We start from the raw sequence: 53045 nt of genomic DNA on the forward strand, positions 1-53045 counted from the left end.
CTTACCCTCTAAAATTGGAGGAAGAGGCAATTTGACTATCAAATTCCAAAGAAGATATATACACATTCACACAAGTAGATAGATTAGCTTGTGTGTCAAGCCCAAAGGGAATGTCACGTAGATAACTTAATTTTTGACCCACCAATCACTTTGCTACAGCCTACAAGTATTTGTTCTTGTTCTTGACATCGAAATTTCTATGTTGTCTTGCCTGCCCTTTTAATAGGCAAGATTGGCTAGATTCTACTTTTTTATTTTTAATTTTTTTTAATTGGGAAATTAAGTCAGCCCAAAGGCTACTCAGTAACCTTATAGGAACTACCGGCACATTGGCTGGTAATGCATGCAAATCATGCTAAGGAAATACCCCAACATAATGATGGGGGTAAGGATCGAACCCTTGACCTCAGAGATCAAAGGGGAGTGCTCTACCACATGAGCTAGCTCCTCATCCTTAAGATTGGCTAGATTCTATAACATGTAAAAAGTGCACGTACTTTTTCTCATATTCGATGGGCAGTGATAAACTTCAAGTCTGAATCTGCTTTTGTTTTCTGGTCTAAAACGGTAACTAAGGCACGCAAGAATATAAGAATATTTTTTTGGTAAGAAGAAGTGACTTGGGATCCCACTCCGGTCTTAATGGACCAGAGACTTGAAAGTAAAGGGGGAAGGGTAAGGAGAATCTCTATCCTCAAAGTGCCTCTAGTGGGGATTGAACCCCGAAGGATGCTCTCCTTACTATTAGACCAAGTACTACTTGGTAAGAATATAAGAATATGAGAATACTCTCTGGATGATAATATTCTATTATCCTGCAAGACACTGAAACAAGCTAATGTTGAATGTTGAATACGTTACAAACGTCAAACCGGCCAATTTAAAACTACAGACAAGCTAAAAAGAAAAAAAAAGGAGTATTTTTTTTTGTAAACATATAATAGGGTGATCACAATATAAATAAGTAGGCAATCATAATTTATTTAAAGAAATATATTAAAAAGCGTTCTTATTAAAGGACGATGGCAATATGCAGTTATTAAGATTCAAAGACATAGCCTTTGAAATAAATTATGAGAGTAGTTTAACCACTAATCCACTACAATTTCGATGTTTAATATTTTAAAGTAAAACATAATAAAGTCTTATCATCTATACAAATATGTTAAAAGGCGTGCATAAACAAGAAATTGTGCCACATGATGCTCTCCCAAGACCTCAAGTACATATACTAATATAAAGTCTTAATCACTAAGCTAAGTTGTATTTAGTGTTATTATCATAAAGTATTATATTAGTAAATGAAATTTTTTCTTACCCGGAGCATATTTCGGGCTTAATAACTAGTTATATATAATTATAAAGACATAGACAAGCCTTTTGATCTCTAAAACTTTTATTAAGTAATAACATTCTTTCACCTTATTCCATTAAATACTATATAAGTTCTCTTTAAATAATTTATCATGCTATAACGTCCATTTTTCGATTTCACACTAGACAAAATATTACAAAAAGCTAATAAGATCAAATATGAGATTTATGAATAATAATATAGTTGATAAATGTAACTGACGCGGGGTGAAATCGAAAAGTTAATAAAATCGAATATGAGATTTATGAATAATAAAAGAAAGAGATTGAAGTTCGGGGTGAATTTTCTTACTTAATTCTATGAAATATTGTACTTAAGAATATAAATGTACTTAATCAATTTGATTGTGCACATAAAAAGACAAATATGTGTATATGTCAACTATCGGTTTTTTAACACATAAGATCTACTTTTAGTTACCAGTTATTTAAATCACAGATTATTCAATTGTCCAGTTCATCTTATTAGACATGATTTAAGTAATTTTTGTATATTCTCCTTATTCCCTTTTACATGACTATTAATTTGACCTAATGCCTTTGTATTTTTTAATTGCAATTGCATGATCACAAACTTATTTTGCTAATTAAATTGACCTGTTGTCGCCTAATTCTTGATATACGGATCAACGGATGTTAGAGCATCTCCTCATTTGGGTATTGAGTCGAAGACAATTGGATTTGCTCCTTTTCGTGGACTCGGGCTCTAAGGCCTCGTGATAAGGAGGAATTCTCCCTCCTCCAATCCATCCTAAAAAATGTGTGCTTATCTCTTGATGAGGATGACTCATACTATTGGTGCCTCTCCAAATCCGGAGAATTCACTGTGAAATCCATTACTTTGGAACTCTCGAAATCCCTCCCATCTGGTTCATCTTGGCCCCCATCACTGAAGAATTTATGGAGAGGGCTCATCCCCCCTCGAATTGAAATTATTACATGGCTCGCCATCCGCGGGAGAATCATTTCAAAGGCGAGGTTAGCATCAATGAACATTATCCCGGTAAGTGACACAACCTGCATCCTTTGTCACTCTCATATTGAATGTTCGGATCACCTATTGTTGCATTGTGTTTTCTCTTCCTCAATCTGGAATTGGTGGATGGATATATGGGGAATTAGATGGGTTTTCCTAGGCAGATTATATGATGCGTTCCTTCAACGGACAATCCCCGAAAAATCCGCTTTCCTCAAAAAAGTTTGGTGTGCAATGTTCTCAATAATTATATGGTCGATTTGGAAGGAACGTGATGAGACATATTAATATAGGCATTTCATGATGCATTTAGGTTGCATTTTAGGATCATTTAGTTGCATTTTTAGTCCATAATTGCATATAGTTACTTAAGTTGAGAAGATATTACTCTTGTGTGTGTTTCGGTGTTTTTGATAGTTTTCAGGTATTGAGAACACAATTGGAGTACTATTGGACAAGCTTAAGCATGAGAAGCATCTAGGAAGGAGCTAAGTCAAATGAGAAGTCCAAAGGGCATCTTCAAGTCGAATTGCAACTCAAACATAGCGGAAACGTATTAAAAGAAGTATGGAAATTGAGTCATGTGCACTCTTTTGATCATAACTTATTATCCAGAGATCGGAATTCAGCGATTCTAGGGGTTGGAAACTAGACTTGAAGAGCTTTCCAACGGTATATTACACGCCCCGATACGACTTCTAGTTTGGGAGATATGGTCTTTGCAAGTTGACGCTGTTTTGCAGCCCGAAAATCCGCGGCCGCGGATTATTCCGGGTTTCCTAGTCGAATAAGGCTTTATCTTTTGACGAATTAGACTCTATTTTTCTAGTTGTTTTAGGAAATAGAAAGGTATAAAGACTCAAGGGAATATTATTATTTCCTATCTTATTTTTCTATTTTGTTTTTCCATCGTTAATTCATTAAAGATTAGAACTCTTTTTCTCTCAATTATTGAAGAACCCTAGTTTTGCTTTTTCCCCAATTACATTGAATTTTCAATAGAAGCTTTGATTTTTGCAAGATTGGTTCTACAATTGGTATTATTTCTCTCTCTTCTTATTCCTATTCAATCCTTTAGTATTAATTCATGTTTGCTTATTTAATTATGAATATGTTTTCCCAATTATGATTGAGTAGTCTATTTCTAGGGTTTAGGGGATCCATGATCAATTAGGAAGGGATGTTTAATTAAAGTATTGATTTTTATGATGCATGTTGATTCCTATTGAATGTTTTTATGTCTATTCAATCCAATTTGGCCAGATTTGATTGTTATAGTGTTGCAATATTAGGTTATGCGCCGAGAGGTATAAACTTGATATTAAGGCTAGTTTCAATAGGTAGAATTGGTGTTAATAAATTGCGAGAGCCTGTTAATATCGTTCTATGTTTGATTTAGACTTGAGAGAGCGAATCAATCTGTTTAACTGCATTATTAATGTTGTTTTTTGTGTTTCATCCCGAAATATTGATCATTGGTGAACCTATGCCCTAGACTTTTTATTATAGATAATTCTTGATATAGTTATAGTTTAGTTTAGTATAATTACTCACAAACACTCGTTCATATACTCTAGATTTGACTGACAATTAGGAAAAGAACACTATTTCTCTGTGGATTCGACCCTACTTCCCTGATTACTATTTGTTAGAGGACTTAGGATTACTTTTGATAAGGTGACACGACTTTAGCCTATCAGAACGCAACTCAAGGATCTTCTGTACGTAGCAAATCATGTTCAATTGCTCAACTTCAAGATCTCATTTTAACTCGTCTTAGTTGGTGGATTAAAGGATGGGGGACCCTTTTCATTATTCGGTAGATGACATCATCAGAAATCCTTTGTGCCTTGATTGGAGGATCAAAAATAATCAAAAAATGGATCCGGGCCAGCCGAAACTCCCAGCTTTTTGGTCCCCTCCGCGAGACTCTCATCTAAAGTGGAATGTGGATGCGTCGGTTAATACGGATCAATCGAGATCGGCCATAGGGGGTGTACTTCGGAACTCCCAAGGTATCTTCATGTATGTGTGTGTTCTCATGCCCAACTCCTCCTATTGAAATAAACTCAGCCGAAATCTTAGCTATTTTCAGAGCAATACAACTCTCCATGAACTCCGAATCTCTAAAATCTTCCAGGCTTATAATAGAGTCAGACTCCGCAAATGCAGTAAGGTGGTGCAATGAGAATAGCGGGGGGCCATGGAATCTGAACTTTCAGTTGAATTTCATCCGTAACGCGAGAAGGTGTTGGCTTGATGTATCCATTGTTCACAAAGGCAGGGAGTCAAATTTTGTTGCAGATGCTTTAGCCAAAAAAGGGATATTAAGAGAAGATGAATTTGTAGCCTGGTTCTAAGTCTTATTCGTTGCCCATGATGTCAGTTTGTTCTAGCAGCCTATATGTAAAATGAAAACTATTTTGATGTTTGTATGAGGTCTTTCCTCCTTGATTTTATGAATGACATACAAATTATAAAAAAAAACGGATGTTAGAGGAACCGAATCAATCATTGAGTCTTGAAGAAGAAGTTCGAATTGAAGATTCAATAATTTGGCAGAATCTTGTTGAATATTTTTTGAATAAATATGAGTAAGAAAGAGAGTTTTGATGTTTTGGAGAGTATAAAGAGTTTTGGAAATATGTGCTAAAGTTGCTGGAAAAAAATAGAGAAAACAAGTAATTTTAGGCTCTAGGGTTGTCGTACTTGTCGAGCATGCAACAAGAAAACGAAGCGTTGCATCACGCGTTTGTTGCTTCAAGAGGAAATTACTACATCTATTCACTGGGTAGATTACTTATTAGAGACAAACAATTAAAAAATGATTAATTCTGTTGAATTGGACTCCATTAATTATTGAAGGTTATGTTTAATGGGTAGATTACCCATTGAGTAAATAAAGTTTTTGCCAAAAGAAGAAGAAGTTTGAGGAAAATGGGCAAATAAAAAGAACATGTGCATGCAAGTCAAGTAAAGTGATCAACTAATGGAAAAATGTGTCGAGGTAACAGATTTCGTTAGGAGTAGTACTCCCTCCGTATTTTTTTTTATCTTTCCTACTTTGACTTTGCACATTTGCCAATGCATTTTTTCTACATTAAATATCTTTCATTACATATTAATAAAAATTATAATAATTGAATATTAATAAAGTACTCATTTGAGACGAATCAAACAAGACCCCACATGACTATATTTTTTCTTATATATTGAGAAAAATCTAAAAGATTCTCTCTAATTGTGAATTGTGTCTAGATTCTAAGTGAGAAAGATAAAAAAATGCAGAGGGAGTAACTCACAATTAAAAAAAATATTATATAAGATAGTTTCTCACAATAAATATTTTATAAAATAGTTTTTCTCAAAAAGTTTTGATAAGGTTGTTTCTCACATAAAACTTAAATTTAAATATATAAAAGGATCTAAATTTATAATATTATAGAATGAAAAATTATCCACATTAACATAAAGTTTCCACGATAAAAAATATTCAAATACTATAATTAAAGAGCCTAAAGTCTCCCAATGAGAACACATGTAATTAAAATAAGTAAATAACTATCAAGATAAAAAGTATTATTTAGGTATCCTAAATTTTCGGAGGCCTTAGATAATCGTTTATCTCACACATGCTCAACGCCGCCCCCTACACTATGACATGGGGGCACATACAAGTGTTTGTACATCCAACTAGGGAAGGGGAGTCATTTACGAGCGTTTGTAAATCCAACTAGGGGAGGGGAGTCACTTCCAAGCGTTCATGGCCAAACGACAGTCGTAAAACACGTCACAACTATTGTGAGATCTACTCACAATAAGGCAAAAGCTAACGGACGCATCAGGAGTGCTAGATAAAAAATATATCTTTTATTTAATTAGTTATAATTATATTATATAACAATATATAATTTCAATATAAAGCATTTAATGTTTAGGATACAATAATTATGTTTGTTGTTTTGTTCTTTGATTTTAACAGCCTTATATCTCTTATAAAGAAGCTTGAGCACGCAAGGATAGGCAAGAAGTTTTCAACTCTTAATACCCGTTAAGAGGTACATATTCTCTAAGTTTTTTTTTCAAGGTAAGATGAAATTCCTTGTAAGAAAGGGGGGAAAATTGAGGATCCCTCCTTGCAAGGGGTGAGGTTCGATCCCATGATTTCTGGGATCGGAGGTGATGCCAACACCACTAGGCTATCACCTGCTGCTCGGTACATATTCTTAAGTATCTAACTCCAATAATTACTATTTTTAATATCAAATCTCTCTCTTTTCTATATTCTTTGTATTGTTATTCATTATTGATTTTCTTAATGACTATTAATGGATCTGCTATGCCTTTATGATGATGCTCTTGTGATTCATCACCTTTTATTAATTTGTGATACCTTTTGCTAATAAAGATCTATTTGTTGCATTCATGTCTAAATAGATATTTGTACAATGAATTTAAATTCCTTTTTGTATGATTCTTAACAGACGGTGATCACCTTTAATAGATCTTATGTCCTCATTAATCAACATTTAGCATATCTGTTTATTTTAGGACTTAGGTAGTTTATTTAATTTATCTTGTTTTGGTTGCTTTCTAGGTTTAGTAGAGGTTGCAATTTGAAGGTACCCGTACTTTTACCTCTCTTTATTTCCAACTCTTTGGTACATGATCCCTAGTGAACTTTTAAATTTACAAATTTGATCTTATAATCCTCACAAATATAAATATGAGAAACGCGAACAACTATACATTAGTGAACATGATAAAGCAAATGCATGTTTAAGCAGTTTTAGAGCACATAGTGTATAAAATAGTAGATGATGAAATTCGGCAAACATGAAATAGAGGTGTTTAGTATCGAATATATGGGATAGCTTCAAATAAGTTAGAAACAATTTTAGTTGTAGTGTTATATCATGCTCATGATATATTTGAATGACAATGAATACATTGTCACAAATACTACGTGGGCTTAGAGCTAAGGGTCCCTTTTTTTTGGTTGGTTAAGAAAACAATTAGCTAGGAAGGAAGATTTAAAATTTTATTTGGCTTGCTCAAAGTGAGTGCATTTTTTTGATATAGATAATATTATGTTTCTTAATCTAGTAGTATTAAGCTACCTATGTTACATAAACAGTAACAAACTCGGTACAGGAAACTCCTTATACCGCTACCACTTGGTACAACGCAACTTTTGATACCAGGGCGCTTCTTCAACTAGCTAGTTATAATACATAAAACTAAGTTATTACATACATACTTCCTCCGTTTTACAATAAGTGTTTCAGCGAGCCTTTCCAAAAGAAGGTTTCTTGGAATAGTGTTCACAGACCATCACTCCACCAAATAATCTAGCTGCTTGTGCACTATCAATACCCCTCTCCATAGGAGGATAATAAGCATGGATTGGTGGCCGAGTTTGAGGATATTGAGCTCGAGGCTTCGCTTTTCGCCCTTGTTGCTCATCATATTGATCCCATAACATGATGGCTTCCCTGAGAATTTGAGGAGGAGGAGTATTAGGAGGTGCCATGAATGTTTTCCTAGCACTTGATCGAGTACAAGAGAAGATTTGTTAGCTAGCTGAAATTTTGTTGCTAGATGATATGTATTAGGCTATACCATGCATGGTCTTTATATAGGCCACTTAGATTCTTTTTGATAATGTGAGTATATATTCCATGTTGATAACAAATTCTTTTTATAAATGGATTAGCATGTAAATAGTTAATTTCAATTATTGGACTCTTCTGTCATGGTATATATTAAACCCTTTTTAACCTTTCATAGGGAATATACTTACAAACAATTTACTTTGCATTCTTTTGCTTGTTAATGACTCAACTATTTGTATGATCAAGCTAAGCTAAGCTCTCTTGTTGACCCACAAATATGAGATATGAAAAGAACTTGACAAGCAAGGGAATACTCAGATCACAAGTGGGAGGGAAGAGTTGAGGACAAGATTGATAAATATTGACAAATAACTTTTGAAATTCCCCTTTTAGAATAATATCCGACCTATAGTTGCAACATACGTGGAAAGAACAATTGTAGAGGGAATAAAAAGGAAAGTAGCATTTATCTTTTATAAGATACTCCGAGGAAGAGGTGGTAGCTCATTGGAGTGCCATCCATAATTACAGGGTATTGTTCAAGATTCAAATTCTCATCCTAATTATATATTTGGACATTTAATTATAGGTTGTTTAACCTTGTATCCAACCTCTGAACTGGTGTACCCTGCAAGCTAGTAGCCTATTGGTATACATTCGGACTAATTATCTTTCCTAATAAAAATAATCTTTCCAAGATACTTCTCCTATATATCTAGAGATGACTATGGATAGGGTTTGGGTAGGGTAAGGTTAGACCCTTACCCTTACCCTAATTTTTGGATGTAGACTCATACATACCCTACATACCCATAGGGGAAAAGTTTTTAGAATCCTTACCTATACCCGCAGGGTTCGATAGGGTATGGGTTTAGTTTAGGGTCTAGAATGGGTCCAATACAAAAAATTATGCTTACATTTTAACGTGTATAAATAATTAATAAGCACAACTCAATATATAAAGTTGCCAATTAGTACAAAATATCATATGATATAGAAATACATAGTTTTTATATCTCAAAAGTCTCACACATCCAAATATGAATAAAGAAATTTTTTGCTCTTAATCTGTCTCGAGCGGGCAACAAACTTCTTATGAATACTAACAAATCTTAACTGTTTCTAAATTAATTTATTTTTGTAGTTTTAATTTGCACCATACCATAATTGTAACATATTTTACTTCTAACATTAATGTTATACATATTTTGCATGAGGTATATATGTACCAAAGCATAATAAAGCAAAAATTAATGGTGATAATGTTAAGAAAGTCCCTTTACGGCCCGTTTGGTAGTTGGTCATAGGTAGTAATGGGAATGAATTTGTGTGTAAATTTGTGAAAAATATCATTGTCCATTACCATGGTAATGCTAATTTATCCTAAAGTGTCAACTTTCCTTCTTGAATTTTCATTCCCATCCAATACCACCTTGTAGGGTGGTAATGAGTGGTAATAAAAATTGCTTCCCTTGGAGACAAAAACACAAGTTTAGGGGTGAGATTGCTTGTCCATGGAGAAAAAATGCCTCCCCATGGAGATTTTAAGGGTGCTTCCCTAATAAAATTACACTTAAAATTCATTCCCATTACTGCAATTTATTAACGACTACCAAACGGGCCGTTAATGTGTGGCAATGGAGGGGATCATTTGCAAATAATGGGAGGGAGAATATGAAGGAAGAAATCAAATGGAAGCTGGAAGATTGGGAAGAAGTAGTTGATTTTTGAAAAGAACTGTTCAAAACTATCATTTTATTTTTAAAATTGCAGTTTGTAACAAATAAAAATAAATATTTTTTGTATTTATATAATAAAGAGGGTGGAGGTATAGTGGTAAAAGAGGGTGGACACCAAATACTCATCTCTTCCAATATATAATAAATATTTCTCTACGTATTGTTATTTCCACTATAGTGGTGATCTAATGTCGTAACATCATCGTCACCTTGTGCATCGACTTCTAGCTGCCACAACCCTTCTCGATGCTGCCACATAACAGTTGACACACTATTACTTGGGAGTTGGGACTATATACTTCATATCATGTAAATCTAATCATTTATCAATGGAGATGATTCGAATTCTATAGAGTAACACTAACACATATAATATAGCACTACATAAAAGACATATATATATTCTTTGTAATCCTCAAATCAGCTCAAATACAAGATATACTTTAATACAGATGCTGAATTTGTTCGTTTTAATGATATTAGAATCTGAAAGTCCTAGTCTCCTAGACCTAGTCCTGCTTTGCTGGTAAGTTAATTGATAGGAGTATAAATAGGGAAGTATAACTTTTTATATACTAAATTCTGTTACAGATGCACATTATATTCTCCATATCTTATTAGTTAAATGAGTTCAATATACATATCGATTACAACTAAACCTTAATTAATTCGACTGCTTTATATACACCATATTAAGTCATAATACACAAAAGTATTTCCCATATAACTATTCTAGTAGTAGTCTGGACTGTGGCAGCGAATGAATTATCCTCTAGGAACTTTTTGGAAGGCATGGAATCTAGCCATTTTTTTAACCAAAATTATGCAAAGTACCGAGACAATTTTGAATTAACTTCGCACGCCCGTGACGATTCCTTGTTTTTTCATGGAAAGAAAATTCAAATTTGAAGTTTGAACTAATTTTTTTTACATCGGAAAAATGTGCATTAATGAAAAATAAAAAAGGAGTATATATAGCCTAAGAACATTCTAGGGGATCATGGCATCTGTACTAGCAATACACGCTAGGCCTGCCGATCCTTCAACTGGACTAAGACAGTGACAATCACAAACATTAAAACAAGAACAAACAAAATTTACATATTTTTTTCCTGACATGATGTGGGAGGTCCGATGAGAGGATCATTGTTTTTCCTTTTTGATCCGACATGAAGGATGTCACCTTTGTTGATCTTTTTCCTACATTGTCTTCTAGACCTAGGATTGGACAAGAAAGCCCCTTGTTCAATTGGTCTTCGTCGCCTTACGATTGAGCTTCTTGCCTTCTTTCTAGTAACCTTTTCCTTCGCGTTGTCTTCCTCGAGTGAGTGATCCAGACAATGGAGTAATCCATACATGTAGCAATGAATTACTATTGTTCTTCCCTCAAGTAATAAATGATTGATTACAAACACTACAAAAAAAAGCTTATATAGCGACGGATTTTTGGAGACGGATATATATCCGTTTCTAATTTAGAGACGGAATATTGCTAATCCGTCTCTAAATTTATTTAGAGACGGATTTTTTAAATCCGTCTCTAAATTAGAGACGGATTTTTAAATCCGTCTCTAAATTAGAGACGGGTTTTTAAATCCGTCTCTAACTTTAGGGACGGATCTTTAAAAATCCGTCTCGAAATAAATTTAGAGACGGATTTTGAAAATCCGTCTCTAACTTAGGGACGGATATTGATAATCCGTCCCTAAAGTTAGAGACGGATTTAAAAATCCGTCTCTAAAGTTAGAGACGGATTTAAAAATCCGTCTCTAAAGTTAGAGACAGATTTAAAAAATCCGTCTCTAAATTTACATATGAATATTTTATTGCACGTATTTAATTTAGAGACGGATTTTCAAAATCCGTCTCTAATTTAGGGTTGGATTTTTAGAATCCGTCTCTAATTTAGGGACGGATTTTTAGAATCCGTCTCTAAATTTAGAGACGGATTCTAAAAATCCGTCTCTAAATTCAAATATGAATATTTTATTGCGCTTCTTTAATTTAGGGACGGATTTTAAAAATCCGTCTCTAAGTTAGAGACGGATTTTAGAAATCCGTCTCTAAGTTAGAGACGGATTTTAGAAATCCGTCTCTAATTTAGAGACGGATTTTAAAATCCGTCTCTAATTTAGGGACAGATTTGAAAATCCGTCTCTAAATTAGGGACGAATTTTTGAATCCGTCTCTAATATTTCTTCTACATATTACCAATATTATGTAGAGAAGTATACAAGTTGTATTTGGTGTAGTTGGTTGGAGCTTCTTCTCGTTTCTTTGAGGTTACAAGTTTGATTCCTACAAACAGCGATTCTTGCGACTGTGGAGTCTTCTTATCCTTTCCCTTATAGAGCTGAACCGGGTTTACTTAAGGGATATTCCTAAATGGTAATGAGATCAACTTGAACTAGGTAGGTAATAATAGGTGATTAAATATAATCATGATAATATTAGGAACTATCGTGTTGTTAATTTCATTTATATATTTTTTTATATTTTCAGCGAATTTAGAGACAGATTTTCAAAATCCGTCTCTAAACTTTAGAGACGGATTTTTAAAATCCGTCTCTAACTCGAATTAGCGACAAGGGTTTTAGAGAGGGACAATATCCGTCTCTAAATCCGTCTCTAAGCCCATATAGCGACGGATTTGACCTTTTTAGGGACGGATTTTGTCCGTCTCTAAATGGACTTTTTTTTGTAGTGAAATATCTATGCTATACCTTTTCTATTCTATAAGGGCCCAGATATACCTTGTTTACGCTCTTACCCTTGGATACCCGCGCTCAAAATTTTGTTAGTTGAGGTAACGATACTTACCTTCTAGTGTTGATTTTCATGAAGAGTTGTATTTGTCCGATTTTCATCCTTCGGACTCGATGGCAAATATGAGATATCAGCCTGATGGCCCTCATCATCAATGAGAGTCGAAGTATAGACCTATGCGACCTGCAAGTCAGAATTTTGTGGGGGGGGGGTCCTTCAAAATTTCAGTTTTTGAAGTGAAGGTATGAACCTTCAAAATAGACAGAGAATGGGATTGACAGATTGGATTACTTTTCCTTTCCTTAACTTGTCTAAATCTGATTGTGAAATCATGAGGCGCGAGGATGGGTTTTTTATTGACGAAAGGGATCTTTCTAATGTTTTGGGCACAACGAGGCCCCGCACACTGCGATCTAACCGAAGGAGCTTCCTCTACCCAGTTCGACTCCATGTTGGCCATGATATCATCTTCATTGTTGTTCTTTGAAGAGAACTTGCTCTTTACCTCTTCTTGACATCCAAATCCATTGTAGTGAGTCCAGGGTTCAACAATGGGGTACTTGTAGAATCATGTGGGCCGACATCACTAATCAGTAATCACCAAGTGTTGGCCTACAATATCATCAAACCTAGCTAGGAACCTGAAAAAGGACAACCTCTTAAGACTTGCAATCTCTTGAGCAATCGCCTTGTTTATTTTTGGCTCAACTCCTCTAGCTATCCTAAAATCATCATAACCATCTTGAAAACTACCAATCTTGGTAGAGCTACGCCTCGCCTAAAAAGAGCTTTCACATTGCTCTTGTCAACCCTTAACACCAAGGAACATGGATTGACGGCTTCCTTAAACAAATTAAGTTTGATTTCACATGCTGCAATGTTCAATTGCAGAGAGATAACTAGCTCTCTAATTTTAGGATTAATATTATGAGGAGATTACTCTTCATACATGGCAAAAATGATAAGACAAAGACACTTCATAGCATTCCTATATGTCTTATAAGCTTTGCAAAATTCAGTCACTTTAAAAAGAGAATTACCCGTCTCCTTTAATGAAGTCACATACTGTATAGCCTCATTAGGCCCAACAATATTTGCAAACAAATCCTCAAGAACTCTATCCTCTTCATCCAAGAAATTCAGATGGTGCAACAGAAATAAAGCTAAACTAGGATCCTCCTCCATACCCTCCAAATAAACCAATGAAACTAGTAATAACTATAGCTAGAATGATCACAAACCAAACCCACAATTAGAAACTTAATAAAAAGTAAACGCATCAATATTCAAATCCAGTCCTAATTCAACCAGTTTCATCACAACAGATTGTAATATTCTATCCCTCTAAACAAAACCAATCAATCTTGCTTAAGCTATCCAAAGTATGAATTGTTCAAATCAATTCAGCAACGGCAAAGAAACATTGGGAGAGAATAGAAATACCGATGCTGAAAATCGCCTTGAATGGTGAAGGATGCGAACAGTGCTGACCCGTTTCACGAGTCAAGCCTCCAACCCGAGTTTGCTGGCCACCAGTGGATAGAGAAAATTCACGGTGGAAACGAGGGAGAACCAGGCCTCGGTGCGGCAAGAGAGGAGGCGCAAAGACGGACAAACTACGAAAAAACCTTGAAGGAGAGGGAGCGGAAGCTCGCCGGAAGCTAGAGACAGCAGAGCGAAAGTCCTCGGCCACCGGCGAGCTTCCGACGAGGTGCAGCGACGAAAGGAAAAGGTGTCTAGGGTTTCGGTTTCGCTTTCACTTAAAGAGAGAATCGCTTTCGTTGGTTGAACCAAATGTCAGATAAACAATACTCCTATAAACAGCCAAATGATACTATTCTGCAGGTACATTATCTCACATACTAAAAATAGCTTATATGTCTCTCTTTAGTCTTCTCTCTCTAAATTCTTAGCGAACACTTACTTACTTGAGCGTCGGAGGGGGTTTCCTCGCATCCCCCCGATGGTAGCTCACGTTTATTTTATTATAGCTCACCAGTCTCAGACAACCCTCGATTACTAACGGACTTCTCACGAGGCCGTCACCGCCTCAACACCGAAACAATATCCATTCCCCCGGTGATCTCCGTGGTCATAACGCTAACTTTGTGTAAAAAAATCGCCAAAGCCTGGAGTATAATACCAAACTACCTTTTTTTTGGTGGATATAATACCAAACTACCTAGGACAATAATAAAAACCGATATATAATATAGATATTTTGAAGAGAATAAAACGTGCCAACGTAGGGTTAACCTAAAGTACTTGCTTTCATAAACTAATTAACCAACTAGCTGCCTACACAATACTGTAACTTAAGATTCTAACAAAATTATATATTATATTAACATGGAATAATCATCTTGTCTATATATATCCATGCGATCAAAGCTATCCATCATACCAGAGCTCCAATTATAACCATCACCTACATTAGAAAAATTGAGATCATGGCACCTCCTACCAACCTTCGAAAAATAGGCAGTGAAGCCTTCATGCTGTTGGATCAACTTGAAGAGCGATTAGGGCAGAGGCCAAAGACAGTTGTTCAACGCCGTAGTTACCTAAACTACCAGGTATTTCCTCCAAGAGACACAACCATCGACGCGTTTCAGGCTGCTCAAAAGTACGGTGGATTCATGTTATGTGAACACCGTGCTAGGAAGGCTAAGCCAATGCTAACTAGGAAGGCCCATTAAGAATGTTTGTTCATGCATCTTATGTTGTACTGTAACTTTGTAGGTTTGTGAGCAACTTAACCAATTAAGAGGTTGCTTAGTTAAGTTTATGTATTGCAATTGAGTGCGAGTGAAATGAGTTTCTCTTCTGATCAAGGTGATTGTGTTTTTTTTGCATCAAAATTAGCTGTACACTATTGGGCATTGGCCATACTTTTCCTTTTGTTGCGACCATGGCCGTATTGAAAATTTTGAGGCCACGGTTCTAAAATGAAAATTGGGCCCCAATATTAATAAATTAAAGATGAAATAGTTCGAAAGTTAAAGGTGAAAGTTCAAATATTAATGATAAATCGTTACATTTTTCTTATTAAGAGTGAAAAATAATGGTGATTTGCTTTAATATGAACTAAAATTATTATAATAATTATATTTTGAGGCCCTTATAATGTTAAGGCCCTCTGCTGTAGGGCTCTTTGCACACCCTCATCTACCCCTCTGGTTGCGACAATCATGTCATGTACTAATTTAAAGCATCCGAAATTGGTCTGGTAGTCTGATGCATGAACGAACTACGAAGCAAAGTTCTAAATTTAAATACCATGCATGTCAAAGCCCTATTCTATTTAAAGGTAAGATGAATATCTAGTATATAAGTGGGGGAAATTGGGGATCCCACTTTGCAAGGAGAAGAACAAAACCTTGTCAAAAGGGATGAAGGAGGGGCTATAACCAACAAGGTCAACTTTAATTCTAAAAGTAGTATTTGATAGGGAACAGGAAAATTTATCGGCTGAGAATCACGTCAAAGCCCTCTCATACCTTTTCATTTTTTATAGGAAAACCATATCATACGTGCGCAACCTTATTAGTCTATCTATTAGCAAAAAAAATACAAAAAGATTAAACTTCAATCAAGCAAAGACAATTAAGCACATTAAATTAGGGTTATGGGGCGTATTCATGTATTAATCATTGTTAGAGTTCAACTTAACCCTAGATTATAGAGGTACTCATGCATAATTGAATTGAGAAATAAATTAAAACATATAACAATAAAGGAAGAGAAGAAATTAAAAAAACTTAGTCTTTCCTTCAATAAATCAATCCAAAATAGCCAACTTGTAGAAATCAAGGTTCAATAATGAAGTTTTCTCTCAAAAAGCTCTCTAAAAAGTAATACCTTATTCTTTAATAATCAAAAACTACCCAAAAGTATGTTTAATAAACTCTAATTAATGTTTACAAAAATTAAAAAGGAAATAAAGAAACTCGCGGAAATTTGCTTGCCAACAACTCGCACGGGGCAAGCAGAAAATGGCACGGGCGTGCACCACTGTGCACGGACGAGCAAAATCTTGCTTGGACGTACACGCGAGACATAATAATATTTCCCTCGTTTCATTCACATATCTGCACGGGTAAGCGGCCACCATCCGCTTGGGCGTGCGCCTATTGGTGCATGGGCAAGCGGAATCTTGCGTGGTCCCACAAAGAGAATATTTTTTAATATCACCATTCCTTCAACCCTAAAGCACTCAAACTCATCTTCTCGCATCTGAGAATTGCCAATTAAACCATCTACGGAGCATCTTAGCTTTTCTTAGTCACGACCGACCACAAGAACCTGAAAATCACAAGGAAGAGCCAAAAGTATCTCGAAATAACACAATAGTTCAAAACAATGCTCAAATTATGTAATTAGACCAAAGATGCACTAAAAACTACATGAAGATGAGACTTAAGACCTACTTATACGTGACTAAAAACTGACTTATCAAGTTGTTCCAAATCAAAGCACTTAATTGAAGGTTCTTGTCATATGTGAAGTTGTTTTGAATTTGGGTCGAGTTTGTTAATGTTCAACTATGTCTTAGATTAATTATCTAGTGCTACGATTAACCAAGCACGACGATCTCACTTTTCGATGTATGTTGTTTAGTACATCCAGTCCGTTTTAGTTTCAGGTTTAGACCCATATGCGTTAGGTTAATTAGTATGGTAATATATAAACTCTATAATTAACTTATGTCTCCATATTATGAAATATATACTCTCTAGTCTCTCCTAAACCTAACAATTTGGGGATAAAAATAATCAAAACTTTTGTCATGAAGAGTTTCATGCCGGACACCAGGGTGTGTCCGACAGTAGACTTGAGATACTAGCTACCCATACACATATGGTATATATGAATTGAATATATGATACTAGTAGTGTGCTCGGATGTTTTCCAAGTAAGTTAAAATTATCACATATAGTACTATTCATAATTTCATAATTAATTTTATTAGTTTTTCATAATTTTTTTGTCTAATACAAACCTGAAAATTAAACGTTTTGATATGATAAGGTGTTTTTTAAAAAAACTTCTAATAGGTTTGGAAATAAAAATAACAAATTTAATAGAATTAGTATAAAATAATGCTATTATCTTGATAAAAAACGATAGAGATCGAAAATTTTGTCTATGTTTTTATAGTTACATATAATTTCAAGACTTTATTATTTTATGTGCGTTTTTTGTAACACAGGCCACACAGAAAGGAAACCGTGCGGCTACGTCACAAGCCATCCCATCTCCTTCGTTCCTCCTTCCTCCTTTCTCAAATCTTCGACTTCATCATCATCATCATCATCATCGCAAACTCAACCTTTAACGTCATTTGCGTCAACAATGACACCATCTATGGCACCGATGCAACCGCAACCACAGTCACAGTCGCTCTCCACGGATTCTGAAATAAATTGGCCGACGATTGGTGTCAGAAATTTGCCGGAGGATGAGTTTCCGGCGGAAGTTAATGCAAAGAGAGAAAATTATCTTTCTCCATTTTCTCTCTCCTCAACTTCTTCCGCCATTAAAGATGTGATGTCCTTGGCTCCAGCATACCCTACTTGACATAACTCCGTCGTCGTCATGTGAAGTTAGGTGGTGTCGATTGGTGAGGAGGCGGAGGAGGCGAGGAGAAAGAGAGAGGATGAGGAATGGGGAGGAGGTGGAGGAGGCGAAGGTCGGAGAAGGCTAGGTGAGTGTACAGTAAGGGGAGTAGAAGAGTTGAAAAACGATGATTGAGGATAATGGAGGTAGAATCAACTGTGGAGGTGATGAGAGAGAAAAGGAGGATGATGAAGGTGGTGGTGGTTATGGCGTAAGAAGTAACTTCTAGTTTCAGTAAAAGTAACCCCTTATAATTACAAAAGTAATCTCTTATAATTACAAAAAGTACCCCTAATTATTGTAGAAGTAATCCCTTATAATTACAAAATATAATCCATACTTTCAGTAAAAGTAACCCCTTAGCACGCATTACAAAAAGTAATCCCTAGTTTCAGTAATTAATCTTGCAACGTGATCAATTGTTTGATTAAATCTTGCTAATAAGAGTTAGAATTGAGAGATAGACTTTTAGAGGCTTACCTACGATTAGAAAATCTGATCATGTGAGTGGTACTGCATATTTTGATTTGAGAGCGTTAAAACCCGACTATAGGATTAACATGTGCTCTAGATATCTCATTAATTGAACTATTGATGATATTTTGATAGATTGTATATATGAACATGGAGAACCATTACCCTAAATATCTTTAGTTTGATTTTCTTATTTTATTAATTTAGAATTAAGTTCTATATATCTGTCTTGTTTAGTTTTCTCATACTTTAGAAGTTATATTAAGACGACCATCTCTTTGTAGATTTTACCCTACTATAGAGATGACCAACAGTGCAGACCAATCCAGCCCAGCCCACCTCGAGGGTCGTGTGGGACGAGCCCACGAAAGCCCAATCCTGCCCGACTCAAACCGTAACATTGGTGGGTAGGCCATGTACTAGATTTTTTAAGCCCAGTCCATTGAAGTCTGCTATCGCCCAATCAGGAACATGAAACTGGTCCAGCCTGGTCCATGAACGAAACCAACCCAGCCCTTGTAATTATTCAATCCTATTTTGTATATTTTAATCAAATTCTATATATTATAACTAAATAAATTAAAAAAAATAATGAAATTATTCATTAACATTAGCATATAATTAATTTTAAAGGTTTTATATAACAATAATGAATGATTCCAGTAATTAAATAATTTTGAAAAAAAAATCTCATGTCGACCCGCCAGCCTGGTCTAGGCCACTAGGTCCACAAACCAACAAAACCGCTTCTCGAACAGTAAAACCGGCAACAAGCCAGTGTGTGTCAAGATTTTTCAGCCTATGGACCAGCCCGCCCAATCCGTGATTTTCACGAGTTTCTTTAAGGCTCATTAGCAAATTGTGTGGCCTCAAAATTGTGATGCTATTCAAAGAATTCCACCCAATTTCATGTAACATTCCTGGCTAACTTAATCTATCCTAATTACAATGTTCCATGAAATGAACGCAAGAATATCCCATTTTGACAAACCACTTTAGGCCCATTACTTATTATATAATAGGAATACTTAGCTTTTACATAAATAAATGAGAATATCCCATTTTGACTTTTACATAAATGAGACGAGACAGCTCGTGAGCTACTCGAGATCGACTCGGTAAAAGCTCGACTCAAGATGTTGGAAAGTCGAGTTGAACAATTCGATACTCGACTCGAAAACTCGTGAGAAGCTCGAATGCGCAATTATATATAGCAAAATACCTAAATTCGACATACTTTAACGTTACAATCGCTTTTAACCCGAGACGTTTACAAGCTACTCGAGATATACTCGATCAAAACTCGACTCGAGTGAGCTAGGCTTGAAATATTAACGAGTCTAGTCGAGCTAGTCCGAACTCGAAATCGACTCGTATCATTACACCCCTGATGTATCTCCCCTTGAGGCCTCTTTGTTTGAGCAAGATCCTAACACCAAGATAGAACCACACACTCTCTACAAAACAGACTTAAAAACACACTAGATCTAAACTTAAAATCATTCTAAAAACATAAATATAAAAGTGTCCACAACAACCTTTCATAGTATTGGATATCCATCCATCATGAATCAATTTCCATCACCTATAATGTTTATGACTTTATCTAATTATCTCATTGCCAACTTGATTATATATTTGACATCTTCAATCTCTACTATCTATCTTCCTCTACCTTTGTCCTTTGGATGTTGAGTTCATAACATAAAGAAAAATAATTTCATTTAGATTTGGACTCTCCACTTTGTGTAAATAACTTACACCACTACTCTTTCTTTTGTTTTTTTCCCCCTTCTCTCTCTCTCTCTCTCTCTCTCTCTCTCTCTCCTCCTCTTTCTAGTATCTACTTTCGCACCTCCGCATAAAAGGCCACCAAGCTCCAACGCTCACAGTTACTTCTCGATTTCTTCGCCTTCTTTCCACCGGAAAATCGCCGGAATCCGGCGAAATACCGGCGAAGCAGCGAATTCCGAAGCAATTAATCTTTTTCCGACGAACGGCTTTATCGAAGGAATTAGATTTTCTCCTCCTTCTTTTTCAAGGTAATCAATCTCAAATCTATTAATCTAAATCAAGTTTTGAATTAGGTTATGAATTTTAGGTTTAATTTAATTTTATTACTGAAGTTTCAGTTTTTGTTTTTTGTTTTTTTGTTGATTACATCTAGTTATTTCAAAACTAATTAGTAAGATTCTCAAATTAGTTAGAGCAATTGGAGTTAATCTCATTATGCAATGTAGGTTCCAAATTTTTTCTGATGAATTAACGAAAAAGAATTGGAATATGAATGAAATTAACTTTAGGATTTTTTTGTTGTTGTTGTGCCTAGTTTATAACTTTAATGGTTTTATGATAAACTGTTTACTTTTCTACATAACTTTGCTGCAGTTTTAGAAGGCGTCGCGTTATAATTTTCAAAGTCACAACCTTTTGCGCTATTTTACACTTTTGTCAGTTAATAGTTAGTGTCTAACTATTGAGCAGCAGGCATGAGAAGATTTGCCAGCAAGCTATAGGCCTTATTTGGCGATTAGCCGATAATTGATAGCTGATCGTATTAGCTAATAGTTTCTGTTTTGATTAGGTGATATGATAGCTCTAGCTATTTGAATAGGGATTTTTGGTATAATAAATAGTAGTTGATGTCTATTTCTATAGATTGAACTAGTAAAATGCTATATAAGGGTATGACTTTTGAGTATATTCTATCGTTATTGAAATAAATAATAGTTGAGATCTATTTGTTTATTTTGAACTAGTAGAATTGCTACATAAGGGTATGAGTATTTTCTTTGATGAAGCAAAACTAACAAGTATTAACATTATTTGTGACTGCTGTGTTAATGAAAGCATTCTCTGAAATTGTCGCGATGTCAAGGAAGTGGCTTGTGAACACATTGCATCTAACTCGGGAATATTTTTTTTTTTTTTTTGAAAAAATTCACATTAATGTATTTTTAGCCTCTAATTTGCAATTTCTAGTTTATATAGTATTTTTCAAATAAGACCATACGTATCTTATGGTTGGGCTGTATATCTGGTGAATAAATAATTACTTAAAACATGAAGGCCCTATTGCATTATAAATATAAATAGACACAAGTCATCTACGTTACCTAACTTGAAAGCCCACATCATGCTTTTTTCCCTTGTTGGTGTGTGCATATTTTTGTTCTGTTGCAATGTATGCTTTTCCTTTCTCTTTTTATTGCGAAGTCTGTGAACGAATGGACGTAACGTGGAAAAGTACATTTGTAACATGGCGAGTCATCTCTATGTAACGGGCAACACATAGAGGATATGATTTTTATTGTGGCATTCATGTAATGACAAGTTCAAAATTCGTTACACAATGTAGCGACCGAGTCTTAATTCCATATCTTGTAATGGACTTTAATGACAGTATGCTTATTATTATAAAAATTATATGCACTAGTAAGGTTAAGGTTTTTAAACATAGGGGACCCACCTTGCAAGTATATTTCTATTTATGTTTTGAAACAAATTCCATTACAGAATACTTCCTCCGTTTAGATATAGTTGTACCATTTCTATTTTGTGCACTATTCACATCTTACACTTAGATTGTTTTTCTTGATTTATATTTTAGGAAAAACATAGTCATGTAGGGGTCTTGTTAGATTTTGTCTCGATGTATATTCTTTTAATATAAACTTTTTATAATTTTTACTTATTGATAATTCAAGATATTAAGAGCTGAAATCATCATCGGCATGCGTGAAAGTTAGAAGTGGTACAACTATTTCTAAACGGAGGAAGTATTACACCATATATATGTATTTGCTGTTTAAATATCAGATTCAGAACTTGGCCCAAACTTCTATAGTAGTTGATTACTAAGTTATTTGTTGACATGTATGGTTGTTGTAATATTTTTTTCTAGCATATATGTTTATGTTGATACATGTTTCATTGCAAAATAAAAAAAGTATATAATAAGAGGTAAAAGAGTTCAGGTTACCCTTCTTTGAAGTAAATAGATTTAAAGGAAATGAGGGGAACTTAATTTCTTAACAGATTAGGGAGTTTCAGGCTTTTACTTTCCCTTCTCTCTGTTTCCCCTTCTTGATTCATATACCTGATGCAACCAAATAGCTCCTAAATTCTACTAAACTGAAAAATCCTGATGGTGATGATTCAGATGGGGGATCAAGCAAACCAATCAGAGACTAATATTGAGGAAGAAGTGCGGATAGTGGTGGAGCAAGCAAAGGACTTGCAAGACGCGGCATCATCAATGATCTCGAAATCATCGAGGGATGAGAAAGAACTTCAACAACGTGCTTGTTCACTTGATAAGTCTATCGTACATCTTCGTTCTTCCATTGGTTCTCTCACATGTGATGGTCAAATAGATCCGAGGCTTGCTGAGAAGGTTTTTCATCAATCCCTTAAAGAGTTGTGTTAATTTGGTAATTTTGGACTTTTCTTTTTGGTCCAATTATATCTTTTATCAAACTGGTGCAGCTTGAGGACGAATTAAATAGAGCAAAATGCATCCTCGTCGATGGAGATGCTTCATCTTTTCGTCCGGGAGAAGTTGAGAGTGAGTGTCATTTTCTTCTCACTTTGGATCTTTTCTTTGCTTATTGTGATGAATATTAATGACTTTTTATGTCTTATAGGTCGATTTCTAAAGAAGTTTCTTGGTCCTATTAATGTGCGAGCTATGAGAAAGGATGTGCAGTTAAAAGTCAAAGAGGAGTACAATAGTTACAAAGTAAGCTTTTTGAATAAAAGTGAATTTATTGATTTTGAATTGGTTGAACGAGCACATTGTTTGTTTGTGTGAAAATGCAGTTTGAAACTCTAAAATTTTGACCTTGCTGGGAAGCAAAAGGCTTTACAAGATGAAAGGGACATTTTAACTTGTTTAATTGAATAGGACAATGAAGAAAAAGAAAAAAAAACCGGGGGGGGGGGGGGTTGAGTTTTTAGGTGATCTTTAATCTTTCACCATCAAAAAAGTACCATAAATTTTCTAATTTGAAGTGATTGCTTCACTTATAAAGTTCTATGGGGGTTTTTGGTAAAGAGAGTTTCAAGAGATAGTTTTGAGTGAACTCTGTGAAAATGAAAAAGCTCCTCTTTGGAGCTTTTTCTTTGGAGGATTAGGTGAACGAATATGTGAATGGCTTTTTTGCCCATAATTATAATACTAACATATTAGTTAATATGTCCACAAATGTCATTTGATACAAATAAAGGTTAATCAACTTTTAGCAATCATCTAAGTTTTACCAAACACATTTATATAAAAAGTTAGTCAAATCTGCTAAACAAAAAGGTAAAACTATGAACTCTAAACTCTAACAGCCGAACTCAAACTTTATTTGCCAAACGGGGCTATATCTTTTGTTTGGGGTTTTGGAGAGATTGAAAGTAAGTTGATTTTCGGAAAATGGATTAGAATTTTTTGGTAGCTAGACATATTTGCATGATGCATTTGAAACTGTTAGGCGTTTATGAGTACTCTACATTATGATTTATGTAGGTCCTAACTACTTTGACCCTCAAACCGAGGGAATTCTATGGACATGTATTACCTTGTTCTAGTTTTTGACACTCACTAGCCAACAATTTTACCTCATTTGATGATGTATCTCCTTTGTCAAGAATAAGTACAACAATTTCATAATTGAGCTTATCATTATGGGGAAGTAGAGAGCATATATTCTAGACCTTTTTTTTGGGGGTGGGGGGAAGGGGGAAGGGGGAGGGGAGGGACTTTGACCTATTGTATAAATGTTTTTCTCTGTACTAGGTTGTTGCATATATTGAGAAATAGTATATAGCGTGGTGAGAACAGTTCTATGGTGGGTGGTAGAGAAACAATAATGAGAGATGCTCAATGGCACAAATGAGAATATTTGCTTGAAGTGGATTGTTAAAGATCAGCACGGAGGAAGGGATATCGGTGATGAGTTTGCTCAATGGCACAAATGAGAAATATTTGTTATCACAAAGGGATATTGGTGATGAGTTGAGGGAAGATTTCTCTTTTTAGTAATCAACCAGACCCATCATGCTGTAATATTACCCTATGGCCTTAGATTCCGAAGTTTTTGCTGCCTTGATCGAAATAAGGAATATCACGATTCACATGTATTTGACCTTGTTCATACGATTGTAGGAGGTTTCTTCTAAGCTACCAGCTCGAAAGAATTCATTGACCAGTCATTTATTGAAACAAGAAGCCATGATAACAAACTGATTAACTTTTTGCTGTAATTTCTCCATCATAGTAAACTTTGAGCTTTGCATGTGTGGACGTCAATTTGCTTATGAATGACCAAATTTTTGTGCTAATTACCTGCGATGAACTGATATTATGGAGAAGGGTAATTTAGGTATTATCTTAATTAGTAGCTTGGGGAATAAGCTAGGTAGTTGTGTTAAGGAAATTACACTATATATAGGGATAATTAGAGAGAGAAAAACATGTTGAATATTGATAAGAAAATTGGGTGAGCTTTTAAGAGTTCAATTGGGAGATAATCAAGCCTCTCGAAAGCTTAAATATCATTTACTTTTCTTGTAATTTCAGCTTATCAATCAAATACACATTTTCTTCCTCAATTTATGCCTTTAATGGTGTCTAAGCTATGTTGATTCATAACAAATGTCCTCGTTGGTCACGGCTGGCTGGTTCTAGGCCACCACTTCGTGGGCCACCACTCCGAGGTTGGGCTCTGTTACCATTTGTTATGAATCAACATTGTTCAGACACCATCAAAGACAAATTGAGGAAGAAGATGTGTATTTGATTGATAAACTGAAATTACAAGAAAAGTAAATTATATTCAAGCTTTCGAGAGGCTTGATTTTCTCCTAATGGAACTCTTAAAAGCTCACCCAATTTTCTTATCAATAATCAACATGTTTTTCTCTCTAATTATCCCTATATATAGTGTAATTTCTTTAACACAACTACCTAGCTTATTCCCCAAGCTACTAATTAAGATAATACCTAAATTATCCTTCTCCATATTATCAGTTCATAGCAGTACCTCCATCAATTTGCTTTTTGTCTGCTTTTCATCTTCTTTCTTTAGGCACTCCCTCTAGATCTTTGGGCGTTTTGCAGTTGAATAACTATTGTGCTATTTTTTTTTGAGCAGGATATAACTGCCAAATTGTTTCTTCTTTTTCCAACATTACTACTCATTCTTAGACACTGGATGTGGGATGGCTGCATGCCTGCTTTTCCAGTTCAATTGTATCAGGTACAGGCTACATTTGGCTGCATAATGTCATTTTGTTTCACTGTTAGTTTACGTTATTTACAGCTGTTTCTGTACTTTGTCAGGCTTGGCTTTTATTCCTATATACAGGTTTGGCTTTAAGAGAGAACATCTTGAGAGTAAATGGGAGTGATATTCGTTCATGGTAATGGATTTATTTTCTGCTGTAATTTTGTTGTGTGGTATTTTATTTTATATTCTTGTGGTAGCCTTCTACTTTATACTCAATCATATGGATTGTGCATTGAGTCTACAGTATATTGAACAATGCTTTGCTTTACAGTTTTGTAATATAGGAATTTGAGTATCTAGAGCTTTTTTAGTCAGTCATTTCCTTGAAATGCTTGTTTGCCTCCCCTTTGAGGTCTTTAATGAGCATGTCATGCATAGTTAATTTTTGAGTAGTTGGAGCTTCCATGTATCAGTTTACAGTGCTCTAATAGTCAATATGACTTATGGGGATCTGCTATAAGCGATCAGTAACTACTCTAATGGCCTTGTATAGTGGGAATTGGATGAACTTCTTACAAGCTTAAAATGTATTTTAGTTGCACTGTAGCTTGGTAAACACATATGTATGACCACTTACATTTTCTGATCTAGCAATCATTGGATTCATGTACGCATACCCTTTAAGTCACCCCGTCTTCGTTTCTAACAAATTTCTGTTCCTTTTCTAATAAAAACAATAGTTTGGTATCCCCTTAATGTATGTGATCTGTTGTCTATATGTCATCCCTTTATTCCCTCTCTCTCTCAATATACAATATATACGTACACGTGCATATATGTGCGCTTTTGTGTATGCGTATTCTATTGTACCATTTAAACATACTATGTGTATGGTGGCTGGCTGTTTGTGAAAATAGATGGACCAAACAATGATATTCAATGTGTAAACTTTAATAACTCATCAACTTATCAAATGATAATGTTTAACTGTCACCAACACTGTCCACCCCCTCCCTAGTAGGCAGAGGGCCTCACTGTAGCTGCTACGTGTCACCACCTGTCTGGTGACTGTTGTTTGTGACCACTACTCAGCTGGTGTATTGAGTGGTCGAAATGCCACTTAGATTAGAATTGGGCAGCAAACTCCATCCCAATAGTGATTTTGATTGAAACTTGTCCAAAGCTCCAAGGTTTTGCCAATTTTCTTCTGAGGTCTGACAATTCCTGCGAGAAATTTTGCTCTAGTAGTACTCTCCTGTTTCATCTTGCTAGACTCATTCCTCAGCAAATTTAATCTGTTCCTTCTTGGTTTCTTTTCTTTTTTTATAATTCTGGTGGCAGGGTTGCCTTAAACATCTTTGAATTGGAAATCATTTAACAGGATGGAGAGAAACAAGAGGAAAAGACAATCAATGCAAATCCTTAGAAGTGCTATTGCTAAGCGGGAAATAATTATGAATATGTTGGAGTGTGGTAATCAAAGAGGTGGATGTGATCATATGATTGTTGCCTGACCTTATTATGTATATTTATTTGAGGATCTATAATAATAACTTTTTTCTTTTAGTCTTTTGAAGAGCCTAGGTGAAAGGGTAGTTTTAGGTAGTGTGGCATCCGCAAGCATTGGTTTGGTGAAATTTTTATTTCTTTCCAACTTGATTCTCATAGTCATCCCCTTTTTTTTGTTGTTTTGACTTTTGCATGATTGTCTCTAAGACAATTAAGTGGACAGTAGTGTAGATAGGTCCAGGTCTTGTGACGTGATTGTGATATGTTGACTGGACTCTGCCCTCCTTTTATTTGTTTTTTCCCTCTATATGATTAGTAAACCCATTGAGAGAAGATTGATTGCCTAAAGGCCATTGACATCTGAATTTTTCAGAACAAGAACTTAAGGCCTAGAGATCAATATGAACAGTGAATGCAACTGAGCTGATTATAGTTAATTATTGAACATGATTTGGGGATCTAATTTTTAATGTATATGTAAACCTCTTCTACCAATGACTGCAGGAGTTCAATTCATGAAATATAACAACTCTTAAAAAACCTAGATTCCTAGAAGCACTAAAGTCATAATGCTGTTGTGAAATCTGAAGAGCTCTTTAAATGATTTTCTAGACAAAAGTCAATATATACTATGGAAGAACATATGGAAACATGTAATTTGAACGAAGTCCCTGAAAGGAACTGTAAGTAAGCTCGATGCTGGGGAGGTCAGCTAATGCCTCGATTTTATACGTCTGAAAGGGGATCTTCAAGAGCTTCCATAGCTCATATTAGCACCATAGAGACTTACATTTATAGTTCTTTTACTGTGATTTGCTGTTGCTGCCCCACTGGAAGCCTTTTTTCTTTGTTTGTCTTACCTTGTTCATATCGTGTTTCATATTTAGTTTCCCTTCTCCTTTATTTGCTCCTTTTGTATCCTTTTAGGCTCCCAAAGTTCTATCTTAGGCAGTGGCATGAATTTGATGATCGTGCTTAAACTTCTCAGGTGGATATATCATCATTACTGTGCAATGGTGATGGCCCTGGTGAGTCTTACTTGGGAAATAAAAGGCCAACCTGATTGTGCACAGAAGCAGGTCAGTCTTATTAGAATGCATCATGGTATAGAGTTATAGACTGTAGGGTCCATAGTTGAGCTATAGCCTGAAGTGGTAGAACTCGTACCTGATTTGTTCCACGACAATTTGATCTGCTGCAGTAATGGATATATATAGCTGCATATTCCTGCTTTTCTTCACTGTTGAGGTCTATTGGAGGCATATTCTTGACATACACTATATATGATTATAAAGGAAAAAGAGAAAAGAAATGACTTGATGGGTGGATTTTTAGATTTAATTTCATCTGAAATTGTTTAGGCATATTCTTGACATACACAATGTATAATTTAAAGAAAAAAGAGAAAAGAAGATGACTTGATGGGTGGATTTCTAGATCTAATTTCATCTGAAATTCTTTAGTTCTTCTTGGTAACTTTTCTTCCTATGATTTTCCTCTTTTCTGATTATAGTAAAGAAATCTGCTTGTGTCCTGGTAAGAAAGGAGGGAGGATGACTTGATGGGTGGATGTTTAGATTTAATTTCATATGAAATTGTTTAGTCATATTCTTGACATACACTCTATATAATTATAAAGAAAAAAGAGAAAAGAAGATGACTTGATGGGTGGTTTTCTAGATCTAATATCATCTAAAATTCTTTAGATCTTCTTGGTAACTTCTCCTCCTATGATTTTCCTTTTTTCTGATTATAGTAAAGAAATTTGCTTGTGTCCTGGTAAGGAAGGGGGAGGATACTTTTCTGGGACGATTTTCTGGGCCAATATGAGACCAAACGTCAGAGAAGGAGAGGCATACTCACTGGAACTTTGAACTTGGTTAGTCTATGTAAATATGGGAAGCCAACTTTGCCATAGCTTCACTTCCAGTCTCTCTATCTTTGCTTATGTTCCAGCCTTTTCTTCTACTGGATCTGGACACAAATCTTACCTAAAATTCTGAGCTGTTGCTTACTGGGATTTTTGAGGAAGAGAAGCTATAAGAAATAGCGGCCATGATGGGGAGATTTTTTAGCAAAGAGTAAGGGATGATTTAATAATCTAAAAGGATAAATGTCACATGTGAAAGGACCACAATATGCCTAGTACTAATAGATGTCTTCTCATCATAAAGTTATAGAGAATAATGATCTTATATGTTTTGAGGGATTAGCATTATCAGCTATCCTTGGTTTATCATTTAGGTTTGGTTTGTGTTTGTACTGTAACTCATGTTCAATGTCATGCAGAGAGGGGTAGAACTTTTCCTACAATGGGCCATGATGCAAGGAGTCGCGATGTTATTGCAAAACCGATATCAACGGCAAAGGCTATACACTCGCATTGCACTTGGAAAGGTGCGCGCTTTATATTTTGATACTATACGGCTATACCCCTTGAATTTAGTCTAATACAAAGCTGCCAGCTTAACATGTTTGAGCTATCAGCTTGGATATGAGGAGTTACATGTTTACAAATTCGTAAGTGGCATGAGACTTGGACATCTAATGGACCTTTTTTGGCTGCCTTGTCGATTTTAACTTGGCTCCATGGATACCTAGGAACAGGCTGCAATAACAGGTGTGCAGCCTTTTATAATTCTTAAATTACAATTACATAAGGTGATTAATTCAAAGAAGATCTAGCTAACATGCCATCTAATAAAGATTAAACAATAGGCTATCAATTTGAATAGTAATTATGATAAATGACTAAATTTCGTGTTTGTGGTTGGTGGGTTCATTGCAATTACATCAAATGAAGTGACCAATATAAGGGTTAGTGGGTACAATCTTTGCATGCAACTTGGAGTTCATTCAATGATTCTGATGGACTGTTGAGGCGTGCGTCTGTGCTCAATATCAGACTGCTTTTGTATTCTCGACCTGCACTTTTGTTCTGAGTAAAGACTTAAAGAGTAGTGTGAAAAAAATTAATTGCAGTGGCGAGGTTGTAGAAGGAACATCTTGGGGATTATATGTTGTGCATCGTGGCTGTCACAGCTTGAGTTGACGAATTGGATAACTTCGACTTCAAAATATACCACTATTTTTATCGATTACACTTGAATATGCTTTAACACTTTATGTTGCTGTATGTGCAGAAATGAGTACTTTAATGATGCGAGTATGCGACTATAATTTAAGGCTAAAAGATCAATTTGACTAGTATCAATATGTATGACGACTTAATGAACATTGTATGATGGTTGATGTAGGGTGTATTTCTTCACACTTGAGAAACTAAGTTTGAGGTCTGATCAGGGGTCATTATGTCCAATCAGGTGTAAACATAAAGTGGAATTAGGTCCTATTAGGTCTAATAAGTTTGGTTCAAATAAGTTTAGGTGAAGAGGATGCACCCATATTAGTATACCTGGTGTAACTGATATCCTCTGATATTTCTAAAAATATGTTACGTGAGTGCACCCGTGAACTTCACTTGATTTGTGAATTTGCATCCATTGAGTTTTTGATACCTCAATTTACACCTGGAGGAATTTTATTTTATTTTCTATAAGGTGCAAGGAAAAGATTAGGAAACCCTTCTTACAAGGGGAAATTTTAAACTATCAAAATGTAGATTTTTTTGAAAATATTTATCATAGTTGAGACAGACATCTACTGCTGATCCTTGAATGGAGTGACCAATTTTTTTAGAGTCGAACAGTAGCATGGTTTGTTTCACGGAAAACATGGGTAAATCTAATATTATCAAATGATGAGATGAGAGTCTGAACAATAGACCAAGGGGTTTGGAAAATACCTTGTCACCCTCAATAATGAGATTTTGAATATTCATATCTTTTGCCATAAGAATGCCATTAATAAGGCAAATAGCCTCTGTAATAAAAGGAGAGGCAATATTCGTCTTCAAAGCTTTTGACTTTTTAATGTTTGCCTCTTGTAGAGGATAGCTCCTGCATGCATAGAGATTCTTTTGTTGGAAATTTGTAACTCTATGATTGACATCTAAGGCAATGAAATATGTTCTAGAAAGTCGATTAATGAGAGAAGTGGTGATCTCGTCTCTCTTGCTGGGAGAGAGGAATCTTCTGGACCCCACCCTTTTTAGCCAGATATCGTTGTCCTTGCTAACACTCACCTTCTCTAATAAAACCACAAGACTGAAAGTGGAACCTGCAGAAGAGCTTGTGGTAAACCCCCATCAACATTTAGTTTGATTCTGACCAGAGGAGGAAGATGCCAGCGACGTGAACAGTGTGTGGGGGATCTGTAGGGCTTAGTAGGATATAGGGAATTTCTTTGTGCCTTCATTGCTGTCAATAGTTTTTCTAAGGATCCATTCAGTAAAGGAATTTCAGTTTGGAAGTTAATTGGCATTTCACTTTTTTTAAATACGCTGTAGAAGGAATATAAATTTCTCAAGATGTTTAAAAGTAGCATGAAGAGAGTGTTGATTTGCATGTAAAGTATTGTGGGTCAATATAAAGAGTATAAGCTGAGTAATGAAGTCTTCACTCTGGAAGGCCAGGGTAGGACTTAAAGAAGAGATGGTTGAGGGTTTCAACATGGGAATTACAGAAGCAGCATTTACAAGGAATTCAATCTGTCGGGTTCTTAGATTATCTCTTGTTGGAAGGCCATTTTAGAAACTTGCCACAGTTTATAGCTTTGGGGGATCCCATTTTCAAGATTTGATGCTTGGCCATTTATGTTGGAAGAAAATATCTGTATCATGTGCTAACTATGTAGCTATTTTAATAGAAAATTTTACTGTAGGAGTCAGCCCCCACCAAGGAGTGTCTTGATGTGCAACTGAGGAGAGAGAATACCTTTGATTAGTTGGATGATAATAAAGGATCAAAGTGCGTTAAAAAGGAATTTTCTGTTCCATTAATTGGGTGATACAAATTGTTGACTTATAAATTTAGGTTTTATAGTTTATGGTTGTCGCGTTGCCTGTATATTTCTTTATTTTTTAACATGCTCTGTTGTAAAGTATCCCAAAAATAAAAAGTTAGAAAAAGAGAAAGGAGAGAACCCCTCTCCCTCTTAATTCTTCTGCTTCATGTTCTATGTTATAGGGCTCTTACACTATTAACATCTGACATATTTCAGGCGAATAGAATGGATGTTGTGTGGGGAGAAACAGCTGGAGAGCGTGGCCAGCTTTGGCTGCTATGCCCTATACTTTTCATTTTGCAGGTAGGTGGGATTATGTATTACTGCTTTAGCAAGATTTTAGATTGTTGCACATTGTATATAATATGAAGAATATAAATTTATGATCTCATTTGCATGTTACAGTGCTTAGAGTTTTAGAGTTCTGAAGTGGTTAAATGCTCAGACTTGAATTTAAATGAATATTGGGTGAGGGTGGGGACTGGCAATTGTGTAGGAAAGAGATAGCGCATTGAGAGGGGAGGATGACTAGAATGAACGTTTCTAGCAAATGATGTGTTGTTTGATCTAGGTGTCCATATTTAGCTTCTACCAAAGTATCTAATTTTGGAGGTTTTTCGCGTTTTGACCAATGCGCAATACTAGTTCTTGGTTGAATGAACTAGTGACATACTTTCACCCTTATTCCACTTCTCCAGCCCAACCCCTGCGCAGCTGTATCTTTGCCCTGCCATCACCAACCAGTTCACCGCTATGTACCTTTTTCGTAACACCAGCCTAGAGAGTAAGGAGAACAGCCTAGACTCCTGCTGGAGAGAAGCACAATAACCCTGACTTCAAGCACAATGATTTGCGTGACATCATCAATGATTTGATTAATGAAGGTTGTGGAGGTCAGGCACTGCTGTTGATAAGGAGGAGATCGGTGCTAGGATACTAATATCTTAATATCACGTCTGGCTATCTTCTGCCTGACTAACTTGAAGAATTTCGCCCCTGGTGTAGATTCTACCGATCTTGCTGTCTAGGAGGTGGCTTTATAGCAGGAAATTTTTAGTCTTCCATGATCCTTGTGCTAAACTGAGGAGTGGAAGTAATGTAGAGGGTGATGCAGAAATCATTATTTGTCAGTGGTGGAAAAACTATCTTAGTTTTGTCGATGTAGCTACTTCGGCAATTAGTCCCAACCTTACCCATATCAAGCCGAAATTGGTGGAAAGACTTGATGTGGGAAAACTGACCTTATGTGTGAGCTTTGTACGTTAAGGAAATTGGTATTTGCAACTGAAGGTCAGGGTTTCTCTGGGAAGTTTGGGGAATAACAACCAACATATTTTATTTCATCATGAAGCTGATGTAAGGAAATAATGGAAGCTTGATCCTACCTGGGAGTCGGTGTTTTTTTTGTGTTGTTGCACTTGCACCTCACTCTTGACAGACCAAAAGGGATTTTACTGTTTCCTTTCTTATTCCCGGTTTCCCCCCTCCTTGGCGAGTTGGGCTCGATATAATTAATGTTGATGTATGCTTGTTAATGATGAGAGCTATAAAATTGCCAAATGTGAACTCAGTTGAAGCCTAGATTTATTGATCATATGTACTCTCCAAATATTTTCAGGGTTTCGAGGCATATGTTGGATTACTGTTGCTTCGAATAGCAATTTTCGGAGTTGTTTCTGAATGGCAGGTGATCTACCTTATCTATCCTTCTCTGTTATGCACTCATTATTCCTGAAAGAGAAAGGGGTTGTTTGAAGAATTTGGAATTATCTTAATACATCTGCGGTTTATTTGATGCCATCAACAAAGTATAATGACAAGTTCCTTTGGCAGGTTGTTTTTTGTGGAGCTCTTCTTGTCGTGATGGCAATTGGAAATTTCGTAAACACAGTGCAAACCTTACTCGTCAAATCGCGGTTTAAGGCAAAGATGAAAAGGACTAAAAGTAAGCAGCAGTTAGATTAGGGTCACATTTTCAGTAGTTCTGGTTATCTCTTGCTCATCCTCTCCTCCCCCTTCCATCTTTTGGTCTGTTGGCTTTGTGTTGTTTCAGTGGAACTGTAGATTTGCTGAAGTTTCGTGTATTTAAGATTTGTACACTGTTTTATTATTTTTACCTTAAAAGGAAAATAAAAGAAAAAAAGGAAAAAAAAGAGAGCATTCTGTATAATTGTTAATTTAGCACAATAAGTTTTGACTATGTTTTTCTTTAGGAGTGAGTTTGCCTGGATTGGATATATACGAGTCAATAATTATAAGATGGGGTTGTTTACCAGTATGTCATTTGATGTGTTTCACTTTCTTACTCAATACTCATCTTTTGTACTCGTAATGATGCTCGGCATTCGGCAATCATAAGATATATGTCTATGTTCGGATAGATTTAGGAGTATTTCCTTAATCTATCTATCTAGAACTCTAAAAGTGTTTACCTAGACATATTAATCTGTAAGTGTGTATTTAGAGATAATAAGTCTAACTTAATCAATACGAAATTCCCAAACATGGGAACTCAAAACCACAGAAATCTCAAAATTTACTAGTTTTTGCATAGTTTCCTACAACACTACTTTTACATAGCTGTGCCTGTTAGTAAGATATGAACTTATCTAACTTATTTATTCCAAGATAATGCATCATCATGCACATATAGCGTCAACATATCGTAAAATTTCCATTATTTGCATATTGAAATTACACAAGCTAGTACTCTGATCTAACGAAATGATAAATGTTCCATCCTTGTTACTTTCCCACTTCCCACAGACTCCATGGAAGCCACCGGCTCATGGCTACGGCCTCAATACAAATCACAATACCACATTTTATTCACATGTTAGTTCAAATACTAACATACAGGATATATAGCAGTAATAGTAAAGATAAATCAAATTAAATATGAATTATGAAATATAGGACAAATGAGCTTTACTAAGTAAATTAGATATTAAACAAAAAACTGTAGAAATAAAAGTAAGAAATGGATTATCTAGAGGAGTACTAATTTCTTTTATAATAGCATTTTAGCTGGTGTAGTAGGCTTACCATACAATGATACATCTAGAAATTATATGCAACGGGATCACTAATTATAATCACCCGAAATACTAATAGTAATGTAGTATGTGATCGTTTTTCTAGTATCGAGTGGGGTCTCTTTAACTACTAATTAACACTTTTATCTACATTTATACAATAAAAATTAGGTTTTTTCTCATATTATTTTCCTCAAGTGGGTCAAGTGACCCAACATCCATCATCCATGTATATACATCCACCACTGTTAGCATACCATCATATCTTAAGATATATAGTAATCTTAAACCTTAAACCTTAAATATGATACGATTTTCTAAAAGATCGGATTAGGAGTAATTTATGACTAGGGTGGCAATGAGATGAGACAACTCGCGAGCTACTCGAGATCGACTCGGTCAAAGCTCGACTCGAGATGTTGGTGAGTCGAGTTGAGCAACTCGATACTCGACTCGAGAACTCGTGAGAAGCTCGAATACCTAATTATCAATAGCAAAATACCTAAATTCAACATTTTTCTACCTTATTGTTGCTTGTAACATGAGACACTTGCAAGCTAGCTACCCGAAATCTACTAGGTCAAAGCTCGACTCGGTTAAAACTCGACTCATCTCAAACTCAACTCGATATGCTAACTAGTCGAGTCGAGCTAGCTCAAACTCGAACTCGACTCGCATCATTGTCACCCTTGTTTGTGACCATGTTTGGAGAGGATAGCTAAGAATTTATTATCTAGTTAAAGGATAAAATAACATTAGTAATACGTAGTACATAGCCGCATAGGTTATATGTACATCAAGATAATTAACAAACCTATCAGAAGATGCATGATACTCCAAAAAGATTAAATAACAATGATAAAAAAAGAAGATACATCTATATCATACTAATAGATAAAACCATGTTCATCATGCTAAAAGATAAACAACACCTCTATATGTTAGCTATAAATGCCACCCAAATCCATGCATTTGTTTCTAAGCTTCCCACACTTACACTTACACTTGCACTTGCACTTGCACTTGCACTTGCACGCATAAATCTTAATATGATGAAGTAAACCATATTTCTTTGTGCTACTCTTTTTCTTTTGCTAGCATCAGTTTCTAATGCTAGATCCATAAGACAACTTGATGCTATGCCACAAAATGTGAACCCACAAGACGCTCTAGGGTTCTATGACAATCCGTTTATTCCCTCAATTTTGAAGAACCTCCTTAACCCGATTGTGCCCTACATCCCAAACCCGCCGAATGATCCGTTTTTCCCACCGGATTCGGAAACTGATCCTTCACCAACACCTCCAGCAATGAACTTCCCTAGGGTTCTGTAAGAATATTGACTTGAATGGTGCCTTGAAGGTGTTTGGTAGAATGCGGGAAGAAGGAATGACATAGGATGACTTTGAATGCACATATCTTTCAATCTATAAATGATTTTGAGGTGTATCAAAGTGGAGGTGATAGCTTGTTCCAAGAGCTTTCCAACGATAGGTCATATGCCCAATTTCGCTGAGAAACGAGAAAGTTATGTCAGTTTTACGAAGAACTGACGAAACTGTTTTCGCCCTCGCCCGGTCGGGCGCGCAAGCTGGTCTGGGAGATCTGGGGACCGCCCGGTAGGGCGGATTTCGTCCGGGCCGCCCGGGCGGGTCGGCGAATAACGCGGAAATGCGTTTTTGAGCGCTAAGTATAAATAGGTTATTTATACCTAGGTTTTAAACGCTGAATTAGTCTATTTTCTCTCTGTAATCTGGTTTTTCTCACATAATAAAATATTCTCTCCCTCTCTGCCGTGGATGTAGCCAAATTGGTGAACCACGTAATTCTGGTGTCTGTTTTTATTGTTTTTTGCATTCATAATTTGTTTCTCTCTCACGTCCGTTATAACAAACTGGTATCAAGAGCTCTGGTGATCGATCTGTGTGAGAAAGATGTCTGGGGTGAATGTCAAAATCGATAAATTTACTGGGAGAAATAGTTTTAGTCTGTGGCAGATCAAGATGCGGGATTTACTGAAGCAACAGGGGTTGTGGGCACCGTTGGCAAAGAAAGCAACGGATTCAGTCACCGCTGAGATGACCATTCTGGAGGAGAAGGCTCATTCAACGATTATGTTGTGTCTGGAAGATGACATAATCACTGAAGTCGCGGAGGAGGAAACCGCATCTGGTCTGTGGTTGAAATTAGAGAGTTTGTATATGACAAAATCTCTAACTAACAAGTTGCTTTTGAAGCAACGTCTGTTCGGTCTGCGAATGCAGGAAGGTATGCCTCTTAGAGATCATCTAGATCAATTAAATACAATTTTACTAGAATTGCGTAATATCGATGTGAAGGTGGAGGATGAGGATGCCGCTTTAATTCTGCTTGTTTCTTTACCTATATCGTATGAAAATTTTGTGCAATCTTTCATTGTTGGTAAAGATTATGTGTCCCTAGAAGAAGTTAGATCATCTCTGCATACTAGGGAACTGCGCCATAAGGCATCTGGTACAGGTATATAGGCGATCAGGCTGCTGGATTAGTAGCCAGTAATAATGGACAGGAGAATTCGGGGAAAAAAATCCAGGAAACCGTCTTCTAGAGGTCCTAAATCTAGTGATGTCTGTAATTACTGTAAGGAAACGGGGCATTGGAAAAGGGAGTGTCCCAAAAGGAAAAATAAATCTGGGTCTGGTTCTGCTGCTGTTGCAGCAGAAAATTTCAGTTTTGATGATGATATTGCTTTAGTTGCTAATGAACAAACACATTGCAGTGATGTGTGGGTTTTAGATTCTGAAGCGTCTTGTCATATGTGTTCGCGCAGGGAATGGTTTATGAACTATAAACAGGTTGATGGAAGTGTTACTATGGCCAACAGTGAGGTCTGTAAGACAGTTGGTATAGGGTCCATCAGAATTAGGACATGTGATGGCAAAGTCTGTACTTTGAATGATGTTAGGCATGTTCCACAGGACACAAAGAATCTGATTTCACTTAGTCTGTTAGACAAGAAAGGGTTCAGTTTCAAAGGTGAGGGTGAAGGGTTGTATGTCTACAGGGGTTCGAAGATGATTTTGAAAGGGGTTAAACGGGAGACATTGTATGTGTTGCAAGGGTCTACGTTATCTGAGTTGAAGCTGCATTCTGAGTTGACAAGTGATGGTCTTGAGTGTGAGGTGGAGCTTATGGGGGCTTCTTCACAGGTTGAGAGGTCAGAGTCAAAGGGAATGAGTTCAACAATCGGGTTTGAGAGTACTACTTGGGTTGAAGATGAGAGTGTCAACAATGAGGTAGAGTTTGTGGGAACTTCTACGCAACTGGTTGAAACTAAGGGTCATCAAGAAGAACAACCAAGGGTCTCTCAGCAGCAGATTGGTATGATAAGGTTCGGTTCTATCGATACTTGTGTGCCAGCGTATAGCTATGGGGTCTCGAGCGACATGTCTTTGCCAGGGAGTGTTGGGTTGAGAGGTGATTCTTCAAGAAGTCACCGAGAGGTAGCTAGATTGGAACTCCAGGAGGAGTTGCCTGCGTTCCAGTAAGAACGGAATGGAACGCTCCGGCGTGAGCATAGAAGAACTTCGACGGAAGTTTCCCTGCGCCAAGGGTGATTTGTTTTGGGTACTCAGACGTAAGTGCTAATGGCTCTAGTTGGAGCAACTGGCAGGGTACTGGCTCGTCTTGATTAAGGTGGAGCTAGTGTGTTTGTGGTTCAGTGAAGACGATTTGATTTCCGACGGGTAATAAGTTGGGCTTTGGGTGAATGCGCAACATGGGTCTCATAGGTTGTGAGACCGGGTCGTTCATCATGAGTGGTCAGCGATCTTGGCGAGATTGGGTGAGACTCATATGGGGGAAATTCTGGGATCCTTAGGGACTAATCTGGTCTGGTTGTCTGTTGGGACAAATCTGGTGTAGGGAGATTCTGGCGTTGTGATCAATGCATCTGATTTTCTGGTTATTGTGAGAGGATTCAAGTCAAGGTGGAGATTTGTAAGAATAGTGACTTGAATGGTGCCTTGAAGGTGTTTGGTAGAATGCGTGAAGAAAGAATGACATAAGGCTGACTTTTAATGCACATATCTTTCAATCTATAAATGATTTTGAGGTGATTCAAAGTGGAGGTGATAGCTTGTTCCAAGAGCTTTCCAACTATAGGTCATATGGCCAATTTCGCTGAGAAACGAGAAAGTTATGTCAGTTTTTGTTTTCGGCCTCGCCCGGTCGGGCGGATCTCTCCCGGTCGGGCGCGCAAGCTGGTCTGGGAGATCTGGGGATAACGCGGAAACGCGTTTTTGAGCGCTAAGTATAAATAGGTTATTTATACCTAGGTTTTAAACGCTGAATTAGTCTATTTTCTCTCTGTAATCTGGTTTTCCTCACATAATAAAATATTCTCTCCCTCTCTGCCGTGGATGTAGCCAAATTGGTGAACCACGTAATTCTGGTGTCTGTTTTTATCGTTTTTTGCATTCATAATTTGTTTCTCTCTCACGTCCGTTATAACAGATTCCATATGCACCTGTGCTACCAACCCCTCCTATGACTTCCCCTTGGCCATTTGTACCTGCACTACCAGCTAACCCTACTCCTTCAAACCCCAGCCCTAAAACACCATCCACCCCATGATTCGAAACTCGAATGCATGTATTGGGATCGATGAAGATGTGGGTGCAATGCTTGGCATGTATATATAATTTCAGAAATAGTAGTCATACATGAAATAGTTAGTTCTTAGTATGAAATATACAATTTTGATTTTAGATTGTTATAATATTAGTAGGATTCAATAAGTAGCTAGTATGATGAAGTAATATTAATTGTGTTCTTTTTCATTGCTAAGGTAGGTCATGCTATTTTGTGGTGATCAATATTTCTTTTGAAATTTCGAATCTATATCATTTTATTTGCATTAAATATTTTGTGTTTTCTTTAATGGTTCAATCTAACTACGTAGTAATAATAAGATCAGCTTGCATGGTGTGTTTAGGATATGTTGTGCAAACGGCAAACCCCATGTAATAAGATATAGTGAAAGTATTTGGTCAGACCGTCTGACCAATACTTACTGTCAGATGGGCTGAGCCCAAAACTGAAACTTTTTTTAAAAGCACACACAAGATGTTTCGGTGGAGCTGAACATCTTCTCCTTCATTTTCAATCCTCATTTTCTCTCTCCTCAAATCCAGAACACAAAATTATTGTATGAATTCAAGGGTAAATTGTTGATTGAAATTCAAGATTTTTGGCGGCGTGAATGCGAGTCACCAGCAGAGAGCAATATTCCATAACAATGCAAGAGAAATGAGAAGCATTAAAGTGAGCGTGCAAGGTAGGCAAGAAAGGGTGATTAAGCAACTTAAGAATCTTCTTCTCAACCTCTGCCCTTTCCGTCTTATTCTTCAAAGCCAAGGCCTCTTGATCTACCACTTTCATTGCATAATCGCACGTCTCGTAAGGGAAAGATGAGATTACAGTTGAGTGTAACTCAGAAGAGTTTGATGTCAAATCAGAAGAGTTACATTTGAGGGGTTTTTTTATTTAGAGGTAAATTACTTTCATCTAGAGGTAAGTTACTTTCATCTAGAGGTAACTTATTTTCATTTAGAGGTAACTTACTCTCATTTAGAGGTAACTTACCTCCAACTGAAAAAAATTTGAAACCAACTGAAAAAAATTTGAAACCAACTGAAAAAAAAATTGAAACCAACTGAAAAAAAAAAATTGAAACCAATTGAATTTTTTTTGAAACCAACTAAAAAAAATTAGAAACTAACTGAAAAACATTAACTAAATGATGACCAACTGAAAAAAAAATGAAGACTAACTAAAAAAAATTAATACTAACTGAAAAAAAATGAAGACTAACTGAAAAAAAATGAAGACTAACTGAAAAAAATGAAGACTAATTGAAAAAAAATTAAGACTAACTGGAAAAAATTAAGACTAACTGAAAAAAAAATTAAGACTAAGTGGTCCGACCAGTTGTATTGTGTCAGACGAGTCTGACACTATACCTTCTCTAAGATATAAGCATATGGTAAATCAAGAGTAATATCAATCCAACTCAAACGCAGAGCTATAAGTTTTTTTTTCATCTCCTTTTTCTTATATTCAAATTCAGAAGGAATAGCTAGGTTACCAGGGAAATTATTGGAGATAATATAAAAGATGGTTTACATCCTTTATTTTATTTGGGTATATCTATTAGGAATATTACGGTATTATCTCTATTATATAATTGAAGGGGAAGGTTATGGACCCTATGGTTTCCCTATCAAATTACTCAAAAGCCCTTGTGATTTTTAAAACTTAATATATCCCTTAATATACTACACACACTAGAGATGTCCACTGGTGTGGGCTGGGCGGGCCGGACCGTGGGCCGTAGCGGGTTGGGCTGAGATTTCACAGCCCATGACCGGACCGTGAAATTCATGGGTTGGGTGGGCTGGTCCACGGGCTGAAAAATCTTGGCCCACACCGGTCTGTTACCGGTTTTCACGGTTCGGGAAGCGGTTCTGGCGGTTCGTGGGCCTAGTGGGCTGGACCGGGCTGGCGGGCCGACATGAGAATTTTTTTAAAAAAATTGTTTAATCATTGAAATTATTCATAATTGTTACATAAATGAAATTAAATATATACAATTATTAATATTAGTAAATAATTTCATTATTTTAAAATTTGATTAAATTATAATATGTGCAATTTGGTTAAAATATATATAATTTGATTAAAATATACACAATTGGGTTCAATATTTAGTTGGACTGGGTTGGTCCGGTTCATGGTCCAGGCTGGACCGATTTCGTGGTCCGGGCTAGGCGGTTTTAGTAGCGGGTTTTAGTGGGCTGGGCTCAAGAAATCTGGCCCACGACCCATCCACCAATTTCACGGTTCAAGCTGGGTTGGACCGGGCTTTTTGTCGGCCCGACCCACACGGCCCACGAGGTGAGCTGGGTTGGATTGGCCCGCACTGTTGGCCATCTCTAACACACACTAAGTCACTTCACAAAAATAAAACTATCCTTAAATTTGTTCTACAAACCAACACAAAAAGTCAAAGCTAATAGGAGTTAGGCTACAAATATACTTCCTCCGTTCCATAATAAGTAAAACACTTCTCTGTTTTATGTGAGAGCTTTTTAGAGAAGTGTTTCACTTATTATGGAACGGAGGAAGTATAAAGTATCTTACAAACATAAATTGACTAAAATATTTGTAATAAACTTGAATTACTAATAGCAATGAAGAAACATAAAAATTCAGCTCGAAATTAAAAAGAATAAATAAAATAAATTCAAACTTAATAAATTTACGCGGAGTTCTTATGTCCATTTTTAAAATGTTTTTAATGTTATTTAATTTCTATACCATTGGAAAAACAATTGACAATTTACACTATTAGAAAAAAGTTTTCGCCACGTCACATGTATTGCACGCATATAAAGGTAGTTATTTTGAGAATACGGTAGTCCGACCAGAAAAATGTTGGATGTGTGTATGAAAAGCTAGTAATTAAAATATGCTAGTATGTTTTTTAGTAGAAAAAATATGTTTTTCTAGTTCTACCTCAATTCGGTTTATATATGTTACAATAAAAATCCCTCTAGGATTAATAATATTTGAAGCTCTTCTCTTTAATCGATTTTGTCAATATCTTTTATTGAGAGTTCTAATCTTTTAGGATAGTGAGGATAGGCAGGTTTCCCAATACTATTCGATTGTGTTTGTAGTTGCTCTATTTAAGCGTCACTTTGGTTTCTAACAAAGCAACGAACGAAAATATACTAGCAAAAATTTTGTCGATCATCTTTGCATAGTCACGCCTTTCCTCGCAGTTTAAATGGCTAAGAAATTTAGAGAGATTCTGCATGGTGTTATGGCATCATTATTATGTGCTTCTGATCCTAAAGAAACATGCTGCAAGAGAAAACAGAAAGAAGAATCTAAACAAATTGAAGAATCTAAAACAACTGTTTCTGGTGCACCAAAGAGTTCACCACCGCTGCCGGAGCTGCCGTCGTCGTCTTCATGGTTAATAAGGCCGCGGATACAACCGCCACTGCAACGCTCATCATCTAATAAGATATGATGAGTAGTTTGGAGTCTTTACTGTTCTGATAAGTTTTCTAGTTAGATTGAAGATATACAAATATTGTTTCTTGATTAATTGTCATTATGTAGTTCTACTATCCTATGTATACATATGATGTTTGATAATTATTTCAAGACATAAATTTTTATACAAATGATCTTACTCTATGCTTAATCTTATATACGCTTTAGGCTTATACTCTATAAGATATGATCAAAGTTTTGAATAATCTTTGAAAAATATGAGGGGAAGTATCACCACATGTGTCACATATGATTATTTGTAGTGGTTTAAGAAAATTTTTATGACGAAGAAGTTAAGATTTTCATATTGTTAGGTTTTGAGCATTAACTTTTGATTAATTTGGAAGGGTCTTGGATAATTGTTTTCTTGGTGAATAATATTCCCAATTTAATCTCGCATTGAAATCTATAATCTGTAACCTTCATGCAATAGTGAGTCTGCTTTTCGACGTAGCGTAACCTAGCTTACTCTAATCTTCCAAAGAAAAAGTTTGTATCTCTTAGGTAATAATCACTTTTCTTTCCCTTTTTTTTTTCTCGGGAACCAGACTATCTAGCATACTTTTGAGATTTAATAGTTTTACGTATAACGTAAACATATGCTTCTTAATAATCTGCTAGTTAAATGTATGAGCAATTTCTATCGAAAGATTTAGATAAGATATGTCGTACTTCAATTATATTTATTAATCCTTGAAATTAAACTAGATTAACAAGAGACGAGGGTCGTTTTACAAAGGAGGGAGACGTTGTGCTAATAATTGGCATTAATCCCTTAAATTAAACAAGTGAAAGTATTGGGTCAGACCGTCTGACCAATACTTACTGTCAGACGGGCTGAACCCAAAACAAGTTCTTGTCACTGATGCTGCCAATCCTACCCGAAAGCTCTTCGCCGTCGACAGTACTACAGGTGATACACGATACGACGACAAAAATCAAGTAGTAGATATATATTTCATTGATAAAACTTCACAACCCTGAAGCCGATAACTAGCATAGTATCTCAAAACTAACAAGTTCAACATAGGCCACAAAAAGTAGAAATCTGATTCACTTCATCTACACACCTAGTTTCAAGATCTGATTCACTTCATCTACACACCTAGTTACTTTCATTATCTCCTCTTTGTTGAAAATTGACGAAACACCAAACAACAGAAGCAACATATAGCGAATGATGAGGGATGCGCCCGGGAAATCGAGATGTTTTGGGTTTGTAACTATGACAGTGCAGATGATGCTGCCATTGCCGTCGAGGCATTAAATGGTAAGAAATTTGATGACAACGAGTGGTATGTGGGGAAGGCTCAGAAGAAATCTGAAAGGGAGCAAGAATTGAAGGGAAAGTTTGAGCAGAGCATGAAGGAAGCTGCCTTTCAGTTGGTCTTTTTATTCTTTCAGTTAGTTCTTTAGTTCTTTCAGTTGGTGCTTTATATGTTTCAGTTAGTGTTTAAAAATACTTGAAACCAACTGGAAAAAAAAGAAGACTAACTGGAAAAAAATGAAGACTACCTGAAAAAAAATGAAGATTACCTGAAAAAATTGCCTAAGTTACTTTCATTTAGACCTAAGTTACTTTCAATTAGACCTAAGTTTCTTTCAGTTAGACCTAAGTTACTTTCATTTAGAGGTAATTTACTTTCATTTAGACTAAATGAAAAAAATGAAGACTAACTGAAAACAAATTAAGACAAACTGGAAAAAATGAAGACTACCTGAAAAAAAATGAAGACTACCTGAAAAAAATGAAGACTACCTGAAAAAAAATGACCTAAGTTACTTTCATTTAGACCTAAGTTACTTTAAGTTAAACCTAAGTTACTTTCAGTTAGACCTAGGTTACTTTCATTTAGAGGTAACTTACTTTCATTTAGACTAACTGAAAAAAATGAAGACTAACTGAAAACAAATTAAGACTAACTGAAAAAAAATGAAGACTACCTGAAAAAAAATGAAGACTACCTGAAAAAAAATGACCTAAGTTACTTTCATTTAGACCTAAGTTATTTTCAGTTAGACCTAAGTTACTTTCAGTTAGACCTAGGTTACTTTCATTTAGAGGTAACTTAGTTTCATTTAGACTAACTGAAAAAAAATGAAGACTACCTGAAAAAAATGAAGACTACCTGAAACTCAAGTGAAGTGCTCCGACAGGCTGATTGTGTCGGACGATTCCGACACAATACGAACTCATTAAACAATTATGCGTAATTATAAACATAAGTATTGATTATTTACATATAAAAATAACTTTTAGAAAGAAATAAAAAAGAGTACCTAAAAGTAATATGGGATCATGTTCTTAAATGTAATAAATTTCTCAATTTGGGGCCCCCTAAGATGAGAGGTCCTTTTGTTGTTGGCTTGTTTAATTTGCGCCCTAATAGATAAGTCAATGACATGTACTCCTCTTCCTACTTAAAATATGGGCACTAATTTAAATTAGAGAAAATCTTTTAAATTCGTCTCATTATGTATTAAAAAATATCAATTAGAGAGAATCTTCTAAATTCTTCCCACTATGTACGGAAAAAAATCAATTAGAGAGAATAATCTTCTAATTCTTCTCATTATATATGAAAAATATAGTTATGTGGAGTCTTGTTTGATTCGTCTCAATGGATAGTTTATAAATATAATATTCAATTGTTATATATTTTACTATTATGTAATTAGAAATACTTAATGTCAAAGAACTGCTTGCCAAACGCGTAAAACTAAAGTTGGAAGAAAAAAAAAATACGGAGTATATTCTGAATATATGTAGAATTAACTAAAATTTTCATAATATTCTAGTTGGAAGATCATATTCATAACAACATTAAAGAAGAAAATTAACTTCCCAATTTAATTCACAAACTTTTGTATAAGGCAGACCACACTTTGAATAAATGGTGTGGCTAGCTAATAAAAGGTCCAAACTAGACTTTATAATGAAGCTCGTATCCCCTAATGAAAAGCCCAGGCGTGAATTCGTTTACCGAGAGGTTACTTTTCGTAACATGAGTTACTTTTGAATATGTTATTATGTTTTCAAATGGGTTGCTTTTCGTAGCAGGGGTTACTATTGTTGAACCTAAGTTTTTTTTTCTTCTAATTTTTCGGTGTTACCATAACAAGAAAATCATCCTTTTCCGATAGTCAAAATCCGTCGGTAAAAATGCGGTGTCCGGTGATGACCCTATTACCGATGGCCATCCTTCGGTAAATGGCCGTCGAAAATTAAGTCGTCGGTAATCCAGACTTTACTGACGGATTAACCGTCGGTAACAGTTACCATTGGTTTACCTTTGTTACCGGCAGAGTAACTATGACAAATTACCGACGGAATAAAGCGTCGGTAATGTTTACCGACGGAATAAAGCGTCAGTAATGTTTACTGACGCTTTTAACCGTCGGTATTTGTCATATGATCGACGGATTAATGCGTCGGTAAGTTTTACCGACGCTTTTTTGCGTTGGTGATTTGTCACAATTTACATCCGTATGTTTTTTTTAAAAATTTTCTTTTCCATAATATTTGATAGAATAAAAAAATATAATTAAACTAAAATTAAGACTTTGTACATCTACAATGTAATAAAGTAAACATTTCATTTATCAATTTGTAAAACATTACATATGTGCTTCCAAAAATAATACAATAACTTTGATAGATATAATAAAAAAAATCTGATATACTTAAAATCAAATACAACTAATACAATTAAAATATGATAAATCTTAAACAAAAAAAAATAAAAAAAATTCTAAATAAAATAACTACATTTCTAGATCTTCAATCTTGAAGAATCAAATTCTGCAACCAAAAACATAAAAAAAAAAAAAACAAAAACACATATCAGAAAAAAAAAATGAACATAAACCATACAATAACTGAATCAAAATAAATTACACACCAAATGCATACGAAAATGATGATAATAATTAAATAAAATAAAATAAATTATGATAATAAATCTGAAAAATAAAATAGCATAATAAATCAAACAAAAGTAACCAAAGAAAATCAAATAAAAAACAAAATTAACCCCACGAACCCACCCACCTAAAACACCCAAAAAGGACCCTAACCACCCACGAACCCAAACCACCCACTAACCCACCCACCTAAAAATCCTAAACAACCCCACTCAAACCCCGTACATTACACAACCTTAATCGTCAGCAGAATCCCGGTGGTGTTCGTCGACCTTCAAACTCCGGTGAGCAGCGAAAACAGCATCGAACGTAGTAGAGGAGAGAGAGAGCAGGGGAAAATAGAACTCCGGCGAGAGTAGGTATCAGGCACGCGACATAATGTCGACGGTGTTCCTTGGTGGAGAACCGAGCAAAAGGGACGAATGAGCAGCAGTAGCCCAGTCGAAGCGAAGGAGGCGAGTGAAGAAAGAAGGGGTCCTGGGAGGTGCAGCAAAGCTGCAATGGTGCATCGCATCTGGGCGGCGCACCGGTGGTGTGCTGGTGATGGTTATGGTGGCACAACAGGCCGAGCACAACATAGGAACAGAGAAGAAAAATAAGAAACTTTGTTGGTTTTGTTTTGATATCTCAATACTCAATTCATGGTTATTTATAGCTGAATTTAGGAGACAAAATGGAGGTGGCTTTATTGAGGATTGGTGGTTCAACACCTTGGGGAGCATGGTGGAAGACAATAGTAGAGAAGAAAGAAGAAGAGTGGTGGGGGTGGTCGGTTGTGTTGGTTTGGGGAAGCTGAACATCAGCTTTCTTCATTTCTTTTTCTTCCTTATTTTGGATGTCAAAATGTCAAACCTTGACTATTTTCAAGTTTTTAAGTTAATTTTGACTCATATACTTCAACATTGGATCTCAACTAAAAATCATATAGTAAAAATATAGAATTTTCTTATTAAATTCATAAACTATATTATATAATCTTTTGTCATAATAAATATCATTTTTGTATAACTAAAGTATATATACTTATTTTAGAAAATAACTTTAACCAGAATAATATCGAAAAATTTTAGGACATAATTTTGCTAATAAACAAAACTAGTAGTTAATAAAATGATATTAAAGTTCGGGGTATTACACACAACCCCAAATTTCAACCCCAGACGGAAACCCCGTGAGGAGAAAGAGGAGAAACCGTGTGAGGAGAGAGAGGAGAAACTGTGAGAGGAGAGAGAGAGAGAGAGGAAGAAATCGTCGGAGGAAGAGAGAGGGAGGAGAGGGAGATTTATTTTAGGAGAGATGGAGAGAGAGAGAGAGAGAGAGAGAGATGAAAGGAAGGCTAAAAGACGGCCTTTTAAAAAAAAATAGCCGCCGTTTTACCGATGGAAAAAACCGCCGGTAATGTGATAATCCGTCGCTAATTAGCGACGGGTCTTGAGAAACCGTCGGTAATTAGCGACAGGTCTTGAAAAATCGTCGGTAAAAGCTTATTGCCGCCGGTAATTTTATCCGTCGGTAAAATCCATCGGTAATTGTGAATTTACCGATGGATATTTTGGCCGTCGGAGAAATCCGTCGCCAAAGACGTGGATTCTTGTTGTGTACTTTTAGTGAACCTAAGGGTTACTCTTTCGAATGCTAAGCGGTTACTTTACTGAAACTGGACTTTTACTGAAACTATGACTTACTTTTTCAAATGCTAAGGGTTGCTTTTCTGTAATGTTGAAGGATTACTTTTAGTGAAAGTATGACTTACTTTTTGTATTATAAGGGTTATTTCATACAAACACCAAGCCATTCCTGAATCTCCATCCCCTCTCTTTGATCAAAGCATGGAACTATCACGTCCTCCTCCTCCCCATCACCACCAAACCACCACCACAACCACCAACTCAAACAACCAACCACCATCACTCCTCTTAACTAGCTCTATCAAATTGCTGTAAATTAAACTCATGGTCCGGGCTGGACCAGTTTCGTGGTCCGGACTAGGCGGTTTTAGTAGCGGGTTTTAGTGGGCTGGGCTCAAGAAATCTGGCCCACGACCCATCCACCAATTTCACGGTTCAAGCTGGGCTAGAGTGGGCTTTTTGTCGGCCCGACACACACGGCCCACGATGTGGGCTGGGTTGGATTGGCCCGCACTGTTGGCCATCTCTAACACACACTAAGTCACTTCACAAAAATAAAATTATCCTTAAATTTGTTCTACAAACCAACACAAAAAGTCAAAGCTAATAGGAGTTAGGCTACAAATATATAAGGTATCTTACAAACATAAATTGACTAAAATATTTGTAATAAACTTGAATTACTAATAGCAATGAAGAAACATAAAAATTCAGCTCGAAATTAAAAAGAATAAATAAAATAAAATTCAAATTTAATAAATTTACGCGGAGTTCTTATGTCCATTTTAAAATGTTATATTAATTGTTTATACCATTGAAAAACAATTGACAATTTACACTATTAGAAAAACGTTTCCGCCACCGCACATGTATTGCACGCATATAAAGGTAGTTATTTGAGAATACGGTAGTCCGACCAGAAAAAATGTTGGATGTGTGTATGAAAAGCTAGTAATTAAAATATGCTAGGGTATGTTTTTTAGTAGAAAAATATGTTTTTCTAGTTCTACCTCAATTCGGTTTTATATGATGTACAATAAAAATCCCTCTAGGATTAATAATATTTGAAGCTCTTCTCTTTAATCGATTTTGTCAATATCTTTTATTGAGAGTTCTAATCTTTTAGGATAGTGACGATAGGCAGGTTTCCCAATACTATTCGATTTTGTGTTTGTAGTTGCTCTATTTAAGCGTCACTTTGGTTTCTAACAAAGCAACGAACAAAAATATTCTAGCAAAATTTTTGTCGATCATCTTTGCATAGTCACGCCTTTCCCTCGCAGTTTAAATGGCTAAGAAATTTAGAGAGATTCTGCATGGTATTATGGCATCATTATCATGTGCTTCTGATCCTAAAAAAACATGCAAGAGAAAACAGAAAGAAGAATCTAAATGTTGGAATAAACGGTTCGCAAAGGCAGAAAATAAAGCTTTCAAGAAACTGTGCCGTGATAGGAGATCACTGACTTGAAAGCAATTACGGCCCGACACTGGTGGTTATCGATCTTGGCCGGAATGCTCCCCCAACAGCCACACACGCGTAGCTCCCGGGTCCAAAACTTTAGTTAAGTTAAGCCCAAGGCCCAAAGCCACACACGCGTAGCTCCCGGGTTCAAAACTTTAGTTAAGTTAAGTTTATTCCCCAAGGCCCAAGGCCCTGGCCCGGTCCGGGCGGCGCGCGTGTGATAGCAAGCCCAAACCAAACATATCATCCAACCACAAAAGCATCTCTAGTCACAACTCAATAGATGGAAGGAGGGAGGAAATATATAAACATGAAGAAATTCCCTCCCACAAGCAATGTGGGACAAACAAGAAAATGAGCCAAGGCTTTTCCAAGCCTTAACTCCAACAATCCCCCACAAAGGCTCAGAAAAGCAAAAGAAATTCCTGGGTAAGGAAAAGGAAAGTACTTAAACACCAATATCTTTCGATTTGAATTGATGCATAGTGAAATGAGGCAACAACTTACTATCTAGTGAGTGAATTACTCTTGAACTCACCAGAGTTCCGTTGAGACCCCACAACACATACCTACCTTAAAGATCGTGCAATCTCCGCGATACATCACAAGCGCTTTATAGCCATGCGCATTCCTTGGGTCTAATAAGTGCTCTAGAAAGACAGCCCAGTCTTTCATAGAAGGCGGCTTAACCTCCACACTTACGTAGGTAGTCCATCAAGTGTTTCTCAATAACACCACCCCGGAGGGATATGGAACTATTAAGAGCAAAATGCTCAACCTCTCAATGTATATCCATCAAGTGCGTCTCAGAAGCACCACCAATAGGCTATGGATAAAAGCACTACCATGTGTCATAGGGATGGGAAATGTAGTGCAAGTTAAGATTTCATGGCTTCGTTTGACCACAAACGGGTATCCACCATAAGATCTCAACTAATGGGCTTTAGCCCCATCCCCTCGACGACTCTAGGACAACTCTCCTAGATAACCCCTTAGTAAAGGGGTCTGCAAGATTTCTTTCGGACCTCACATAGTCCAAAGAAATCACCCCATTTTTCAGGAGTTGTTTGACGACTCCATGTCTGATCCGTATGTGTCTCTTCTTACCATTGTAGACACTGTTCTTAGCAACACCAATGGCTGCTTGAGAATCACAATGAAGAGAGACAGGTGAACCCTGTCCACCCATAAAGGAACATCAGACAACAAGTTTCTCAACCATTCAGCTTCTTGCCCTGCCAACTCGAGGGCAATGAACTCAGACTCCATGGTGGAACGTGCTATACAAGTCTGTTTCGAAGACTTCCACGATATAGCACCACCACCAAGGGTAAACACATAGCCACTAGTTGAACTAATCTCATCATTACCAGATACCCAGTTTGCATCACAAAATCCTTCAAGAACAGCAGGAAATTTAGAATAGTGCAAACAAAAATCAACAGTTCCTTTTAGGTATCTGAGAAGACGATGAAGAGCACTCCAGTGTTCATTACTAGGGTTATGTGTATATCTACTAAGTCTACTCACTGCATAAGCTATGTCAGGTCGAGTACAGTTCATGAGGTACATCAAACTACCTATGATTTTCGCATATTCACTTTGAGAGACACTTTCACCTAAGTTCTTGGTCAAATGAATACTGAATCATAGGGAGAACTCACTGGAACAACATCAAAGGAATTAAATTTTTAAGCACCTTTTCCACATAATGAGACTGGCTAAGGGAAATGCGACCGGAGACTCTCTTAAGTCTGACTCCTAAAATCACATCAGCTTCCCCCAAATCTTTCATCTCAAATTTTGAAGACAAGAAAAGTTTAGTATCATTAACCACCTTTAAGTTGTTACCAAAAATCAGCATGTCATCCACATAAAGACATATAATCACACAATCTGATCCTATCAATTTTGAATAAACACAAGAATCAGAATTGTTTACAATGAAACCATTTGACACCACAGTACTATCAAATTTTTCATACCATTGTTTTGGTGCTTGTTTGAGACCATATAAGGACTTCCTCAATTTGCACACTTTATCTTCTTGACCTAACACCACGAAACCCTCAGGTTGAGACATGTAAATCTCCTCCTCTAAGTCACCATTCAGGAAAGCAGTCTTAACATCCATCTGATGTATAACTAAGTCATGAATAGCAGCAAGAGCAAGCAGGGTCCTAATGTGGCTATCTTAGTCACAGGAGAATAAGTGTCAAAGTAATCTAGTCCTTTCCTCTGAGTGAAGCCCCTGATGACAAGCCTAGCTTTAAACCTCTCGATAGTTCCATCAGGTCTCAATTCTTTTTAAAGATCCATTTACTATCTATGGTCTTTGATCCCTTAGGTAAGTCAGTCAACTCCCAAGTAGAGTTAGACACTATGGAATCTAACTCGCTCTTAATGGCCTCTTTCCAAAAACTGGCATCCACAGATCTCATTGCCTCATCAAAGGTCTTTGGGTCCTCTTCTATCATGAAAGCATAAACTAGTTCATCACTCAACAAGTCAACACAAGAACTTTCAGATAGAAAAGCAGTAACAAAATCAGAACCGAAGTCTTTTGCTACTCTAGGTCTCTTACTTCTCCTAGGCTCATCTACAGCAGAGAGAACTACTAGCATGCATGTCAACTGAACTACTACTCAAAGTCAGCAGGAGTAACAATAGTAGGCAAAACAACATCATGCGTA

General features: G+C 36.1%; 1 protein-coding gene and 1 long non-coding RNA gene across 2 annotated transcripts; one reads left to right on the forward strand and one right to left on the reverse strand.

The window, feature by feature from the left end:
- Nucleotides 1–20252: 20252 nt before the first annotated feature.
- LOC104900708 (uncharacterized) lies at nucleotides 20253–34472 on the forward strand. The gene is made up of 11 exons (XM_010688201.3): nucleotides 20253–20605; nucleotides 22726–22959; nucleotides 23052–23130; nucleotides 23210–23304; nucleotides 25706–25810; nucleotides 25894–25973; nucleotides 28278–28368; nucleotides 29579–29686; nucleotides 32411–32497; nucleotides 33813–33881; nucleotides 34028–34472. Exons 2-11 carry the CDS (start codon nucleotides 22726–22728, stop codon nucleotides 34157–34159), a joined length of 1080 nt encoding a protein of 359 aa, XP_010686503.1. The 5' UTR covers nucleotides 20253–20605; the 3' UTR covers nucleotides 34160–34472.
- Nucleotides 34473–46915: 12443 nt separating this feature from the next.
- Nucleotides 46916–48332, reverse strand: LOC125492329 (uncharacterized). Its single transcript, XR_007268900.2, has 2 exons — nucleotides 47495–48332; nucleotides 46916–47137 (listed from the first exon to the last, which is right to left on the reverse strand). It is a non-coding gene; the product is annotated as an uncharacterized LOC125492329 (long non-coding RNA).
- Nucleotides 48333–53045: the final 4713 nt, after the last annotated feature.

Source organism: Beta vulgaris, chromosome 8 (assembly GCF_026745355.1).
Source record: "Beta vulgaris subsp. vulgaris cultivar EL10 chromosome 8, EL10.2, whole genome shotgun sequence".
NCBI classification, from domain to species: Eukaryota; Viridiplantae; Streptophyta; class Magnoliopsida; order Caryophyllales; family Amaranthaceae; genus Beta; species Beta vulgaris.

Excerpts from the sequence above, each read along its gene's own strand:
- LOC104900708 (XM_010688201.3), top strand. The coding sequence starts at position 22,726 with ATGGGGGATCAAGCAAACCAATCAGAGACTAATATTGAGGAAGAAGTG. Across the intron at positions 25,811-25,893 it reads TTCCAGTTCAATTGTATCAG|GCTTGGCTTTTATTCCTATA; the intron begins GTACAGGCTACA and ends GTACTTTGTCAG. Across the intron at positions 32,498-33,812 it reads CTATACTTTTCATTTTGCAG|GGTTTCGAGGCATATGTTGG; the intron begins GTAGGTGGGATT and ends AAATATTTTCAG.